Source organism: Drosophila serrata, unplaced genomic scaffold (genome assembly GCF_035046125.1).
Source record: "Drosophila serrata isolate PLE 108 unplaced genomic scaffold, ASM3504612v1 contig_241, whole genome shotgun sequence".
Lineage (NCBI taxonomy): Eukaryota > Metazoa > Arthropoda > Insecta > Diptera > Drosophilidae > Drosophila > Drosophila serrata.
The window spans coordinates 251,854-323,942 of NW_028257139.1; the positions used below are offsets into that span (position 1 = coordinate 251,854).

The 72,089-nt window shown below is 37.3% G+C and overlaps 1 protein-coding gene across 1 annotated transcript; it reads right to left on the reverse strand.

Annotated features, from left to right (window-relative positions):
- Positions 1-233: 233 nt before the first annotated feature.
- Positions 234-51,020, reverse strand: Nlg4 (Neuroligin 4). The gene is made up of 14 exons (XM_086831684.1): positions 50,744-51,020; positions 48,434-48,982; positions 43,051-43,473; positions 42,759-42,976; positions 42,096-42,245; positions 41,490-41,923; positions 40,643-41,056; positions 36,684-37,117; positions 36,234-36,352; positions 32,206-32,520; positions 23,470-23,982; positions 22,746-23,327; positions 9,891-10,389; positions 234-1,924 (listed from the first exon to the last, which is right to left on the reverse strand). Exons 3-13 carry the CDS (start codon positions 43,299-43,301, stop codon positions 9,932-9,934), a joined length of 3,888 nt encoding a protein of 1,295 aa, XP_086687810.1. The 5' UTR covers positions 43,302-43,473; positions 48,434-48,982; positions 50,744-51,020; the 3' UTR covers positions 234-1,924; positions 9,891-9,931.
- Positions 51,021-72,089: the final 21,069 nt, after the last annotated feature.

Below are 72,089 nucleotides of genomic sequence, written 5' to 3' on the forward strand. Positions count from 1 at the left end.
AAGAAAGAAAATTAAAAACAAATCTTGAAATATATTTATTACCTTTACGTATTACCTTTAATTTTATTTGTATTAATATATTTTATAGTAAAAAATAAATATATATCTTACCTTTCTGCTAACGCAGAATTAAACTTAATAAATTTCCCTTTAATTTTTATAAAAAATTTTAAAATGTACTCTTATTTTTTAATGATTCTTCTCCATTATTATAAAAAAGAACCCATTTGATATTTCTTTAATTTAGTTTTTATTGTTTTTAGTTTTTATGGTTTGTTTATATTTCGTTTAGTTTAATTTTATTTCATATTAATCACTTAATTTAGTTTATGTGTTTTCTGCAATTCGGATTTTCTGTTTTTATTCTTTTATAATGTAAACTAGACGATTATAAATTTCCTTCTTAAAAGTACAAATATTTTATATTTTATCTGTGCTTTCTTGGCGACGCTTTCTATGTGTTTTCATCGAAATGATTTTTAAATAAAATGGAAGAGTTCTAAGAGTTAAACAGAGTTGAATAAATATTAAAGAAAAGTATAATAAATGTGTTGATAAATTGGCAGTTTGTGTTAGTTTGAGGTAAGTCTTTTGTTTTATAAGAATAAGATGATAATAATATTATTGAATATTTTTTAAAATTATTATATTTGTAAAATAAAGAAAGAAACAAATAAAAATAAGATTTATTGAATTAAATTGACCCATTTCGTCAAGGCAGAGATTTCCAGGTTTGTTGCTGATTAATAAATTGAAATTGTGGTTAAAAATTATCAGAAAATTAATTACTGTTTGTTTATCTTGCTTTGTACACAAAAGGAGAAGCGTCACACATTTTTATGCTTCATCCTTAGAGCAATAATTAAACGATAAACTATTTATTTATTTTCAATTATGCCTTTCATTGTTGTCTTAGTTGATCCTTATCTATTTTGAGCGTTTTTTTGTTATTTTAGTGATTTTTATTTTACTTTTTTCATAAATTTACTTTAAGTAAATTTTACCACATTTTATGTTTATTTTGACTAGAGTATTTACACGGCCGCTAACAGAATTATCGTTTACCAACAAATTCCATCAAATGTTTGTTTGCCTTCAATTTGTTGATGAGTGGAAAAAATGGATTTGTGCTACACTTAACTAACGAATTGTATGTATCGTTAGCTTGATTATAACCATATATATTTATATATATGCGTATATATAGTTCACAACAGATCTATCGAGCAACTAAACACGGATATTTAACTAACATTCTCGAGCTATATGTACAGGTTTCCTTATCGTTTACGTTTATCTACGGAATTTAATGCAACTTGTTTTTGGTTTTCTGATGATTTCTTTGATTTCCCCATTTTTTCCTGTTGGGGGAATTAGCCTATGACTAAACAGAGATTAGGTGCAGTCTAGTAGTTGGTTTTATCCTCAATCCGAGAAGTTCTTCTCATCGGAGAAGCGTACATGGTGCTGCTGCTTGAGCCTTCCGCCCCGCTTCCCCGCCACCGTCGCTGACGGCGTTGCCGCCATTTTTACGATCCCGCTGCCGCCTTCGTTTCCGGTTGCGTAGCGCCCGTTGCTACTTCCGGTCGCTGGCAGTGTCGGCGACATGGTTGCCGATGTCGTTGTGGACGTCGGCGAGGAGGAGTTCGTCCACTGCTCGTCGCAGGAGCAGTAGCCCCGGGCCACATCGCCGCCCTCCAGGGCCAGGGCATGCATCTCCCGCTTGAATCGCAGCTTCTTCAGTTGCCGTTGCTTGTGGTCACCTCCAGCTCCAGCTCCTCCGGCTCCAGTTCCTCCCTTTCCCGCCATGACAGCGGCAGCTGCATTCACATCGGTTGGTGTCCCATTGAGTTGGACGTCATCATCCGCCCGTTTCGGTGCATAGAACTCCTCGGGCGTTTCCGCTCGCAGTGTTTCTATGGAGCTGGAATGAGGAGAGAGATTTTGTTAATTTTGATAAGCTAAATATTAAAATTAAATACAATTACATTTTATAAATGGAAGAACAATGTATTCTTAATTCGGATAAATCATATATTTAATTCAAATTAATTGAAAGAACTATATTATTTTGAATTAATGCAATTAAGGACTCAGCTCATAAATAGTCATGATTTGTGTGTTAAAATTAATGAGATTTAAGTGCTGACAATCCTAATAGCCGATTTTTAATACCATGCTCTTAAATGGTAATTTGCATATAAATCAAAGAGAAAATAAATACATTTCAATAAAAATGAATCAGTATACCATTAAGTATTAAATTATTAAACAGTTTTGGTTTTAAATTAATTAATGTTAGAAGAAATTAAGAGTAATTGCCTATTTAAAATGTTAAATATATACAGAAATTCGTGTATCCTATTGATTATATATAAGTAAAAATATAACACCATAAAATTAAAGCATAAACTATTGAAATATTCAACAGTTTTTGGTTTAAATCAATTAGTTTTAATACAAATTAAGAATAATTGCCTATTTAAAATGCTTATTTTTATAGGAAATCGTTTACTCTTCAGATTATACATATCTTAAAAGACCTTCTATCATCCCAAACACCATAGTTTTTAAAAAAATCTTGACATTTTTCCTTACAGTTACTCCCATCTAGCCCCATCAGCATTTACGACACAGTGCCTGCTAAAAGTGCAGCCCCATCAGTGCCACTCAGTTGGCCGCGGTATATCGCTAGAATTTTGCATATCTGTACTATCGGGTGAGCGGCTCCATTTGGTCGGAGGAATCGTTGATGTTGCGCCTTTCTCAGGGCCGCACACTTCATTGCGCTCTGTTGGCGCTTTCTATTTTCCCATTTTTCCATTATGCCTTTGTGTTTAGTTTAAAATTCAGCGGGAAAAATCTTCTGCAGCAGCTGCATGCCATATTTATTCAGCTTTACTTTTTTTTCAGTTCGTTTTTTTTTTCCAGCGTTCTTTTCCTCAAGTTTTTCTTCCACTATCGGTGTTTGTGTTTTTGTACCGCTTAAAAAGGATGTTTTGGGGGGTGTACCGAAATCAGTTACTTATAGATGCAGATTGAAATAAATAATGGGATTTTGAGATCTCAGTTTTCTGATTTTATACTGAATATCTGATTTTCCTCATTTGACTCATTTGTTATATCAATTGATAAACACTTGTTATTTAATAGTTTTGTATTTTATTTGTGACTGCTTAAAGTCTTTATTAAAATAAATTCAGATGGTAATATTTTCTGGCTAATCTGTGAAAATAATTAACAAGATAAGCGCATGACGAACAATAAACAATTGTAAGTATGTACATATATGGTGGAATAGTGGAATTTCGATATCATACATCAAACTATCACAAATATTGCACTCATATCAATATTATATAGAAAATATTGTAAATGTATCAAATGTAAATTTGAAAGATCGAAAAATAATGCAATTGATATTAATTTACTGCAAAATTAAAATTAAAATTAATATATAATATTCATGATTGATTTTCATGTAAATTGATTTAGTTCCGGTAATTATGAAGATGTTTTGTTCTTTTTATAAAAATCCTGAAATTAAAAAAAACACCGTTCCTTTTCGATTTTTAAGCATATCTTCAAATATCGATGAAGTATCACTATATCGCTATTTTCTGACATTTATGTTTCAGACTACTAATTTAGTTGTTACATTTTATTTATAAATATACACATATATATTCCTGTAATACATTTCTGAAAACGAACAGGAATAAGTTCCTATTATGCAGTTAATATTGCTCTCACAGTTTTTGCTGCATTTTGTTCTTACATTATTTTGGTTAATTAAAATTCTATTATACATTTATTGTAGAGGGTACCTTCTAGTCTTGTTGCTTGAAACCTTTCCACCAATTTTGTTTTCTTTCTTTCTCGCTTTATGCGTGCCCATTTTTGCAGTACAGTAAACTCGGGATGGCGAGAATTTATGCAAAGAAAGCGAAAAGTGCAAAGTAAAGTGCAGTTGCGAAAAATGCGCGGCTGCCTTTTGTTTTGCCAGCTCTCTCTGGCCATCCAAGGGGAAGTGGGGGGTTGGGGGTTGGTTTTTTGGCCTCCTTCTAGCTGGGGCTAGCAAGGGTTAATGGGGAGTGGGGGTGGGTGAGGGAACGCTATGCTGCACACAGTTGAGCGCACAATTTGGCGCAGATTGTTGACTGGAGTGGTGATGATGGACCAAGGGAAGGGGGGAGGATGCTTGGGAGTGGTAACCAAGGGAGAGGGGCAAGGGTGGAGCTTAGATTTTCTCCTCGCAAGATACCAAAACTAAAGAAGGGGAAGAAAGTCGTGAAAGCCCCGTCAAAACGAGGGAACTGAGTAATGCGCGTAATGCAAATCGCGGCTACAATGTGTGCATGTTACGGGTTGGCCAAAGGGGGGCGTAAATGGGGGGCGGGAACCATCATTAACGTATTACGCGCATGTTTGTGCAGCCACTTTGCATATCTTGTGCTGCTCCTCCAGGGGAGGGGGCCAGGGAAATAGGGTGGGCTAAGACTCTTCTTAAAGAAACAATAAACATCAGTCAAGTGTCGGAAACTTGGCCAGGTTCATAAGCTCATTTTCATAAATACTAAAAAGTGGAAGGAACCTCATTACCAGGTATAATTAACTTTAATTAAAGAAATATAGGTAGCGGAGAATAATCCCCCATAGTTATAATGAGATGATTTACTGATTAAGCTTTAAATATTTGCTTAAAAATATGCGGAAAAAATTTATGTTTAGAAATTCAATTTAATTGATGCAGATATATATCTTAATTTAAATACACTATCCATATAATGCACAGATCCTGCTACTTATTCCTTAAACTCTCTGGGACTTGATTATTATAGTAATTTTTATCTATAAACTATGAATTTCAGTGACATTGCAGACATATTATCATATGCATTTCTAAATTTAAATAAGTTATTATAAGTTATCCTTATAATACACAGATCCTGCTACTTGTTCCATATCCACCTAACTTTAAGCCCTCTGGGACTCTATGCAAGTTGAAAGTTTTGCGTTAATTACATAGTATATTTGGTCCACGAGGACTTGGAGTTCGTGTGTGCTGAAGAAACAAGATTCTCTTTTAGATTGTGCCCTAACGGTGGTGTTAAGAAATTTAAGCACACAATTTACTAAAGTTCTTGCCACATTTCTCGACAGCAAACTTGTCAGCCCCGCAGGCCCCAAAATAATTTCACCAACAAATCACAACAGATGGCAGTCAAAGAAACCTCAATTGATGATATTATAAGTGCAAAATCAATGAGAAATTCAAGCATTTTCCTTCATTTGTTGACTCAATTGATTAGTAATGTGTTGGATGAGCACATAACATAAATTTAGTTTGAAAATCCAAACAAGTAAATTCCAATTATTTATGTTTATCTACCAACTACTTAATGGAAATGCAATATAGAAAATATCAATGAGTTTTATGTGAATCGTTGAGAGATTTGTTTAAGGTTTAAATTTTAAAAAGGGAGGGTTTAATAATACACGTTAGATTTAAATGATAAGTTCCCAAATATCATTCAAAAGTTCATGAACATTTTAAAATTTAACTGGAAATATATCACCCGCTATCGCATTTGTTGGTAAAATATATGTTTTGGAGAAGACGACAAACATAATTAAGGTAATAAATAACTATACCCTTAAATAGGTTTGATTAACGTATGTCTCGATTATTTTATTCGGAGCTGCGATCGGAAAGCTTAGCTTCTAATAAAATTAATGGGCATGAGCTTATAAAAATAGTTAAGCTTAATAGATAACACGATAGCTTTAGTAAAATAAGAAAGAAGAGAGGAGAAACGAAGAGCGGTGCAGGTGTAGTCGTACACCTAGGGGCGCATGGCTAGGTGCTGGTTTGATCGGAACTATATTTATATTATTGAAAAATTAATAAACAAATTTGATTTTCTTTCTTTAATATATCAAAAAAATATTATTTTATAGCACATGTATTGCTAAAAAACCAAAACTTTATCGATATATAGAATATCTATCCTTTCATTGCCAATGCATTATTTTTTTAATTTTTATACGTTTATCAATAATAATATTAATATTTTCCCCTTGAACGTTTGTTTTCATTTCATTTTCCCTTTCTCTTCGGAAACGGAAGAATCTTTTGATCATAATTTCACCAAGTGCAAAAAAATATACTGAAGAGGGAAGAACTTAAACAAAGTATAAGGACCCGAAGTGGAGTGGCTCAAAGTAAAAGAATGTGAAATTAATGTTTATTGCGCTTTTAACACATACACACTTCGACACGCCCTCGTGTCCGGGTGTGTGCCATTCGCCTGTGTGTGCCATGGTGTATGTGTGAATGTGAGTGGGTGTAAATTTACATAAAAGTTGCCATTTGCCCTGGGCCCCCTCCCTGCTCTCACTTTGGCTGGAAGGGAAAATTGCATTTCCACAGGGCCAAGAGCACAGCAGCGCAGAAATGTTAATCAGCTAAAAGTTAAGGAAACCAGAGTGGAGGCTGCCAGGGCATCGTGGGTTAAACAAAAAAGGCAAGAAATGCAAATTTAATTGTATGCCAGGTGAAATAGTGTTCTGACCCCACACAAACATGCCCGCACACCCACATCTCAAGTCAGTGTTGCCCGTTGAACTTATTTCAGGCCTAGCTTATTTGAAAATTAAAAAGCTTATGAAATTTGAGAAACTGAGATCTCCACTGATAATAAACTTTCAGAGAGAGGGCCACCTTATCATCTGGTAATACTTTACTCTCTCTAATACTCTATCTCCCTCTCTTCTTCTTTTCCTTTGGGTAAAGCTCACCAGATGGAGTTTCGCAAGTTCGGCATGCGCTTAGTTTCTTTTATTCATTTAAAGAGTTAATAATAATGATCACGTGTTATTATAGCAAACAATCAAATATTTCCAGTCCGTGTGTGTTTTATCTTTTAGTTTTCAACCAAATGCATTCATGTACATACATACATACAATTACATTTATGTGTATTTGTAATGCCAAAGTGTTTTAATAATGTGGTTGCAGTTTTCTTGGTGCACTGCTTTTGATGATAAGCAAAAAGTGTACACACAAGTATATCAAGAAGCAAAAACATAGGTAAGTATGGCAAGAAGCAAAAACAAAAGCTTGGCGGTGATCACCTATTCCAGTTATGTCAGCGGCGTTCCCGTAGAAGATATATGTACATATATATATATATATATATATATATTCTATTCTATATATATATATATATATATATTCTAATATCAAATGGCCGTGGAAAGGTGGACAAGTGAAGTAAAGCGAGTTATGAATTGCAGTGTTTCCTTATTCTCTTTTTTTTTTTTTTGTTGAGTGCTCTTACTGGGAAGTCCCAAATAATTTGTATTTATTGAAAAAAAATATATTCCCATATGTGTGTGTTTAATATTTTTTTTGTTTTTGTTTTGGGTTATCAAAAATGTAAAGGAAAAATGTATGTATGTATGTATGTATGGATAAATGTTTGCCTTTAGTTTAGCGTATTTCTTAATTTTCGATTATCGTTTTTCTATGCTATATTGACTCAAAGTGTTGTGTTAGTGTTAAAAGCAAGAAGCAAAAACAAAATAGCCATAACATGACCACTGATAAATGCAAAGATGTAGAAGAAACAGAGGGTAAGTGCAATAAAAATATATATTTTTATACATTTCCGTATTTGGTTATGGCTTGTTTTTCAGCATTTATTTTTTATATTTATTTTATTTTAATTTATTTCTGCTCAGAATCTAGCTTTTAATGGGAGGGTATAACTTGGCAGCACTGATACAAGTGCCTGCAAGTGGGCAGGAAAAGTACATGATAAAAAACACTTAAGTGGCAGAATCTTTTTAACGCAGGCTCTTATTAAAGAGGATTACAATTTAAAAAAATATATGAAAATATTAAGAATTTTAAATGGGGAGAAATACAAAAATAATGTCGTTTTTAAGATGAATAAAAATTAGGAATCTTATTATGTGAAAGCAATAGATAGAAAAGCCTAAATTATATTTGAAATATTTGTTTAATCTATACGGGAATTCAGAAAATTTAAAATAATTTCATTCATATTGAATAAATTTTTTTTACCGGGATAAAATAATTAATAAGAATTTCTTGGAGTGAAAAAACAATATATTCTAAGAAACACCAATTATTAATGTATAATTGTATATATTTATATTGATGCCTGTTTTTTATAGATATAGCTCTTCTCAATTCTCTCGTCAAATATAATGATTTTAACTTATTATTAAATGTCGCTTGTTGCACTACAAAACTCTTACTCCCAGTGAAGTTATACAATTTTCCGCAACTGTTTTTTAGCCTTAACTTTTTGCTTCACTTCAACTTTAGAATTCTGTTTCTCAGTTTTTCCTTTGAGTTGACAGCCGCGTCAGTGTGCGTCACAGCTGGGTTTCAGTTAATGCAATTACCCAATTTTTTTGTTGTTGGCCACATTGCAGTTTTAATTTGGTTTAGCTCGAATTTCTAGAGTCCCCGACACTGGGCTCATAAATTAGTTGAGGGCTCGGTTTCAAGTTGCATGCCACAAATTGCCTTGCACCTTGCTAGTTGTTATGGCCGGGTCTAGTGGCTCCAGGTTTCATTTCGTTTACAATTTCATTCCCTTTGCCTTGGTATTAATACCTATATTTTATTCGTCGTTTTCTTGCTGCCCTTTTGTCCTGCGAAAAACTCTCCATTAAAGCTCTCCCTTTTTTCGGTATTCGGACGCCCGCTCTTTGTCATTTTTCCATCCCGGTGGCTGCGACATTTGAGTCCACCTTGAACCATGAACTCGGTTATATGCTTCGTGCATATTTATTTTTATTTGTTTTTGTTATTATTTTTTTATTTTATCAAATAAAGAGGCAGCATTTTTTGTTGCCGCATGTTTGACATGCCGTTTGTTATTTTTGATCAGAGTCTGTGTGCGCAGATATTTTATTCTACCTTTTTTTTGTGTTGGAATGTACCGTCACGACCTTTGGTTTTTCTTCTTTTGTCCTGTGAAGGGTTCAGACATGATTGTCATTTTTGTAGGTAGCAGTGCTGCTGGGAACTATATTTTAAAGGGGGTTTCTGACTATATTTGTAATTGCCCAGAAATTTGAGTTTTTAGTTTTTTATTTTTAGAAAACAAATATTTGTGCTTGTAGCCCTTAAATAAATCGGCGTGAAAGGGCTTGACCAATGACCCAAGTTCGTTGTATCCTTTTTATACCCCACGTGGCGTCACAAATATTGCACCAACGAATGGAGTAAGACGCGAAATGAATAATAAATATTATAGGTATGAATATGCGAAAAAAAATTGGGAAAAATCACAATGAGTTCACTCTGAATCCCTAGAGACCGTTGCCTTTAGAAAAAAAGGATATCAAGGATTATAAGGCGCCATAAGTTAGGGATAAAGGCAGGTTAGTAAGAAAATGATATAAAGCTGGACTGGGATACAAATGAGTTGAGTTGAATAATTTATAAATCTTTCAAGAAATTCACATTTTTCTGTTTGAAACACAATCTGCATTCCTATAAAATAAATAAAACAACATTGTTTTTTTTTTATATGAAATTTTAAGAGAATAAATTAATAAGAAGAGTTATTGAAATTATAAAGAGTTCAATCAAAAACTTAATGATTTTACTTATACATTTAATACTTAAATTGAATTATCAATATAAAATGTAATTTAATGTGCAATAATAGTATAATAATATTGGTTTAATTTGTTATTACATAACCAAAGAACTCTCAGAATCAGAATCAGAATTACTACTGATAATAAATCTGTAAAACTACTACAAAATCTTTAAAGCTTTCTCATATTTTTTCTCAGAAATATTATAATTCTTTAAATTAATTGTATAAAAAAAAACTCACCCCGTTGATGACTATAAGTCCAACTCAAAGACCGATACCTATCAGACGCGCATCTCGTCCATCGCTGCCTGCGGCACCTGCTGCTGTTGCTGCTGCTGCTGCTGCTGTGCATGTTGCTGCTGATGCTGTTGGTGCTGCTGCTGCTGGACACTGACGGGCGAGGCGGAGGTCAGGACCATGCCCTCGCCATGCGTATGCACCAGGTGGGCGGCATGCGAATGGGAGTGGGTGTGATGCCCCTTTGAGGAGCTTGGAGCACTGCTCACGCCGCTGCTGCTACTGCCACCGGAAGGCGTTTGATCGAGTAGAATATTGCCACCACCACCGCCCACGGCCACGCCCATTGCCGAGTTGGTGCTGCTACTGTTGGTGGTTGTGGAGGAGGCGGTACGAAGCGGAGGTCGTGGTCCGCGTATGTGGTGCGATTGCATTCCAGTGAGGACAGCTCCGTTGGCCTGATGTTTGCTCGACTGCTGCTGTTGATATTGCTGAAGTTCTGCTGCACGAGGAGAAAAACATTACGTTTTTGAATAAGAATTTTTAAAGAGTTGTAGTGTTAACTTTAAATTTTTAGAGGAAGAGTCACAGCCAAGGGAATTACCATATGTTTTTAATGTAAATTTTAAGTTATGGTTTTTAAATAGTTTCTCAAAAATACTATTTTAATTTGGTAAATTTGTTTAATTTATGAATATTTTAAACAAACCAGAAACATTTAATTATGTTTTTCATAACACCCAAAAATCGATATTTCGATATTTTTCCTCTCTGTTAGGTTGGAAGGTTGGAGGATGTAAGCTACTTATGTACGTTATGCACATGTTGGCATATTATCAGGCAAATGTTTATTGACGAGCAGAAGCGGCAGCAACAAAAAGTCAATTTGTAAACAACAATGTCAACCATTAAACACACATTCCCATTTCATCCGCAGGCGACATCGCCGCCGTCATCCACATTCATAGAGTGAGTGAAAGAGTATGTGTGTACGTCATCGAAGCTGGTTGCACTTTTTGTTCCATTGAATTGGCAATGTAACTGGGGAAGCATGTGTGTGTGTGTGGAGGGGGGTTCCCCATTTTCCACATTTCGATGTCGTTCAACTTGTCGCCATGATTGCCTTCGAAATGCAAAAGCGCAAAATGTGCAAAGCTATTGACGCGTCTAATATTTTGATGCCAACCCCACTCCCGAGAGGCTTCATTGTGTGTTTGGGAGGTCCTTTTCCTGTTCCTATTCCTCTCTTTCTCTGAGTGTGTGTGTGTGTGTGTCTGGGCAGAACTAATTTGTTTGCCTTTCTTCCACAGACACAATGCAGTTTTATTGGTGAGTCGGCACTAAAACGGTGCAACTCTTTGGAAAGGAATGACGGCGGGTGGCGCAATAAAAACTCAAGTTGGTGACTGCAAGTCCTAGCTGCGATTAAGCAATAAGTTTGCAGTGAATAAGGATATTCAAGCATTTCGTACTTGAGAGGTGAATTCATCCGGAAACGGATTTAATCAAATTTGCATTTGCTATTTTGTTCTGCACGGAAACTTTGAGTTTAAAATATCTTTGTAGTAGTAATAAAATCAGGAAGGGTTTAAGTTCTCTTAAATATACTAGTTGATGTTGAGAAGATAATAAAGGAGACTATAGTAAATAAATTTCTGATAAGTACATTAAGATATTTTCATGAAACTCTAATAATTGAAATAATGAAATCAACTTTGCCTTTGTCTGCTCAGAAAATTAAATTTAAAGTTTGTATTTGAATAAATCTCTGATATATATATCGAGGTTTGGGTACTCTTTATGTTTGTGAAAATATAATAAAAGTCATTAATATTTGTAGTCAAATAGACGATATGGTTGCAGTGTCAATGAAGTACTTTAAGTCATTTTCCTGGCTCGAAGGACCAAAATCAAAGGATGATCGTCCTTTTGTCTAGTATTATTTATATAAGGCAAACCAATATGTTAAATTGATTTATATACAAATAAAAACAGTGATTTTTGGAGTGAGTGCTCTTTTTTAAGTTAATCAATTTCAAAATCCAAAATTTTCTTTAAATTTATCCCTCAAATATTTTAATAATTTATTCAATAGATATCGATATAAATTTGCAATTAAATTAGCTTTTTAAATCAATTTATTTACCATGACAATATCATAATGTTGCATAAACTTTCAGTTTCCTTCCTCTTCTTAAAATTTCTTAAAAGATTGAGAGCTTTAGGACTCCACTTTAGCTTTGTTATAACACCTTTATTAATTTTCTAGATGCAAAACCATCCGCTTATTATTTTTATCCCCTTGAGTTTGGAATCCGTTGTACCTAGACTCCCAACAGAAACATTTTTAATCATGCTGGGTTCTTTGGCTTTTCTGAGCTCCTTCTTAGACCTATATCTTTTAAAAATGCAAAGAGATATATTCATTAGTCATTCAAGATGTCCCTGGGCAACCTTTAATCCCAGCTAAAAACAGCTTTCACTAATTAGAGGTTTAATTCAACAAAGTACACTCGATGGCAGAGCGTACCAGCAGCAGTAGAAGGCGAAGGACTGGGCCCTTTTGCTTTTTATGTTTATGGCTCGGACTTTCTGGGGATTTGATGGGCAGCCCCTTTTGGGGCAAAGTCAAGTGGCCAAATGGACTGGACCTAAGAGAGCATTCAGCATCAAATGTACCGGATTATGCTGCCTGGCTTTTGGCTAGTTAGAGTAGAGCCTTTCGGAGATTTGCCACGAGATTTCGCTTCTGGACGACGGAGATCAAAGTCGACCAAAGGCCTCAACTGAGGCATAATTTAACCATTTTTTTTGTTGCTAACAAAAATACCCAGGCACGGGTGGGACCCGTGGAGAAGGGACCGCAAATGCTGAAGTGCTTCGTGCAATTTCCCCAAGGAGTGTGGTCATCATTTATGAATATGAAATTAACAACGGTGCGTATGCGTAATTTGTAATGAAAGCCGCACCGAACGGAACGAAGACCGACCCCCAACCGGGCATTGGCCACGTGGTCGTATGCAATAAATTTTCAATTTCCATAGCTGGAAGTTTTTGCTTGACCGGACAACCCGCAGCGAAGCAAATGTAATTTATATGCACATCACTTATACGCACTGTTGCAATTACAATGCAAATGCTGCAACAAATGCGTATAACGGGGCGCACTGAAAATATTATACCCGAAAATATCGATGCTGCCGCCGTAATAATGCACTCAAAAATGCTTGCCCCCAAAAATTCCGCTCAACGGATGTTGATTAGTATGAAATGACAAGACCGGAAATGCCGCGCATAACTCAAAAAAAGGGAAATAAAACCGAACTGCCAGTTGCACGAAGCTCTCTTGACCACACGGACATGACCAGCCACTGCGGAGTGGCCAATGGGGAGGAGTTGGTGGAGAGAGGGCTCAAAGGGTTAAGGGTGGGGCATGAGTGCAACCACTCTACCATGTGGATATTGTGGGTTTTGCTCGCCCAACTAAGTGGACACACAAGTGCAGCCAATTGTGCTGTCCTGTTTGTATGTGGGTTGTATAGTGGCTAAGGGGTTTGTAGGGATGAAAGGGTTTGGGGTTAAGGGTCAGGGGGGCTACAGTCCCACGGTTGTCGCATTAATGAAGCATGCTCCACTCTCTGACTCACTCACGTCAATTTATAGCTGAATTTAGCCGTTTCCGGTCTTACCCCTACCCCTCCCCCCAGTTGACAGTTGTGGGATTTATGAAAAAAAAACTGGAGGGAAAAATTATATAGTATACTTAGCAGGGCATGTGACAGGAAATTGGTGGAAAAGGGGGTGGGGTTGGCGGGGGGGGGCTCTGTGGGAATTTATGGCCCAGAGATAGTGAAGTAACGCGCCCAAGCAGCTGCACTTAATGTCTGCCATCAAATCAACTTGCGACGAATGCAACGTGATTGTCATGGGCTTAAGTAACCAATGGCAATGGAATCCGAATTGAAATTGAACTTTGTTGTGCTTTCAAGCACTTTTGAGGGGTAGTTTCATTCTGATTTCAGTCAAGTTTAATTTATGAATTGAGATATAAGGTGATTTATTTGTTAAATTGTAAAGATATTCTTGTATAATTATATTTTTCGGAAGGAAAATTTAAAGTTTTGAGGGATCTCAAGTAGTCCATTTAAAATACGAAGAGATCATAATTATAATTAGTAGTAATTTTCATGTAAATCAATTTGAAAATGTACTATTTTTTCAAGTTACACAAATAAACTATCAAAAATATCTTCCCTACTTTTCAACTCATTGAGTTCTTCCGATATTTCTAAACTAATTGATAGCCAATCTTAATCATACTCCATTCCATTTGCTAATCAACTCTTTATTACCGAAATTTTGTGAAAACATTTCGAGTTCTGCATAATATTTCAGAGCAATTAACAGTTCAATTGGCCACAACAGATTCGTAGATATTTTACGCCCCACCCAAATCCAAGACAACCCAAAATCTAAAAGCCTGACAAATGATACAAATAATCATTTGAGGCAGATAGAAACCCCTTGATGGCAGCCCGAGTCCAAAATGGTTTTCAAATTAGCAAACGCTTAAGCAAACTGCCAAATGCCAGGCACAACATTTAAATGCGATTGCTGCAACAATAGCAACAGCAACGGAAGCAGCAACATCAAGAGCAAGAACAGAGGTAGCGGGCGGAACAACAAATGAGCTTTGTGTCAAAGTCCAGATTAGCATACAATTTAGAGCATTTCAATCAAACATAAATCACAACGAGCCACTCGAACTGGACTGGCAAGTCCTGCCAGGGACTCCTGCGAAAGGTACACGAAATTGTGCGTAGTAAATCAAAGAGGGATACATAGATACCAAAAAGGCGGCCAAGGTAGACAAAAGGTATTGGTCGAGAGCCGGAAAAGCAACAGTATAAAAAATCTATTTTTCAAAATGCAATCCGAAGAAATCAAACCGGATATCGCTGGTGGGATGGTGCCGGAAATTTATGTGCTTCTATTTAGCATTGAGTTAGAAGTTGCGAGGAAGCGGAATTGAGCGCACGAACGAGCAAAAATTAAGTATACGCCGCCGTGCACTCAAGCAGCTCATGCGTGTGTTTTCGCATTTGTATCTGTGCGCTTTCCCTGTGTGTGTGTTTGTGTGTGCCTGTGTGTGTGGAAGAAGCACAATTAAATTGGATTTATGGCGCGCATGATTGCAAAATGAAGTTAATGCGCATACAAATACAATCGAGCCAAAAGAAAAATGATTCTCGAACTTCTCCTTGGTAGCCGGGCGGAAATCGTACCTTGTTTGTCATGTCATCAATAATCGAGGAGCAATCGAGAAGTTGGAAGTTGGAAGTTGGGAGACGGGAGACGGCAAAACTGGCGCAAGTAAATTGAATGAGCATATTAAAAAAGGGAAAGTATTACATGGCCCTCCTCCTGTGCAAGGAAGTGCCGAGGAAATGAAACTCGGCACACACACACATATCTCCACTAGAAGCTCGAGCTTCGAGAGAGAGCCAACTCGATGAAATATGTAAGAGGAGCTGGCCATGTAGATTTATGTTGGCCCAGCATTGGTGGCTCTGAAAAATTTATTAGCCAGTCGTCGTGCCGGCCATAGATGGCCCCGGGTTAATGTTAGTTTATGCAATAGTTTGACACATTTGACAGGGGAAACGCTTCTAATTGATTGATGACAAATGGGTAGCGGCAAAAAGTTGCTCAACTTCCGGCAAAAATGAAATCATTTATCTTCGCATTGAAAGTTGATAGAGAATGGTTAAGTTTTGTTTCTAGAAACTAACTTTAATTAAATGGGTTTTGTAGTTGAAAATTAGTTCAAGTTTAAATATTAAGTGAAGTTCTATATATTTCTTTTAGCACAAGTTGTACATTATTAAATCTTGCAAGCGGGACATTTTTGAATTGATTTAAGCCTTGAAAATAATATTTTCTAAGCTAAATTTTAAGAAAATCCGTCTTTTTTAGACTTGTACCTTTAAGAATCCTTCAAGGAGTATATCTTTTACTTCGAAGCAACTCTCAAAACAATTTGTAATTCAAAGCCAACCATTGTCGTAAATTTTTGGTGGAGCTTGTGCATTAACTGAAGTGGGATTTTGTTTTTATAAGGCTATCTATTCTCTTACCAAAACTGGACACCACCGCCATTCTTCTTATTTGTGACCCTTTTGGGCTGCAAAAAACCCAACTGACCACTAAGGGTGATATGAAATCTCCCACCGAAAATCTCTCTCCCCAAACCCCTGGAGGCAATAAAATAATATTGTCTTATCTAACTATGTGCGCAATGCACAACAACAAAAGGGACAAATGGAAAAAGTGCGCCAACTATTCTCGATGAGGGAATTTTCCGATGTGGCATGGGGAGAACGTATTATTTGTATTCCCGCAGTTGGCAAGCGTCTATCATTTTAGGGGGAAATCGTCAAAAGCCTAGGCGAAATAATAAAACCGAAGAAAGTGAAAGGAAAACAGGAAGGGAAAATATCTATACAGTGGAAATAATTTCAAAATCTATGAAATATTTTTTTTTGAAAATATTAGAAACATAAATAAATGTATAATAAATATAAATAAACATGGTATTAACTCGGTTAAAAAGAATATTAAATTTTATAGAGAGGATAATCTTTGTATTGAAAACTCTTCTAGAGAAAAACTTTGCTTTTCCCATTAATTTCTTTCACTGTACAGCGAATAACCACGCACAATGTGACGGCATCGATGCCATCGAATAATGTTTGGTTGGCTTTTCTTTTCATTGAGGCGAGGTCCTGCTTCTGTTTGGGATGTCGAGGACAAACGGCAAACATATGCCGATGGCAGGGCATGGGGCATGGGGCATGGGGCATGGGGGTAAAAATATGGTCAGAGAGGTGAAGTTGGGGTTTGCAAATAGATTTTTCATCATTTTTTGTCATTTTTCCTCTGCTGCTGTTGCTGCTTCTACCGCGTACACACGGCGTATGTGTGATAAACACTACCGCGTACACACGGCGTATGTGTGATAAACACTTTTTGCACTCTCTTTTTGTACCCCCAACGACGGCTGCTTTCTGGCTTGTTTTTTCCTGCCGAAATTTCAATAATAACATTTGTATGAAGCTGTTTATGCCTTGGCGGCCGAAGGGAACTGTTTTTCTGCGGTTGCCTGCCGTTGACAATGTGGATGACAATCATGTCACGTCATGGATAAGGTGCTTTTCCTCTCCCAGTCTATATTTTACCCCGCCCATCATCTTTTTACTCTTTACAGTTCTTAGCAGGAAAATAGCACTGAAGAGGGGTGAATGTTTTTACTTGATAAGAAATTCATTTGCTGAAGTTAGGTACTACAAATAAGGCAAAAATAAAATACAAAGTGTAATAATCTTAATTATTATATAATATAAGAACAATATTGACCATAATAATAGGTTTTCATTTAAGGAATCGACAGAGAGTATATCGACCTACTTTTTAGGTGCTCTTTTATTCGTTTAGTTATTAACATTAAACTTAAATCACAAATTAATTAAGTACATTTAAAGCTAATCTGAAATATTTCACTAAATTTTAAAGATTCCAGCATTTTTGACTATTTAATGGAATACTTCAGTAATATAATTTCAAAAAATATTTGCAGAGTAAAAATAAAACATATGTTAAATAGATATAAGCGATTAATAGATATTCCATAGAACATTATTTATATTGTATAAACCTATAGAGTTCCATAAGATTTTTAAATTTAAAAGGTTTAAAAAATATGTCTAAAAAATAGTACATCTTTAAAAACAAAAACATTTGAACTGAATTTGCTACCTGAAAATTTCCATTAAATACTTTTATATACGCTTTAGAATTTTTTTATGCCGTATTTATATATAAAGCACTCTGGGTAGTTTTCTTTTTTGAGTACTAATTTGTTAACCTCAATTGTACATACTTTCGGCCCTGTTTGAGATGCTTAACAGGCAACTCGCGTTTGCCTTTTTGTTTGCTGCCTTATTTTTATTATATTTATGCCGGTTTTTTTTTGTTGCTCCTGCTGCACCCCTCCCTTTTCACATACTACATGTCAGCAAAAATCGTTTACGCTTCATTGTTTTTACTCAATTTCGTTGATTTTTTTTTGTTCCTGCCACTTGCTTGCTCTCATTTTTTTGCACTTGTCTGAGGTCGGCTCTTTTATATTTCCTTCATTTCTGGGCTCATCCGCCAAAAACTCTCTATGCAAAGTATAAATCTAAATAAATTGAAAAAATACTGTAGCGCAGAGGAAAAAAAAAGAAAGAACAAATATAAAAAAAGCCTCACTTTGAGTGCTTAACGCTGGCTTCAAAGAGCTCAAAACCATTGCACAAAATCAAAATATAAACAAAAATCATCGAAAGTTGAATCGAAAATGATTAAGGCCCCCAAAAAAAGGCTGACTAAGGATTTTTATCGATTGAACGGACCCAGTTCTCAATTCCCATTCATGTATGCATGGGGCTAGCTTAGTTTTAAGTCTCTTTCTAATCAAAATTTTGCCAAACAAAGTCGATTTTTCTTTTTTTTTTTTTTTTATTTTGTAGAGCAAACCAAATACACGGGCATTCAGATTGCCCCTAAAAGTTGGCAACACATTTTCCAATTCACTTTGCAAGTCCGTAAATTGAACGCTTAACTCTAGTGTGGGTGTGTTCTATGTGTGTGTAAAGCTTTTCCACATGATTTATGAGGGGTGAAAAAAGGTGAAAATTTAACACTTGTTTTTCCATTTACATTTATGATAAATATTCAGAAAATTAAATTATATTGGAATGCAATGGCCACTTGAAAGGGTTATGATTTAAAGCAAATTTTGTTGAATTTTATCTTACATTTATTTGATATATTTTAAAATTAAACAAGTATTTAAATCTTACAGCTAATTCCGAAATATATAAAGGGTAAAATTTTATATTAAAATCTTACAACTCACTCGCACAATATTTAAAGGGTTGAATAATACACACATATACGTCGTTGAATTAGTTGTAAGATTTAAATGTTTGTTAAAATTTAAAACAACAAAACCCAATCTACCTAAGCTTCCTTTCTATTTAATAAAGAATATAAATATTTACCAAGATTTAATCTTAATTAAATACACTTTATATCCTGAGCAACACATTGAATTTCATGCTTGAATATTGCCTGCCTGAGTCGTTAAAGTAAACAAAAGATGAACGTAACTGGCCTCGAATTAAATTATGAAATCTTTTGCCAATATTCTGGCAAAAACTTGAGCCGGAAACAAAATTTGAAGTGAAAGAAACTTAACCTAATGAGCCATTTAACTGCCGTTCAACAATGTCAGCAAACTCACATAATCCACAGGCATTTCGCAAACACAGGAGCCAAGTGAAGGCAACAGGAACGGCATCAGCAACAACAGCAATGAGTTTAATGTGCCACTTGAGTGCCTTAAGCGGACAAAAATCTCAGAACAAACATTAATTACACAAGGATTCTCGCCCAGACACAAACTACCGTTGACTTTAATATTTATAGTCCTCCTTCGGTCTCTCTCTCTGACCGGCAAAAAGAAAAATTTGCTGCTTAAATAAATAACTGACAGGGAAGAGAAAACTCAAAATATATATGTATAAGCTGCTGAAAATATGCGCCCACGCATAATTATATGAAAATTCGCAATAATTATAAATAATGCAGAGAGCGCTCAAAATGCCAACAGAGAAACACTCGCCACTTCCGACAACGTTGCCACCTGATGGCTATGCCATCGGCATCCTCATCCTTTGTCATCATCATCATCATCATCATTATTATCCTTATAATCAGCAAAAACATCGTCAAGTGCCACGCCCACCAGACCCACTTAACCACTACGAATTTCCGCTTCCGTTATGGCGCGAGCGTAAAATTAAATCAGCAACAAAATATTCTATGCAAATACAAAAAAAAAAAAAAATAAATAAATAAAAAGAAAATAAAAAGAGAACTCACTTTTGCCCAGCAAATCCAATGAAAATGTGAATTTGGCTCAAGTCGAACTTGCTTTCCGCATTTTCCACCTTTTCACCATTATCGACCAGCAATTAGTGAGCGAGCTGACAAAATAGAAGTGCATAAACCTGCTCAAGTAGCTAAAAAATTGGATTCCCTTAAAATCTCTCGTCTATGAAAATTGGTTCTTGGAAAATAGGTTTGTGATTTGAGTGGGTTGAAAAGGTGGAAATTGAGTGCAAATTTTTTGATTGAATGGATTTACAGTTTATGGGATTTCTATTTTCACATTTCCATTTATTTTTCCTAAAATAAATATATCGGGTAAAGCTTTTTACGGAAAACTGAATTTGGGGAGGAAAAAAGGTATCAGTTTAAGTTAATTTTGGGTAGGTTAAAATCTATGAACTTTCTTGCTTTTAAACTTATTAAATTGAGAAATAAACCTTTTAATAATTAAGTTGAACAATATGTCAAAGAAACATGGACAAAACCTGCAAATAAATTGTATTTATTTTGTCAATCTATACAAAATAAATGTTTTCAATCTATACAAAATAAATCGGAAAATCACCTCTCTTTAGCTCGAATTTATTTTTAAATTTGCCTAAAAATTGTGCTCCTTTTCTGGAATAAATGATCTGTCAAACCCATGCTAAATGCTTGGTATTTTCAGCCGTTTCAACCCTAATTTATTTATGGAAAAATTAAAATGAGTTCCCTCATCTGTCAGGTTCAGCCGGGATGAATTGTTCAGAAGCAAACAGTTTTTGTTATTTGAAAAAACAATTGGAGTTTGTCGACCTGTGTTGTCTGCACCGTTTGACCGGCATCGGATTGTTTGTTTTTATTTTCCATCGATTGCTGAAATTGTATTTATGAACTGAAATATGCTAGCGGATTGAGGATTTTAGGGGGATTTCCACTGCGGGTACCGCAAATATAAAATACACATAATTCCGTATGCAGAGTTGGTGGGGTTGCCGCGCTCTTAACTTATTCTACACCGCTGGTTCGGTTAATGTTTTCATTTTATTATGCTAAACTAAAACCAACAGTTTTATGCGATTTTTGTTATATTTGTTGTACTTTTTATTGGCTTAATCCGGTTCACAGAGCTCATGGTTATTGAGTTGTTTTACTGCCGGCGATATACCTTTGCGAAGGGTGAAATATAGTGAAGTTGTAAGCTCGCTAACAGATTTGCTTTATCGTTATCGTTACAATTTTGTCTGGCGATTGAAATTGAAAATCTTATCATAAAAATCATGTCGTGACTTGGATACAATCGCAACTTGAATCTTTATTTTATTTGCCATTTATATTGGAGATTTATTAGTTGGGGGGCATATTTCTTGAAGTGGCCCCATAACGACTTTATTGCGTGATGGCTGGGAAAAACTGTCAATAGCTGGGGGAGTACCACTGGGCGGCCACCCATCGCATTTAACAGCTCATCAAGCAACAGAAGCCCACGGGAAATACACTAAAAAACCCCTGGCAATCAGTGGAGCATAATTTGTACAACAATTTCCGTTTCGCAGACCAAGTCGACAAACCGGGCTTACGGGCCAGCCTCGCTCGCTGTCTGTGTGGTCAGAAGTCAAAAGTCCGTTGAACCCCAGCGAAGCGTAAATGTTTTTCCCGGTCTTCTCATCTCGTTTTTCCTCTTGGTGCTTCGTTTTTCCTTTCCAATGATTCAATAACACGTGTTAGCCGGACCAACAAAAAAACAAAGTACAGAAAACAAGGATAAAACAACCTCCTCGATGGCTGATTAGAACAATTTCAATTTTCACGCGGACATTGTCGTTTTTTTTGGATTTTTGCAACGTCAGACCTTTGGGCACGAAGGTCATTCAATTTGATTAAGCAATATTTTCGTTTGCTCGGGATGATTTAGCAGGAAATTTATGTGTATGTGGGCGGCGTAGACCCTGACAGGTCCCCAACATTCCACTGTCATGCTCGTCCTTTTTTTGTTCCCCCTGAGTTAGCCATGAACGGGGAGCCTTTAGTCATCCATTAACCCATTGTTTGGATTTAAGGACTTAAAGAGCAGCCATTGAAAGTGAGTTAAGAAATCTTGTGTACAACTTTGAGATATTTTATTCAATGGAAGATATTGTTATTAAATTTTAATCAGTAGATAAGAGCTCAATTTAAGCTTTATTAGTGCTTTTCCAAACTTAAGTTTTTGTTTGTTAATTATGGAAAATAAAGGCTCAGTTTGCAAGTATACTATATAATACAAATAACACATTTTCTCTGTAGATTTTCTGATAAATCCTTGTTAAATTCGAATGAAATCTCTAATATAACATTGGATTTAAGAGCAACTATTACCCTGCATAAATCTTTTGCTACTACTAAAACGGATTTCATATTTACTTTCCATTATACGATATTCCGTATCGGGGAAAATCGAATACATTCTCACAGCTAAACCGCATCCTGCCTGATTGTAATGCAAACTGTATTTTACCATTGGCATTGCTTGCCGAGTGTGAACTCTCACAAAAGCTTTTCAATCTCGAATTCATTTGCTTGAAATCGAATAACCAGACTCGAAGAAGCACAGAGACACAGAGAGAGGGACTCAAGTGGAGAATCAGAGAATCGGTTGTTGGGAGGTGCGAAGCCGGGAAAGGGAAACAAGCACTTCATAATGAAATGAAATCTTATCACATTTCAACTTGATTGCTGCCTGCCGCAATATTGTAGCTTCGTCCTGGCGCTGAGCTGAGCGCTTCGAGATGTGGAAAGCGGAAAACAAACTTGCAACTTTTTGGGGAAACTGCAAAACGGAATTCAATTGCATATCCTTTGGCTGTTGCCTCCTCAACTTATTTATAGTTTTGTTGCACTCACCTGTCGTGGGATTGTGTCGTCCTGCGCCCGCCAGGTTAAGATTACGTGGCAGCGTCATGCAGTCCCCACCACCACCGCCACCACCACCACCAGTGCCGCTGCCTCCAGAGGATCCGCCGCCAGCGCCAGGACCCACTGCGGTGCTCGTGAGCAGGACATTCCCGCGACTATCCACCAGAGCAGTGCCGCCGCCTGCTAAATTCAAGGCGGCCGTGTTGCGTGCATAGTTCAAAGTGGCCGCATGATGCAATCCCCCCGACTTGGGCAGCGTCATCATTCCAGGATTGTAACTCACACTGCTGCCGGAGACCACAACGGAGGCACCGCCAGAAGAGGAGCCACCGCCAACTCCACTTGCCGAACCGGAGCCAGTGCGTCCAAAGGTTTGCGTGCCTGTCATTCCCTTGATTTGCATATGCTCCCGTTGTTGCTGCTGCTGCTGTTGCTGTTGATGTTGCTGCTGCTGCTTGGAGCTGGTGCTGTAGGTGACATTGCCCATGGTGTCGGTGGTCACCTTGCCACCCTCAATACCGCCATTGTTCAAAGCACCACCGCTGCCGCCACCCACCTGCTGTTGCATGCCTATGAAAGGAAAAGAAAGGAAATTAAAGTATAATTAATAATTAGAAAAATGTCTAGCCCAAAGAAATCTCTCTTTTCTATCAAATTGAACCAAAACTATCTTAATTAACTTCTTTAACCGAAAAACCACATTCGTACTCACCTGTATTAGAGCAGATATGCGGTGGCGGTGCCTTCACATCGTTGGCTGCCGCTGCTGCCGCCGCTGCTGCTGCTTGCAACAACATGGCCGCCTGACCCGCCTGATCCTGATGGCTCTCCACGTCCACAATGACATTTGCGGAGCTCTGCGAGTGACCCATGTGGTAGTGGGCATGCTTGATGGGTTCGGGTGGATATGGTACCTGCTGGTGTAGGCTACGTTGCTGATACTGCTTCTGTAGGGTTTTCACCTCCAACCGCGTCTTATCCCGCTGGTAATAGACGCCGGCAAAAATGAGGACATTAAGTATAAGCAGACTGCAACCGATGGCAATTGTCACACTCAGAGCCGTGGAATAGGCTGCATATCCGGCCGCCTCGAAACCAGAGGCCAGAGTGTCCGAGGAGGCATTCGCCAGGGTGGTGGGTGCAAAGACACCACCACCGCCACCCGAGTAGTTTCCACCGATGGGTATACAGGTCGTATACATGTTGTTCGGCTCGACGGTGGTGACTGCAAAAAGGAAGACGAAGTGGGTTGCATATTAATCTCCGAGCTCGTGCTGTAGTTCATTTGTTCACTGGAGAGTCGCGACAGGCAGTGCACGGGTCGTATGAGTAATGTCCGTTTTGCCGTACGAAATTATTCATACGGGGCGAATGGGTAATGAATGGGAGGCAACAAAAAACAGTTGAAGCGACAAAATTGTGTTTCTTTGTGTTGCTTAAATTTCTTAAGGCACTTTGTAAATGTTAAATAAGGTAAATACAATATATAATGTTTAGGTGTTATTAAATAGATAAGCTTGCCCAAGGCAAAGTGAACTTAATTACAGTCTGTGCAACTCATGTTAGTTTAATATGAAGTATGAAATGTTTTCACTACTCATATGTATTTTAGTTATAGATAAATAAATACCAGAGACTTATTTGCTAATTCATTTAGGTATTATTTGTTTTTCCCTATTTCAAACTAAAACATATAAAACTATGACTAAAATGTAGATAAAATTAAAGTTAAATAAACTACGGTTGTGAAACTTTAAGCATACTTATTCAATATTTGACTAAACAATGGATAGATTTCAAATGTGAATTAGCCTTGGCTCAAAGCCTTTTATGCCACAATCATTCTCGCTGGCTGCTCCTTTGTCTCAAATGTCCAGAATGCAAAATTATTTCCATTTTCCCCATGCGGGTGGTGAAAAATTTCGCGCACCACCACGCCGCCATTGTATTTGCCAAGGTATTCGCAAAGCGACTGAAGGAGTTGGAAGCGCAAATGTCTGTGAAAACAAATGGGTTTCTCGTTGTCTTTGATGCTCTACGTATCTCTCTCATTCTCCATCTCCTGGCTGGGGTTTCCCCTTGAAAATGTATTTGTCATTGTGCACTGGAAGTGTCTTGGCATTGTTCTATAGTAGTTCCACCCCCCTCCGACTCAATGTCTCTCTGCTTGAAGTGCTTCCTACACTTGGCGTTGTTTTGTATCAAGTGTGAAAGAGCGAATGCTGTGTGTCTGTGTAATGCACAGAAATAAATTTTATACCTTATGAAGCTCAAAGAAAATGTTTCCTTTCTTTTAGCTTAACATAATTAAGGGTGCTTTAGAAATCACTAGGGTTTGAAAATCCTCTTAAAAAGCTGTCTAAAAGTATTTAGTTACATTTTAAAGGTACTGAATTCAGTGTAAAGTTCTATACTTAACTCTTTACAATCTAAAATCTTTATTTTAGACACATTTTTAAGACTTTTAATATCACCCATTCAAAAGCAAATATTCTTTCACACTTTACATGTTTTATTGATTTCAAAAAAGACTATAAAGACAGGAAATGGCAAACTTATGATGGAAAAAGTTTCCAAAAAAAAAAGAAATGAAATTATTTTTTCTTTATGTGTGATTGTTTGTCTGTAAAGTTTTGCCTTTCAATTTTCTGCATATCAAACAATTTTGGCAAAAGTTACTCGGCTCAAGATTAAAGACTTGTGCTCACGTATTTTGCATAAATATTGCCCAAATAAATCTGCCGTAATAATCGGGAATAAAAGACAAAGTATTCATATATATATAAGGCATATGCCTGGGGGTGTCAATAATCGTGTGAAGATTTGCAGCTGCCACTCAGCCACTTGCTGCTTTTGTCTGAGAGCTTTTCCAATTTGCATTCAAGTGTGGCATTTAATTTACTCAAGATTGTTTGGACGGGTTTTTGGTTAACAGAGCGGCCGGAAGCATCAGGTGAGTGCTACCTTCTGCCAGCTTTTGGTGGGGGCCACGATTGGGTATCCAATTTGGAATTAGCCTTCCCATCTATACATAATAATTTCACTCCAACTTTGTCCATCAATCATGAAGGCGTAGGCACTGGCTTGGCTCAAATGCTCTCGACCTGTCACTTGAGTTCACTCGGGAAAATGCTTAAGACCCTTTTCCTCTCCCTATTTTTGGTTGGGAGCAACCCTTTTGCTAAATTGCATAACCAGATAAATTGTGATCCCTCACCATCAGCAGATTCGACCCTGGCCACTAAGCTTTTTATCATTCCGCTCCATTTTGCATTTAATTTTGCAAGTACAAATACTTTTTCAAATGGTGTGCAGCATTTGGAATTTTCTCCCCCATTTTCCTGTCTCTTACTTTTAATTCCTCTTTATTTTTATTTTCATTTTCATTTTAATTCTACCGTTCGTTCCAAGGGCCGCATGCGTTCAAGGACCTCAGATAATTATGTTACGAGGACACATGGCCCCAGCTTGAGGCAGACAGATAGCTAAGAAGGGTGTGGGGCCAAAAGCAATGCTTAATGTGGCTTTAATTAGTGGAATCACAAAATAGGGAAAGCAGCAACAAAAAAAAAACAAAAGTACAAATAAAAATAAAAAGAAAAACGAGAATGAAAACGAAAAAATGAAATAAGAGCGAGGAGAAGAAGCGTTGGGAAAACCCTAAGCCTTAAAATCAAACCGAAAAGCAGAGGGCGTCGCCTTGCAGCATGCTTTTTTCTTTTTTGTGCCACGAAAGCGAAAAATATTTTTGTGGAGGCTGAAATGTCCTTGCATAAATTAGGTATTAGCCGGGCCAACGGCATCAGCCAGAGCCTGCCATCCTGCGAAGGACACTCGGGCATTTATTAAGTGAACCATTTCAATTTTCACTGATAGTTTGACATTTCCCAGCTTAATCAGGCCTGCGCTGCTTTTTTCCCGGAAAACGAAATCGCAGGAATTATGCAAATGATTCCAGAGAGCTAAGCATTGAGGATGGTGGGGATTTTCTCGGTAGGCTTTTGGCTAAGTCGCCTTCCACATGTTGCGTTATCTTCATCTCTTTTCCAAATAACTCAGGTGGAGCCGAGTCGACTTCTGCCGTGGGTTTTCTTTTCTATTTTCCATTTTTCCCGGAATCCAGGTCAGCCAAAGTAGCACAGAGTGTACTCTCTCTGTGTGTGTGAGCCGGAGGTTGTGGTTTATTTGGTATGTTTTCCTTTTCTTTTATTTTGTTCTGGAAAACTGGTAACCAAAGCTTAGGCAAAAGATGTAAGAAACTCGATGATGGGATAAATGGCATTGAAAATGCGTTAAAGGGAAGACTTTGAATCTCATATGTCATGGCTTTAATTATTAAAAGCCTTAAGAAGAAAGCAAAGATTTAAACAGATGTTTTTATCTTAAGAATATATTTATAATGAAAAGAGAAGTATGGTTTGTAGTAAAATTAAGACTTATTCATACTTTATTTGGTTCAGCAAAGATTTGTGTAAGAAATATGGACCAAAATTATTCAAATTTGTAGTATTTAAAGGTATTTCATAAATTTAAAAAACATTGGGGAGCTTCTTTTTGTAAGCAGATGCTTCAAAATTCCCTCAAAACCCTCAACAAGGACAATCACCATGGAAAACAGAAATCCAAGTACTTCAACACTTTGCCAACCAAACTTAAACTTCTTGCGGAAAAGTTGTTTTCCACACATATTTTTAGTTTAGTTTTTCATGTCTTTCGATTTGTATTTTGTTGGTAGCTGCTTTGTTTACGATTCCCCTCGTTTGCCTTTTGGATTTTTTTGCTTTTAGCTGCATATTTCTGTCGCCCCGATTTTGGCCAAGTTGTATAACCAAGGGGACAGACGATGCTGAAGTGCTGAGGAAAAACTTGGGGCAAGGCAAGACAAGGCGGCACAGTTGGCAAAGTCAACGCTTAAATGAAAAGCATGTCAAAGTATGTCGAGTCCATATGACACTGGGTCTCTTCCAGCGAGTATGGGCTTTCGGTCGGTGGCTTTCCGATCTCCTGTGATTTTCCCGCATTTCCCAGAGAAAGCTGGGTGAATTTGCTCTTTTTTTGTGGCCTAGCTGCGTCGTCGTCGACTGTCAAGCTGACAGCTGTTTGTCGCATTTCAGGCATTTTATCATCTTCTATTTCCACTTTTTGCCATCGCCCTGTGTTTCCTCTCAGTTCGCTCTTTTAAATCCGTTTTGTATTTTTTTGTTTCTAGTCCTGGCCGGGTTGTAAGTTTGTTTTGATGGCCGGATTTAGTTCTGCAGCATTTCTGGCCCGTGCACTAATTGAAATGAACAGTTGTTGTCTGTGGTTCAACACTCTCTCTCATCAGCATTCTACATTAGCCGCCGCAAGTCGCCCTCTCACCTCCAAAGGGGAGGAGGGGACAGCCTGCCGGCCAATTTCCAGCTTTGTTCCATTCTGTTTGTTTTGGGTCACAGATTAGTTGTTTGTCTGCTCAAAACCGAACCAGGGTAGATTAAATTTGAACGCACTGTGCTCCGAATCAAGATTTAAAGGTCACAACCACGATGGAATACCAACTGAAATGGGTGGAGACTTTGGGAGGGGCTCTCTTGTTGTGGGAGGTTGGAAATAAACGCAAACTGTATTTAAATTGTGTTTACCGTTCTTTTTTTTAAAATGAAATAAGAAATTTGATTAAATATTCGGTATAAAAAATATATGTATATGTTGGTTGATTTATTAAAATATTACAAATAAGATAAAGAACAAGTTTCAGCCTTGCCTCTTGCTTAACTCCAAATGATTAGATAAAAATGAATGTGTTTAATATATTGTATACACAAATTATAATCAATACAATATACATAGGAAAACCTGTTGTTAATTTTTACACATTTTTTTATCAAGTTATCAAAATGATGATGTCATCACTTGAGTCAATCTAGTCTATGGCTGCATATCGAAAAGAAAAGTTCAAAATATCGATAAAAGTATTCCCAAAATTAAATAAAAATATAGTATAATTTAGTATATTAAAGATTAAAATATCGAAAAATATACTATTTTATCAATGTTATAGAAAAAATATTCAAAATAAGTTGATTAATTTCTTTGTTTTTTTTTATCGATTAAACTAAATTGGTCTATTGAAGCAGATAAATTATAGATACATCCTGTATATTGAAAATTCATTTTTCCATAACAATTAACAAGAAAATGGGTGCATCAGGTTAAAGAAAAAATAGATTTATTCCGCATATACGACAAACAAAGTACCAATATCGATAAATTATATATATATAAAGCGATAAATATCTAGATACTTTCGATATATTTATATTGTCAGCCATCTCTAATTTAGTTTTCCTTTTTTTAAAGCGATTTGTAATTGGGCTACTTTATCCTCCAGCTCTGCCAGCTAATCTTATAAGCCTTAAGACTTGGACTGGCCTTAAAATATGTTTTCTTTTATAATGCCTGCACTACTTTTCGGGTTATATTGTATTATACAATAACCCTAAGGAATATATGTATATAAAACTTTAGGGACCTCGTTAAAAACTCTTTAATGAGTGCTTGAAACTAACCGCTCTCTTAAGCAACTTTGTTCTTATAATTTTCAGTAAATTTAATTGGAATTTCAGTGTGGTGGAAATCGTTTCGCTTTCATCGTTATGTGACTTTCTTCATCGTTCTCGACCATCTAAAGTCAACATTTCAATAATTTCTAATTTAACCGACTTTGCTCAGCGAAAGCGTTCTAGACAGCCACGCCCACTTCTGTGTTCTCCCCTGCCTCCATGAGCTAATGCATTTTGCATTGGCTAACTTGGAAAAGGGGAGCGGGGAAAACACCATAGGATGAGGGTAAAATGGTTAAAAAGAGGGGTTGAGGCCATTTAGTTGTTCGACTACGAGGGGAAAGTAGAAAGTTTTGCCTGAAATTGACTGTCTTAGTTTTGACTTTGAGATAAGCCAGCGTCGAAGGAAGTAAGTTGAAGCGCTTTCTGGTTGCTATGGCATGAAACAAGGACACGCCCATGAGGCACAGCCCCGCCCCCTCAATCCCCTCCACACCCCCATATAAGAATTTGATGTTTGACTTGGATTCACTTCTTGTTCTGGGGGTTTGAGGCCAGCTGCAGTTGCAGTCGCCACAGCTGCGCGAGGACAGTTTATTAAAAATGGTAAAAACATAAAGAAAAGCGGGGGAAAAACAAGCAGCAAAGTTTGCTGTTAATTTAGAGTAAGTGTTGAAAAAGTTTCCGCCAACGAGTTTTACATAAACTGGTTTAATGACTTCCCATTCGAGAAGACCGGAGCGGAAGGGGGTTGTGCAGTGCATTAAAATTATGCGCTATTTACATTTGTGGCATCTTAGACAGAAGACCCTCTTTCAGCTACAGACTCCAGCTTCCAGTTACTCCTCCCTCTCTCCCTGGTGAATGTAAACGAGAAATTTATGCCACAGACACAGCAGTCTGGCGAGGGGAAAGCAAGTATGACAGGGAAAAAAGGTTACACACACTTAATGCTTATAGAGATTACAGTTGAGTGCATTTCCAAAAGTCAGCACTCGACACAATATAAATTCAAAAGCCAAACCGTATCCCGGCCCGGACGCAATTTCAATAACCAGAGTCCCAGCTGGAGGTCCTAGTTCGGGGCTGGGTCAAATGGAAATGTCATGCCAGGGAACAGAAAGGCAGCAGAGCGATGGGTCTGGGATGAGGATGAGGTTGAGGTTGAGGATGAGGATCGAGGAATGAGGAATGAAGGGTTGTGGATATGGACTCCCCACAAAAATGCCAACTCTGCAATTTAACTTGCTGCGAGACCACAAAGTGAAGTAAACACTGACTAGGCCGAGGCCAACGCCAAGAGTAAACAGAAATCTTTGCTACCGAAAGTGTTGATTTTCAGCTCGCTCTCCAACAAACAAAACCATCCAAATAACCAGAAGAAAAAAAAAAGTAGAAAACCAAAAAACAGAAAAGAAGAGGAGCCGAGCCGAATAAATAGAAAGAGTTTTCTCCTTTTTTTTGGATTTGCCTTTATTTGAGAGGGAGCCCACATGGCGTATGTGGAATATATTTCATTTGCCGTCGAGTTATTAACTAAAATGCTCACATGTTCGTATAACTTTGTGACCGCATCTGAAATATTTGACTTTGGAATCATCTCAAATAGCTTGATCATCTGTTCAGAGGCATCCTTAATCCAACCGAATGACTCTGCCATAATAATTGCGGTCCGAAGGGATACAATTTTGGGAAAAAGGAAGACATTTTCCAATCAATGTTTTCTTACTTTATATTTCATAGAAATAAATAAAGTATTCCTATTACTATCAAAGTTATCTATGAATAAATTATTAAACGCAAAAGTAATCTATAACTTATTTGTAAAAGTTTAACTGGCTTTGCGATATAACTTTAAATACAGTTGAACTTTTATGGGTCATAAAAATCACAACTGAAACTGTAATAAATGTTGAAGATTAATGAAGCATTAAAGTTTTGATTGGATTGAAACTAAACTTTAGAATAAATATTGTAATTCAAGGGAATGCCTAGAAACTATTTGTTTCAAAAAAATATATTCATGTACTAAGTTTAAATAAGTGTTAAATTACATATCAAAGCTTGTTCAGCTACTTTTTGTATACCTTAAAATGCTTAACTTTTTGTTAAACAAATTCAAGCTTAATATTTGAGGTCATAGGGATAAAAATATAATATATTTTAAAGAGCTCATTTAAAAGGGCCTTTATTTGTGATAAGTATTCCAATCAGAGCACAGTAGCAACCAAGTGTTGAGGCTGAAAATCGAAAAGAAAGGTTGAGCTCACCCTTATTTTAATTTGTCAGTTTCTGCAGAATCTGCAATTAAATAAGCCAGAGAAAAAAAAACCCCAAAGGCCAGTCAAGTGTCCCTTTGGCTTGGCCTTTGTCAACCGCATTAAATGACAACTGCAGACTGTACAAAGGCCCAAAAGGGACGAAAACCAAAATACAATCTACAAAGGCGATAGGCGTTATTCCTTTGGGCTCGGTTTGCCGTTTTGTGCCGGCTTATTTGTTGTTTTTAGGTATTTAGGTGACAGTGACAAGCCGCAGACACACAGAACGAAAATAATAACGAACTTGAGGTAATAATATTGATTTTAAATGTGAGTTTGTAACATGTTTAATAATAATGCCATTAAAGGATTGCAATTCAATCGACTGTGAAAAAAGGGACACCAACACAAAAACCGCAGTAAAACAGCAATAACTTTCCTTTTGTTAATTAAACATAGCCTCTAGTTTGTGAATGAAATTTTCTTGTTAAACAAATATAAAACTTATTAACGTTTTATCCTCTAATACCAGTTTGTTTCTATAATTTTGTGAGCAGTCTTTTTATAGTGTTAAAGGGCAATTTCTTTCCGTGTAGCCATATGAATGCGATTCAATGTCTGTGTGTTTGTCTTGGGGCTACTTACCGCCCAATATGCCGTTCAAATAGGCTGAGGCATTCAGGCCGCGTCCCTTCTTCATCATCAATTGCTCATCGATAAGCAGGAGGCGCGACGAGGACGAGGACGATGATGACGAGCCGGCGGTTCCTGTGGCTGTTGATATGCCGAACGGATCCGGCTTAACGGGTCCCTCGTACAGGTCCATATCATCGTGATTGCGGAACAGATTGTGCCTGGCTATCACATCCTCCATGCCGGCGCGATGAAGCTCTGGTATCAGACGCAGCCAAATCGAGAGTTGATGGGCCCGAAAGTGATTCTTAATGCGCGGCTTCATTCCTGGAATTTAAAGAGTATCCCGTTGGTTAGTAAGGGGATCCGGTTTTGGGTGGTTTTATTCCTTCCTTTACAAACAGAACGAAAAACAAAGGGATGAGCCCAAGGTAAACATCTTCATTTTCGTTTTCATTTTCATTTCCATGTGACAGATACCAAAACACACACTCATCCGCCCACGAAACATGCATGCAAATAGCTCTAATGCTAAACTATTCCATTTTGGCCGTTGTTTTTGCTTTTGGGCCACTTTCGAGTCATTTGCATGCCAAAAAGGTGAGCGACAGACACTTGGCTCAATTGAGGCCACGCCCACCTCCTTTCTCGGGTTACAGTCCCCGCCCCTTTAGTTTTTAGCCCTTAGCCCTTAGTCCATAGTCCTGAGGCCTCAATCCACTGTCCTCAGTACTTAAACTCGATGTCTTGTTTATTTTGGCGGGGTGAAAGCGACATAACTGTTTAATTTTTGATGCCCCCAGCTATTTTTGCCAAGAACCTGTCATATACACGGTGAAAAACTGGTTCTATAAGACAAATATAATAGTTTTATGATAATAATAAGGAAGGAAACTAACTTCTGGAAGGCGATGCTTTTATAGCCATGCAGTTTGCAATGGATTTATGGGCTCAAATCGGGAATCGATAATTACTTAGCTTAAAATATTCCCAAATTTGAGAAGATATTTTTATATGAACATTTTTTCGACAAATTAAAGTTGAAAAATGTTATGGCTAAGCCATAAAAGCATTAATTTTAATAATGTTAGTTTTTAAAAGGGTAATGAAGTCTAAACTTTTGAATTACAAGAAAAATTCAATTGCTGACAATTTTAAACCCAATAAAAAAACAATTTTTGCTGTTGGAAATGTCTAGATTGGCTCGGCTGTTAATGTTATATATAATTTATAGGGTCTGAAATTATGTTCTTAACAGGTTACATGCTTCTGAGTAAAATTATAATGGCCTGCAGGGGTATAAAAAGGACACGTTAAAAATTAGCTACATTTAAAAATAAGTAGGTTTTTGCATCAATAAATTGTAAAATATGTGGAAATGTAATACATTTTATAATGTTTTCATAATATAATATGGAATTCATAAATAATAAAAGATAATTCAAGGAACAGTACATAAATTAATAGTATGCTTATTACCTCTATAGTTTACTTAAATACTTTAAAAACACAATTACACTTTTTCTTAGTGTGTACAAAAAAAGTTTTCAAAAAAGCCGAGCCTCGTAACCTACTTGTTTCCAGGGTAAAAAGGTTGAGGTATTTCCTCATATCTTCATGTATTTATAAATATCTGAAAAGAACCAGAAATGTTTCTCACTACAATCTTCCGAAGGCTTTCACACAGACACACACACACCTTTGAACTTTCGACACATGCCCATTGGGAGCATTCATGGGAAAATATGAAATTTAAAAAAGGACTTCTTTCCGCCGAAAAGCATTCCCCTTGCAATCATCAATCGCAAGTGCAAATCTGAATCCGTATTCGAATCCGAATCCGAAATAAATATTGCAGGCATTGGGGATGCTGCTGCTGCATAATTTACGCAACAGGACCTTTTCAAAACTCGGCTTATACATAAGATATGCTTATAGTTCGATGTGTACTACACACATTACGTATACGCCGCATATGTGCGACAGCTGCCTTTGTGTGCCGGAGATCCCTTTTGTGCACAGAGCTCCCAACCCTCCATATTATTTGATTTCGATTTCAGTTTTCTGGCGTATCAAATAAAAAAAGAAAACTCTTCACGGCGGAATCCTTTTAACTTGCTTATGTAAAGTGCAGCACACTGTGTGTGTGGGTTGAGCGGATCTCCTGTATAGAATGTCAGCTGTCGCTGTGTGTCGTTTCAATTAAAATCAAACAAAAAGGAGCAAGTTTGGTGAAGGATGGGGTAACGCAGACATATCTTTTGATACGTATCGTCCTTCAATGCTTACATGTGCGTAAAGTGCGTGTCAGCAGTGGGGAGTAAAGCCTCTTTTTACCACCGTTTTTTACCTCTTAGCTGACTAAAAATATATATACATATATATAAAAAAAACCATTCTCGTGTGCACAATGTAAGGCAAATCCATTGCCATAACCTGTGCGTAATTTTCATAAACCGTTAAGCGCGCGTATCTGTCGCTATCTTTTGTAAAGGTGTGTGTTGTGTGTGTTGTATCTGTATGGGTGCTTTCTCTCTTAGCTTTTTTTGTGTCAAGTGGGGTAGATTGATTTTAACGAAAAGGGCCAAAAGGTGCCGCCATATACATTTTATTTACATTGATTTTAATTTAATTTACTTTATTTTTATACGGATTGTGAAATAAAATAGAAATAACTTTCAGAAGGTTATTATATTTTGAATAACATCCTTTTATTTATATATATAAAAAATTTGACTCTTTGTTTTATTACAATGTCATGTCTATGTCTCTAAGGAAATTCTGTATTTTAAATAGATATACCATATGTATTCTTCTTTTTATAGATATACCATCTGTATTTAGTATAGTCTCTTACAAGCAAATTGTTTATAAATATAAAACAGCTTGTTAAGTGTCCATAAATCTTGCCAAAACTTTATAAAAATTAAGAAGTTAAGAATTAATTAATACATTTAAAAGTTGATGTAAGAACTCTTAATCCAACTGCCAACAATCGCTTAAATTTGTTGAATTATAAAACCTAATTCACCTTATTAAAAAGGTAAACATTTTCTTATAATAAATTCCAGGAAATTCATTCTATTTCTGTACAAAATTCAGGGTATTTGGTAATCCCCTCATATTATGCAAATAATATGTATTTTCCTCTTTCTATCGGCTTTTGTGTGTACCTTTGCCATGTACCTGTCGCGTTCGGGCACAAAAGGTGTGAAAAATTTGAAATTAATAACATTTTCGTACATTTGACATGAAGCAACGTTGGTGCCATTTTAACGCGAGCATAAAGCTTTATGCTTCTCAGCCTTAGTGCCCCCTCCGATGTCCCTGTCTCGGCTTGCACTTCACGTAATGTTTCGACAATCTCTGGGCGTTTTGATTGCCCTTCATCTACCTGGTGTTGTCCCAGTATACAGTGTGAGGAGATGCTTATATTCCAGGCTCCTCCACTCACATTTTGTTCAAGTACTTGTGTGTTAACTCCCTCGTTTTCCAGAACCTCAGAGCCACCAGCACCCCCTCAATTTGCTGTTGTTAGCAAGCTGAGCATGTTCAGGCGTTGCCTTCTTTAAAATTCAAATTAAATTTGATTCTCCCTTTTTTTCCTTGCAGCTGGCTGTGTGTGTTTAGGTTTTTTTGTCCTTTCTTTTTTTTCTTGTAAATTTGTAGCTTTTATTTGGCATGAATTCCATGAATTCTTTTTACTGCATGGCAAAGTAGCCATACAGAATTTTGCAGGCATTTTTCGGAGGTGTGTGAAAATGTATAAGAAATGTTTTGTAGCTAAAGCTACTTGCATATTAATGGGAATGATGGGAATCGCCTTAAATTCCCCCCCAAAAAAATATCTTTTTATTGAAAAAAAGAATCAAGTAAATGCTTTTAACTTTTAACATAGTTTTGTTCTTTCCATTTTCAACTACAAAACAAATCAAAACATTTCTTTTAGAAGTTCAGAGCTAGATTTTGGCTTGAAATGCCCTCTCAAAGAAGTGAAGAAAGTTTGAGGACTGTGGGGAGAAAAGTTTCTGCTGGCTTACCTATTTCCAGATACTTTTGATGCAGCGGATCATAATTTTCCCAGGTGATGCTGCGGAAGCGGTTACGCTCCTTTGAAACGGGCAACGAGGAGTCCTGGCGATGGTGTTCGTTTGGATTGCTGAAAAATGGAAAAATAAAGTTGCACTGTTAATTTCTTGCAGAGGGTATACATTTACTACTATATACTATCTAAGGGAATTTATTTATATATTAATAATAATAATTTCCTTAAGTGCTGAGGGAGTTGCAGCAGGTGTCTTAAAACTTTCTGGAAGCCTTTTCAGCCACTTGGTTTCCCTAACTTCTTGTGTCATAGTTCGCTTTCGCTCAGTGCATGTGTAAGTCGAACATTTAAGTGGAGCTTAAAGTGCAGAAAGGACAGCAGGTGTCCTAAGACTGCTCAGTGACACTTAGGACACCCAAGGATCCTCCTCCATCCCCCTACTTACCCGGTCCGTGCAAAGTTCGTCCAGAAAATCATCACCGCCTCGGACAGAGCCGTTTCCGATTTGGTGTAGTTTTGCGGGAAGTGACTAAAACCATCAACCAGCGGGGCACCAAAGATGTAGGGCAAGTCCTCGCCATGCACCGTGCCCATCCGCTGGGGATAGTCCCCATCCTTGGTCTGGTAGTCGAACACGTAGAAATAACAACGACCCGCGGGCAGTGTGGACCCCGCCGATGTGGAGGCTGCCGCATTGCCACCTCCTGAGCCTGAGGGCGCTGAGGAGCTTACTGATGGCGGAGAGTTGGCCGCCAGGATATCTCCGGCTCGCACAATGGGGGCCACGAACTGGGCATCGGATAGGGCGGCCACTGCCGTGTCCCGGGTGTTGATCGGATGCTGTGAGGTGCGATCCCAATCCGTGTATTCGTTGACGATCTGGGGAAAAAGGGAGGAATGGGATTTTTCATTTTAAAATCTTGTGGGAAACGAAAGTACACTTGGAAAAATGTTGTATAAGGGTTTTGATAATAATAGAAATTATAAAAGATAGTAAGGTTAGGTCATAGTAAACAGAAGTTTCTTAAAAGTTTTCTCAGAGCTAAATGACAATATAATTACTTATGAAAGGAAGAATATTTTCCAAAACAAATATCTCTGGATTATAAAAATCTTAACGTATTTACAATCATACAAAAATACTTATTTAAATTATATACAAAAATATTTTAGTAAATATATAACAAACTATCAGGAAAAATTGTTCCTCCATTCAAGGTAAATAACCAATGAGTTTTTTATGAAACAACTTGTATCATAACAAAATGTATAAATCACATAAACAATTTTAGATGGTTTTGTTTCAAAATCTTGTTTATCAAAAATAGTTTTTAATAATAAAACTAAAGCATATTTTCCAATTTGAATTGCTTTTTGTTGCGTGTAAAAGAGCTCGTTTTAGATTTGCATTGGCTCCATGTGTGCCAAGTCAAATCCTGGCAGGATTACAAGCGGATTGCAACTGTTTGCTGTCCTTGTTTGCGGTGGCCATTCACCACCGCAAAACGAGCAGGAGGAAGGACTTGTTTTACCACCCCAATGATTATTTCTACCAGCGTGTGTGCGAAAAATAAACGACCACAAACTGCATCTGTAAAATCGATGTCATGCATAATTTACAAAACCCTATCAACAAAAAGAAAACAAAAAACCAAAAAAAGAAATATGAGGATAAAAAAATCGCAATAGAAACTGAATCCAACAATTGTGTGTGGAATACATTAACATGAAATTTCAGTTGCTGCTCTCTGCTCTGAATCTATTTTTGGGATAACATTGATTTTTCTATGGAAAAGTTTTTCATTTCGGATTTTCATATTTTGTACTCGTTTTAACTTTTGGCAAGTACAAATAATTGATTATAAAGTCCCATTCGATTATGGCTTTTGATTAGTCATCATTAGCTGAAGGGATTTCCTTTGAAGGCGGTTCATGGATTGGCCCTCCCTCCTGTGACCTATGACCTATATAAATTAAGCCTTGTGAAGTATTAAGTGCGGGCCTGGGTTGCGGTTCTTCAAGAGTATAATGAAGTAAAATAAATATGGGCTTAAGCGGTATAATCGTGATATATGCCCTGGTAATTTACGACTTCTTGATATATATATTTAATGTATCAGTGCCTCACACTCACACTGAAGAAAAGGTTACCAGTTGGGAAAATTCTGTTTTAAAGTTTGAGGAATATTTAGAACTTTTTTTATATAGAGGAAGTATTTTAGAAGGCCTTCCTATATTTTTTAGAAGAATAATTTTTTAAGAAATATATTGTAAAAAAGACTTCATTTTTGGTTTAAGATCAAAGAGACTTTAACTTGAAAAAGGATATAAAAAAATATTTAAAGTTCTGAATAAAGATGATAATGGTCAGACAGTCAAATTAAAAATTAATACAAATATAAAGTATAATTCGGCACAAACCTTTTCTTAGCTCGTTTGAAAAAATGTTTTAAATTTTTGAATATTTAACTTGACTTTAACTTGAAAAAGGAAAAGTTATTACATATACGAAAATATTTAAAATTCTAAATGAAGATGATAATGGTCTGATAGTGGAGTTAAAAATGAATACAAATTTAAAGTATAATCCGGCATAAACATTTTCTTAGTTCGTTTGAAAATATGTTTTTCATTTTTGAATATTTTTTAAAATTCTGTTTTAATTATATTCCTTTTCCATTTAAACATTACTGTCTTCACGTGTGTCAAAAATTAAAAGGTAGTTTTGTGACTCGTTTGTAATGCAAAATATTTGTTTCACTAGAGTCTTAATAACTCTCCGAAATTTTTCTCAGTGCATACACAGACTCAGCAACTTGAAGCGCATTTACGGTGCGTGTGTGTTAAAGCGGCAAATGGTGACCGAGGCTGAGGTTCAGATTCAGATACAAATACAGCAACAGCTACAGATACAGATACAGCTACGGATATAGCTACGGATTCAGATTCAGTTCCAGTTTCAGGCTCTGACTGTTGACGGTTGTCATTGGGATGCTTCTCTGTTTTTCTCCACTGTGTTTGCTGTGATTTGGGTTAAGTGCTGCTTGTGTGCTTTTAAGTAGGTACATGTGAGTGTGTATGTGTACACACACACACATACATAGAGAGTCGCATGTGCGTCTATGTCCTTGCACACATTTGCCAAATAAAGCGTGTTAATGTTTTGGCAGCGATGGCGTGTTAACTGCCTTCCATTTCGCCCGCTTGCACAATGCGAAAATAAAAACGAAAAGCCAGTAAGAGAGCATAAAATAAATATATATACAACAGCAAAGGCTGATGTAAAAAATAAAATGCTAAAAAGTTGCAAATGCTGTGAAACATGAGAGCAAAAACGAAATGCAGACAGACATTTTATTCAGTCTGAGTGTGAGACTGTTTGAGTGGCGAATGTTACTCATTTGAAATGTGAAATTATAATTACACTTGAACACACACACTCTCTAAGAGAGGAGAGAGTGCCTACATTTTAATTGACTTTTTCCAGTTGCAGCTGCTGTTGCTTTTTGCCTGTTTTTACTTGGGATCTAGAAGTGTTTGCTTGCAGCCAATTACTCTATTGAAAACATCAACTTTTCAAAGGGTTTTAATCATTTTAATGGTGTATAATGGGTAAAGCCTTGAAAGGGGGCAATGCAAGTCCAATTGAATACAACTCTGTGTGCTTAGTTTTGTGAATTGTAGAGCAAAATTTTTATTAAAATTAAGTTGAATTCATAAATAAACTATTAATACCTTACGGAGGTTTTTGTCACTTTATTTGTACTTCAAATTAGAGAAATATAAATAAAGTCCAGTTTTGAAAACTTCCAAATATAAAAATTAGAAAAATTACAAGAAATATATACATTTAAAACAAAAATATAAAATAAAATGTACTATTTATAACTGAGTCTAAAATAGAGATTTATTTTAAGTATTTACAAAAAATTTTACTGATTTTCTTATGCCTCACAATCAGCTAAATTCAATTTAAAATGAATGTTACAAATTCAAGGATGATTTGATTTGTTTACATTCTTTTTGTAAAAAAAAGAGAACCGATTTGCATAGTCAGAAGGCGTCTCATGACTTCATTTGCATGTTAAATTTTAACTTTAGACATTTTTCATGGAAAATAAATGATTCACTATGGCGAAACATATTTCTTTCATCTGGCAGCTGTCTATAAACTTTTTAAAGGAAAAAAAACTTTGCCAGTCCAAAAAGTAAAACTCTCCGATAAGGGCAATAATTAAGCTTTAACTGATGCCAGACAAGCCAAACCCAACCATCAAGAAGTCACTTCGAGGGGGAGAAACCAAATCTGATTGGCAAGATTTATGAACCAAGTAGCAGACGAAAAAAATATACATATATATAATACAAAAAACGTATATATAACATAAAAATGAAATTACTCACCGTATAGAATATCTCATTGAGGTGATAATTGTAGGCATTGCGGACATAAGTGCGGATAATTTTATCGCGTCTCTCGCCCTCGAAACCATTTTGAATGTCGTGGGCACTGAAGCGCCAAATCGATTCGCCCGTAACGACGCCAAACAGGACGTCATAGTGACCGCCCATGCTGGCCGATCCGGCACCGCCTCCGCCAGTGTATCCCCCGCCGAATGCCGTACCGAAACCACCGCCACCACCTCCACCACCGCCGAAGGCTCCGCCGCCGAAACCATTGCCGCCTCCACCACCGCCGCCGGAACCACCGGCGTTCGCCTGGAAGCCAGACTCCGCTGACGAACGCCTCGAGTTGCGCGCCATTAAATCATCGATATCGAGATTGGAATGTCCGGGTCGTATGACAACGCCATCAACCTAAATTGAAATCGAGGATGGTAGAGCGAATCGCAAGTAAATGACAGGAGTAGTGGCAAAGGCCCCAAGGGGGAAGGCCAAGTAAGTAAGTAATAAAGTCCATTGAAACGAGGACCGGACAAAAGGAAGCTAGTGCAGCAACAGCAGCAAACAAAAAGAAGATAGCAAAATCAAAATGTCTTTAAAAGAGACTTCAGCCTTGGCCAAAGATAAAACTGATTTCTTTGGCTAAAGCAGTAATGATTTTCTTACTTCTCTTTTTTAAACAATTTTACAATAGCTTCTGTTGCTGGTCTTCTTTAAATTGTTACTCAATGTAATATTATTTTTTATAGCCTTTTGTTTTAGCTACAAATTTAAATTATAAATCTCTCAAGACCGACATTGCAAATTAAGAAAACCCTAAGAAAATTCCAAGTCTCCTTTAACTCACCGAAGGACCAAAGGATGTAAGAAAGTTTGGCGCCTGAATGTCTGCACTGTAGAGATCCTCCAGGGGCACATCCCTTAGACAGTCGACAATCTGTTCGTGATGCCTATTAATGTCCTCGGGTATCGTACAATTCACCTCCTTGGCCAGTTTGATGGCAAATAGTACAGGATCTTCAACCAAAGCCCAGGACGAATAAGCAGAGCCCGACATTAGGATGGCCCGATGGAAGAGACCACGGACCATAGTTGGCGATGTCATCAGATAATTGATGCATGCCGCCCCTGTACCATGACCTGCCAAGGTCACTGAGTTGGGATCTCCTCCAAACTTTTGGATATTCTGTTGGATCCAATGGAGGGCAGCCATCTGATCCATTAGGCCATAGTTGGCCACCCTGGCATGGGCATGGGGATTGGGATTGGCATTGAGGAAACCTTGTGAAGTAAAGATATTGATAAATTGAATTATAAATTAAGGTGTTGATATTAAAATGAGTGTACTTTGTGGCAAAATTAATCACTGAATAATTTTATTTTATATATAACATTTAAGATGATTATTTGTTACAGTAATTAATCTACGAATCTATTTGTAGTAATTACATACCTAAGATCCCCAACCGATAGTTGAGGGTCACAACCACAACTTCTCCGTAGCTGGCCAGGACACTGCCATCATAGGGATTCCCGCTGCTCCACTCGAAGGATTCGCCGTGTATGAACACAATCACTGGCAATTTCTTCTCATTCGCACCGGCTGCCAGAGTACAGCAGTAGGAAAGAAAAACGTTTAACAAAACTCTGTTAGTACATCAGTACTTGCAAATCGTAATGCAAATATTTCTGTTATTTCATTTTTTTTGTGTGTGTGTTTGTTGAAACTTTTGATATCGCGTTTTCCCCTTTCAACACACCGCCAAGAGCTAGGAGCTCCGAGAGCTCTCATGACCCATTAAACGCTTCCGTTTGCGTGCCAAGCGGATTGCGAGGGAATCGCTTCAGATTAGCGTTTCCACCGGATCCGGGTCTCTCCCAGGGATTGCAAGCTTAGTGGGGTGGCACTTGCGATAAGATTTGCGCAGCGGTTACGTGAGCTTTTGCTTTTTCTTTTTGCGTTGAAATTATTGGCATTACGTGGCGTACGATTAATCTTAATTAATTGAATTTAAATGAGATTTATGTGCAGCTTTTGGTGCTTAAAATCTGGTTGGGGTAGTTTCGCGAAACTCCCGGGCAAAGTCTTTAAGGTTTATTATTTCTGTGCACTTACCATTGACCGGGGAGAAGACATTCAAGTAGAGGCAGTCCTCGGACTGATTCTCCAGGAAGGGCAGCAGTCTCTTTAAGTACTCCAGACGACCCTTGGGCATCTTCTCCAGCGCCGCCGTTTCGTTTTGAATATTGGGCAGGCGTTGTGGACAGACGGGACTGTACTTATCCGAGATGCGAATTCCATCCCAAGGCGCTGGAGCTCGCGTGGGACTGAACCTTAGTTGGGGATGTTATGATAAAACGATTTAATTAATTTATTAGATTTTTGGATAAAAACATGAATCCCTTACCGATTTTGTTTGGTGGGTGGCGTTGCATATGGCACTCCAAGGAAGACCTCCACGGATCGCAGGAACCGGAAGCTGTCCAGCGGCAGGATGAGTCCATGCAGGCGGCCATAGCGCGTCTGAACGATGCGATGTCCCAGCCGCGCATTCTTGTAAATGTCCGAGGTGGAGGCCTCTGCACATCTCGTCCAGCCGAGCAGGACGACGGGTAGCAGGAGGAGCCGCAGCAACAGGAGCAACTGGCTTTCCCCCATCGTGGCAGAGCGGAGCTTCGGAGTTCCTCGACCTCGTGAGCTATTCTTAAAATGTCTTCACCTATTTGGATGTGTCTCTGGATCGTTGTGCTCTCCTTCTGGTCATTTAGACTATCTATGCTGCAGGACTGCGTTGATGAGACGAGCCGCCAGTTTGCGGGCGATCATTTTGCTATGAGTTTATGGAAAGTAAATAATTTTATCATTAATTTATTTGCGAATAAGAGGAGAAAATGTTTAACGGAGATATAATTAAATGAATATTTATAAGACAGGGGAATTAGGGATTACAAATATTTCAGCTACATATTTAGTTTAATTTCTATACTTTATATATTTATGTAATATATATATCTGATATATTAATTTATTTTATATAAATTTTAATATTTATTTTCATTACCTACACTGAGTAAGATCTCATTGGCGGTATGATTTTATAAAGGTATTAAGACAAATATTTTTGGGTTTATGACTTTTATATGTATTAGAAAATATAGATACGAAATTGGGTAGTGAGAGGTTTAGTACTTAATTTTTTTCCTAACCTTATAATTAATAATTCTTAATACTATTCTAATAATTTATACTAAAGAGTGAAGTAAATAAGTAAAAAGCCTATTAAGGTTTGCGTATGGATTCAGAAAATTCAAATATACTGGACATTTTTATGTAAATGTACAAAGCTCATTTTCAATTTTTTGTAGTCCCAAGTACACAGAGAAACTTAGTGAATATATTAAAAAAAAGATAAAATAATTACAAAAAGTCCTTCTATTTATACCCTTGTAGCTTTAATGGGAAATAATCTGTTCTAAGACGAGATAAAGTTGAATAGGTCGGTAACATTATTAAAGCAAGCTAGAAATTCAATGCAAAATAAGATGGAACGATTTTAATTGGCTATTTTAAACCACTTCTTTACGTATAAATATTTATAATGTATTATATATTGTATAATATATTGTATATAATAAAAGAACGAATTTGACAGACTCGATTTTATAAAATTTCATTTGAAATGTCAAAATACTGCCCTGATGAGATTAAAAAGATCTAGAACTTAGCTGAAGCCCCCCAAAACAAGGATAAATATATAATCTGATCCCAAGATCAGAAAATTTTTATGAAAGTATGTACCTTGACGTGATTAAACTATTATTGCATTTTTATTTGTGGTTAATAATTAGGGGAATATGTGTCAGCAATGTATTATCGGAGAGATTCTCAGTAACAGAACTCTATAAAAATAACAAAGAATAATCAGATAAATATAAAACTCAATAAAACTGTAGAATATATTATAAATTATGCATGAAACGCAAAAAATATATAAATCCACTTAACAAAGTCAACATACTCACTAAAAAACCCACTTTTTTTTACATAATTATCGATTCAGAATTCACCACCTGATTGATAAAAATAATTCAATTATTCAAATATTTTTCTCTGCCTGGTGTAACAACTAATTGGTCGTTCATAATTATGCATATGAAATTGAACCATAATGTCTGTTTTCCATATTAAATCAGTCTGAATATGGGGAAAAAACGATGGAAACTGTTTGAAATTTAAGAGAAAGTTTATTTTTATCAGAACACAACTCGCAGGCAAAAACAAAACCAACAAGGTCACAGGCACATTTTCCACACTCCTGAAACCAGAATGTGCATCTGGTCGGTCGCCACCCAGTGCACATGTATCTGTTTACGAAAGTATCTGTATCTGTATCTGTGTTTGTATCTGCATCTGTGGTGTGTGTGTGTGTGCATGGCCCAAGGTTACTTTACATATCCTTAACTGTGCCAGTGCAATTTGTGTGCATTTTTAAGCTTTTGGTATGCATTTGTTCTGCTTTTTTGGCATTACTCTGCTGATATCTCGTTGTTTTGCTGCGCTGACAATTCAAGTACGCACAGCGAGGAGTGCTGGATGCAAAAATAGCTCATTTGGATATGCATGCTTGTTTGTGGAAAATATTTCTTTTTATCTGCAACAGTATATTATGCTAACTGTGGGTGGTTTCCAAGGGCTAACCGTTGGGAAAACAACGTGATGAATATCAAAGGAAACCAACAGCGGGGAGATTGTTTGGGGAAAGGACTTTAATAGTTAACTATATGTAGTAAACGTACTTAATATATAATGTTTAAAAACAATATATAGTAAATTCTTAAAGTGTTTACCAATCTAAAGCGTTCAAAATAGTTTAAAGTATATGGAAAAGGTACATCTATTATTTCCTAAGTTAATAACAACGTTTTGTATCAAATTTAAATTCCAAAAAAGATTTTTAAAGGCATGAGTTAATACTTAAAGAACAACAAACTTTTTGAATCTCTTAGATTATCTGTATAAGAAAGTACAAGTTGCAAATAAGGTTCGAATTTTATTTTAGTTCTTATTTTAAGACAAAAATAAGAATGGTTTTATTTTCTTGGGATTCTTAGAAGCGACTAAGTTATTTATCGGGTCTCTATTATACCGCTTTTTCAACTATAACTAATTGAATTCATTAAAACACAGACTTAAGATTGAAGTAAGATTGATAGTCAGAAAATGGATAATGGACTGAAGTTTTCAGGCCGCCTTCCAGGCATCTCCATTAACTCCAAGATAGATCTGTGAACGACTTGCTTTGACAGAAATTTTAAGTGGGTTCTGCTCAGGTGTAGGCTCGCAGTGAAAGCCTAGAGGCAGCGAGAAAGAGAAATCGAATGAAGACCCCATTAGGCTGGGAAAGTCGCAGCCTTTCAGGTGCTTGCTGCTAGGCAGGTGTCCAAGCAGGGGGTCAGCGAAATGGCCAACGCGGTGAATACCGCAAACTTCAGCGTCCTGCACTCTATAGGAATCCATCGTTGCGGCTACTGCCTCCGCAAGAATCGTGTCCAATAAGGAGGCCATCGCTCCGTTGGGGAGCTTCCCAAAGCGAAGCCAACTTTTGCATGGATCTGACTACGGAAAAGGCCCGAACTGGGTTTCCACTTGCACCTCAAACTGCATCGTGCTCGTCCCGTTGATTGGACTGTGAATGACCAACGGCGCACCTCTGTGGTGTCCTGTGGAGGATTCGAGCGTATTTTTGGGGGAAGAAATTGGCGGAATTCGGGATGGACTGCCTGCCGGAGGAACTGAAGTCTGTTCAAATCCAATGGTTCCTCACAGCAGGTGCTTTATTTGGGGCAGGAATATAACTATAAGAAGTACATGGACAAAATGGAAGAACATGGCGGATTAACCATGTCATTTCGTTAGCTTTTAAAGATTAAGGGTATAATTCCTGATTTTATTGCGAGGATAAGTAAATCTTTAGGACTGCAGATGTTATTTTACATATGTATTAACGAATAACAAGAAAAGAAACTAACTTTGGGAAAACGAAATTTATATACCGTAGCAGTTTGCAATTGATTTATAGCATTGAATCAGAATTCGATTAAAACTAAGCTTAAAATATTCGAAATCCTTGAATCTATATTTATCAATATTTGACCAGTTTCCCGAAAAATCAAAGTTTAAAAAACCCAACGAATCAGTCTTAATTTTATTCGGAAACACTCCTATGCTAATGTTTATAAAGTTAAATATCTGCATTCCCAATTAAAAGTTAAAAAGTTTTAAATACCAATTTTTGATCATTTTAAAGTAATACAATTTTACCAAAATTGGTAATATTTTTTTGTGAATAAGTTGTCTGGATAGACTCGGCTGTTGATGCTGATCCAGAATATAAATAATTTATGGGGTGGGATTTCAGCGTAACAATAAAATTATAATACCCTCCCAGGGTATAAAATATCAAATTAAATAAAAAAAAATACGTGATTAAATCCAATAAAATAAGTGCCGGACCATACCATTAAAAAATTAATTGCGTAAATAAACATATTAAATTACTATTTACGAATGTTATCGGCTTATTTTTGTAAGATTTATTTGCTTAATTGAAATGTTGACTTGACATTTATAAAAGCTTTTTTATTCAACATATTTAAATATGAAATATCTCCTTTTTATATTGTCAATAAATAAATAAGGAAAGTAAATCCGTTTAGTAAATAATAAATTTACGCAAAAGCCTTCAAAAAGAACACTACACGTTTTAAATCAAACTTAAAGACAACTTTGATATCATTTCCTCTTTCCTTTTGTAAAATAAAAGGAAGTCTAAGTTCGCTAAAATGAATGGGCAAAGTTCGCTCAACGAATGGTTCACCTCGAATATAGCAACGAAAAGGGTAAATTTTCAAGTTGGCCCGCCGACTAATTATGGAGCGTTAAAATATTCAAAAGTTCAAAACAAGCTCGTCATTCTTCGTCTGGCGGCGTTTATTTGCGCACAGCAATAAAAACGGAGGGAAAAAATCTGCATAATTATTTGCGCTAATTTATGCAACCATCCCCGGAAAGCACTTCCACCTTTACCAAAAGTGGGAGCCAACAGCTGCGCCTACTAAAAATAGCGAATCCCAGGTACTTTTGATGCGTGTCTGACAGGCCCAAGTATTCGAATCGATAAGGGAAGCCAGAAGAAATCATTCCAATCATTGGCAGAATGATTAATTTGATTTCCCTGCTCATCGGAGAGAAGAAGTCTGGCATCGGCGTGGGTGCGTATGAGTAATAAGATGAAACTTTTTTATGACAGCCGCCGGGGTGTCGGGGTAAATTATGGCCACCTTTCAGACTCCTATGATGTGCTGTGTCGCCAGGATATATCCATCCTTCGCAACACCTGCGTCGCATTGTGGTCCTGCGGCGCACGTGACTGCGGCTTCGTCCTGTTTGCGTCTCGGATTTAGACTCACGACATTGTAATCGCTTATTACCGCTGCCAGTCGCTAGTGAAAGTGGAGACCAGGAACCAGGACGAAGCCTTGGCTTATAATATATATTTATATACGTTCTTCGTCTTGGGTTTCACTTTGAACTCATTTATCTTCATTGAATTGATTTTATTTCTGTTGACGCAGCGCCCTTGGTAAATTAGGGAAGAATGTGATTGATCTGAGCAAAAAATAGACTTTTCCTTGACGGGTAAATCATTCGATGATCTCGAAGACGATTATTTATTGTTTCGGACATATCTGAGCTTGACAACATAAGCTTTAGCCTTGTGCTCGACTTACCTTGGAAAAGTCACCGATCTATATACACGGATTCATGTATACAGCTGTTTTTATTTTTTATGACCACTGGCAGTTTTATTGTCCTGACTGCTGGCTGGAAAATAATCCGGGGACTCTGGGCTCCTGTTTCCTCTCCGGTCAGCTGGGACTGTCGAAAATCCTTTTCTTTTAAGCTCGCGTATCCTTTTCGTCCTTTGTCGCTGTTATTTCCTTTTTTTATTTGCTTTGTAAGTGCTCACACAATTGCACACGCACACTCACTTCTTTTGTATATCGTATCGGGAAACCATTTGGCCGAAATTGTTGATATTTCATATATCGCGTACCAACAAATCATTTTATTTCAAGTTTTCTTTTTTTATTTCGGACGAATTTCAATTGCTTTCACTTTTCACGGGTTCAGCATTTATTTGCTTTTGTTTGGTGCTTTTGTTAGATCCTTTGTTGAAATTGAATCGTTTGCTACATTTCTATTTGTTTAATTTCCTTTTTCATTTGGGGTTTCATTTATATTTAAAATTGCCGAGCTACGTTTGGGTTATTTTAAGGCTTTAAATGAATAAAAAATAAGTGAGTTTTATTAAATCTACATACTACCGTTCAGCGTACTCCACCAAACATGTTTATTAAAGATTCACTTTTTTTGTTTCATTATATATATTTTTTGGTATATTTACAAATGGGAATTCTCGGGTTTCATTCTATTTGCATAGCGACATATTGAAATTGTTTTTTGTCAGAACTACTGACAGAGGAAAAACTCGTTGGCCTGAATTTATTTTTTGATATAAATGCGAATCCGATGCGTATTTTCAAGTATTAACTGCCAGTTTGACCAAAAAAGTGATGAAAAAACTGTTGCAAATTATTGAGTAAGGAATAATATTACTTAATTTAAATATTTGATTATACTGTGAAGGAAAGCATGAATAAGATATATCAGAAACTCGTATAATGGTAAGCAGCAAAAAAATATTACTTAAAACAAAACCAAAAGAGTTTTTATACGCCAATTTTAATGAATACATATTTGGGTTTTTTATATATGGCCAAGACAGGAATTTAATAAAATTGTTGACAAATACAACCAATATTCTGATTTGGTTAGTTTATTAATGAATCAATAAACCAACGAAAAATTGAGTTGTGTAAAATGTATTAAAATCTTTTACAAAACAAGAAAGTATTAAAATGAAATAAGGTTTTAGATTAAAAAACGTTTACTCAGTCAATAGTTTTTTTATGCTGTATTCAAATGCAATATATTTATAAGGAAGTAAATATTGATTTAAAGCCTTTTGTTTATAATCTCTGACAAAGGCAATTTATATTCTGGATTGGTACGTATACTAATTAATATAGAAATAGTTACAGCGAAAGTTACATTTATTTTTACAATTAAAATTATTTTTATTCAAAGTTAAAGTTAATTGTTAAATGAAAATTTCCATCGATTTAAAATAGAAAGTAATTTAATAAAGGTCAAAATCAAAGAAAGATTAAAAAAATAGTAATTTCCGTCGTAAAATTTGCTGTATTAGTGGCATTATACATTGTTAATTAATATGTTTGTATATTATTAATACACTTAATAAATTTCGTAGGTAAAATGTTAAAAAATATATGTGATATTCTATAGGGTACTTATACCATTTTTGGCATAAATGTTTACAAAAATATTTGTATTCAATAAAAAGTATACATCATAATGTATTTTAAATTCACTTTATATATTTAAAAAAGCCTTTTAGTGCGTGAAGCAAAATTAATGATTTATTATATTATTCGATTGAAACAGAGTATTTCCAAAAAGAAACCCAAAACAGTTTCTTAATAACTCCTTTTGAACTCAGCTGAATTTAGTGGTTCGACAACAATTGCCTTCTTTTGGGAGTTTCGGTGTCGCTGCCGACATTTCGCCTGACTTAATTATTCCATCCACGGCGATCAAACTTACAAGGGCCTAATTGCATGCAAGGCGTGCTTCAACGGGACAAATGAAAGGCATGCAATGGGTCCTGTTCTCCCAAAAACAAAATAGTACAAAAAAGAAAGAAAAGCGCCAACGTCAATGACCGTTAAGTGGAATGTGAGCGATGTGGCTAACATTTTATTTTTTTTTTCGCCCTTTTTTGGTTTTTTCTTATTTATTTCTGCAAACACTTCTTGGGCGCCTGGCCTACGCAATACAACGTGGGAAAGGAGAATGGCATGAAAATAAATAAAGATGAAGGAATGCCGCAAGGCAGCAGACAAAGGAGACGGTGACGCGGCTTCATAACGGATTCTCAAGCCATGGCATACATTTACATTTACATTTCCACAGGATACGCATGTGTTTGTCGATTCGCTTTAATTTCGCGTAGATAAAAGGACAACTTTTGCCTGAAACACACACACATTTTCAATTGCTCACATTTACTGTCGCACACCAACACACACACACACACACTATGACACACGCCCGCGGAGAGTAAACGACGGAGAGCAAAAAGACCTCAGTACCGTTGCCACGTGCAAGTTTCCGGCAACAGAGCGATTTCAATTTTGTGTCCGCGACGCACGAGTGTATTCCAACGACTGAAGCGGACCTTCATCGGCGGCCAGGCTTCAGGCCTCGTCGGCAATATGGGTTAAGCTCCATACACACAGAGATAGAGAGAGAGAGGAGAGAGAGAGGAGAGAGAGCCTGGAAGTGGAACGTATCCTGCTCTCCGAAGCTTTCGCTCTTTGACCCAATCAGCTGTTCAGCCGATGTTGCCTTCTGCAAAAGAATCGAAAAAAAAGGAAACCCCCAAAACAACAATAAGGAATTAAGTCAATTCGGTGGCACTTCTCTCTCTTTGTTCTTCACTTCATCCCCTTTCTGTTTTTGTGCTTTGATTTTACTTTTCTACGAATTTCATGGCATCGTTATTACCACAGCAGTCACATGGCGACAGCCCCACTCAGCTTTTATTGGGGCAGGTAATGGTTCCTCGATGCCATGGCCTATCAGACAAATGGCAAAGTTTTTCATTCGATATTTTAATGGTTTATCTAGGGGGAAAGCATTAGTACTTCACATATACATATAGTAAAGGACATGTTGGAGTAAGGCATTAACAAAAAAATTTTAGCTGTCATGGTTTCATGTAAGTTCAAGGGAAGGGTGTACTTTGAATATATTATAGAAGTTACTGTATTGTTGTTAATGTTAACACCACCCTCATTAGCTTGAATTTTTATTATCTACATAAAATCTTTATTATTTTGCAAAATATTTTGAATCAACAATTAACCCCCATATTTTTTGTAAGGATATATGAATGTACTTATCTTTTTTATTTAATTAAATCACCTTTATCATATATAGCAGGCATTAAATATTATGCAGATATGTATACTTTTGCAACAGAATGCTCAAAATTATAAATGCTTTAAATATAAATGGATTAAAATTTAAAAAGGCTTTACGGATTGTGTTTCCTTTCTATATATCTCTTAATACTATTAAAATAAAGCTTAATTCAAAATTAATCAGCGAACAAAATTACCATGTATGAAAGATAATGTGGCAATTATTAAATAAACATATCCAAATGTATTTCATAAATTTGTTTAATTTAATTTGTTGTTGCAACTTATCCTTTATATTTTAACATTGTAGATTTTCAGATTAAAAAAAGATGTATAGCTTCAGTTTAACGCAGTATAACAATTAGTATTTAATATTATGTATATTCAAGTTATATAATAGCAAACTCGCACCATTTTCCCCATTCCAAAACTAAAGCTTCTGCTTAAAGTGAACTACAGTTTGATATATTTTGTCCCATAACTCTAGGCGACGGAAATCTCACACATGTCGACGGACAGAGCGCTAACAAGACAAACCAGTTTACCAGCAGTGGCTTCAGTGGCCACCGCCTCCTTTGTCATCGTCGGAAAACGCAGAGAAAACCGAAAAACAACCCGAGAGCAACAATGACAACTTCAATGAATGGCGACAAATCAGTTAGCTAAATGTTGCCGAGCCAGGCGTGCGTGCGATTTGACCGCAGTTCGTGTAATGCCATCAACGGGAATCCATACATACAGGATGAAGGACAAAGAGTCCTGAACATAATTTGAAAGCGAATGCCAGCAAGGATACTGTCACAGGAATGGTGCAGGGTGGATGAAAAACAAGTGGAAATAATTTCATGGCATAAATCATGGCACACCAACTTATTACAGTAATTTCATGATAAATGTCCGATAAATAAATATATAAATAAAGGTCTCACTGAAGCGAAGAGACTCGGAGATGCCTAATGAACTAGCGGCAAAAAAAATCATGCTGTGCTGAAACTGGTCCACGCGGCGTATGCGTGACGCTTGATGGCTCATGTCTAATTGGATTAATGAGAGGTTATTGCCCCCATTCTCCATAACCCCAACCAGATCGTTCCCACAGATCGTAAATATTCAAAAATAACAATGGCTAATCAGACCGAAATGTATATACACACATAGTCAAATGGTTTTGCACACCAACATAAATCAAATTATTTTGTATTTAATTTTGGGATTTCTTGCGTTGACAAAAACCAAAAGCCGTGAAGCTTAGTTCTCGGTTCCTGAAATGTTGAGCCATGCCACCATGGACATCTGCCATGATTACGCTCGGCGCGTGTTTTGTATCCTTGTAATATATATACACTAAAGGAAATTATATACACCCTTTACAATGAGATATAATTGAACTTGAATTGTATTTCGCTAAAGAAAATAATATGTGTTGTAATTTTAAAGAAGACTGAAATAATTTTGATAGGAAAACTAAATCTGCAATCACTTCAAGGCTATTTGTTGTCAATAAATAGCCTTACTTTCTTTTATTTAAAAAGAATTGAAAGAAAATGCTTTAAATGTATATTTTCAACCTTTAAGTATATTAGTAAATAAGTTTTTTTTAAGTGTATAGGAAAATAGAAGCGTGTGTGGGTTGCTAAAAATGTATAGGCTTCTCAGGATGAGCTTGGAATTTAATCGCGGCGTTTCAGCTTGACCTGCTTTTCAAATTCTTGCTTAAGGAAAAAGTTACTAAGCGGAAATACTTTTCCCTATCAAAAAGTCAAATATAAGTCACTAAAATATGAACCGGATATCAAGTATCATGGGGTTATCATATAGCCTTGACAGCTTTTCCTTCTTACTCTATTGAAATACAAATCTGAGACAGCATATCAAACGGTTTGAAGTACTGAAAATTCCATGGCATAACAAGTCAGACAGTGTGGCGTTAAACGGTCTTGTAACAAATTGAATTTTTAATTAATGCCATTAATGGCAACAACAACAACCGCGTCGGTGGAATGTTTTAATGGGTTAAGACTGCAAAAACACAGCGACACGCTGCACAGAAATTTTTAACGCGCAATTGAAGTTTACAGCCGTCCGAAAATGTGGGCCCTTTGTCTGTTTTTTCCCATCCGTCCGGCAGTCAGTCAGTCCTGGGCAAGATGGAAACAACCGCAAAACAAAACTTTGCAATTTGCCGCGAGTACAAATTGGAAAATCTCCCTGTAGGAGGCAAAAAGGGTGAGGAGTCGGTCCAGACAATGCCCACTTAATGCGTGGCCACGAGCCGATCCGCACTTTAATTGTTGATTATACAAATTGTTTGATGCCGCTGTCCAGGGACAACGCTCCTCTGTCCTTAGTCCTCAGTCCTGTATCCATTGCAAGGCCATAAAATATTCAAGTTGAAGAGTGTGTCGCGACGGGGAAGCACTAAAAACCACAAATGGTAGGCAGCCAGGATAAGAGTATGGAGATGAGGATGAGGACGTGGAGACGACATTGGCATCATTGCTGTTGTCATTCGCGATGGCCGCGTAAAAGTGTAATTAAGTTCGCGTGTCGCACATTTAATTGTTTTTTAATGAATGAGGGAGCAAAAATCATTTTACACACCAGCTGCATTTCATAGGCATCCGGCGTGGCACAAGGAGCAGGCAGCAGGTCCCACCAGGATCCCCATCGTGATGCATTTTTCTGATGGCTTTTCGGGTCCCGCATGGCATCCGTGCGAAAAATTGTATTTTTCCCGCCACCGTTGTGTGTGTGCCTCCCAAAAAATTTAATTATTTCCGTTTCTCTGATTTGTTTGAGGTCCGAATTGAAACAAAAAAATGGTTGGCCATTTAAATATGCCACGAACCCGAACAATTCTTATGGCAAACATTCCACTTTCAGTCGGTTGTCGCTCTGTTCACAAGTGAATTGATTTCGCTGGCAACAGGGCTGCGGCCGTGAAAGATTTATTCGCAAATAAAAAATTAAATTCTCGGGTTACATTTAAATAAAATAAAGCTGGGCCAGCGACTGTACAAGGGGAATACATAAAATAAAGGCAAATGGCCTTAGAGATACACGCATTTAATTCAAGTTTCAAAATTTATCTGCCGACCTCATATATCATATTTAAGTTTGTCTTTGGCATTGAATTTATGATACAAGAAATGCAATAATGCATAAATAGAATATATTTATCGGCAACAATTTCCAAACTATTAAAAATTCTGTCGTAAATCAATAAGAACTCAGATTCAAATGCGATTTATGCGATGCCAGCACTTGATGCTCGCATGTGTGTGTAATTCGCACAAAATATTTTATATGCAAATTGTGGAGGAGACGACGTCCGTCGATTTCTGGCGACGCTACGAAATATGCAAGAAGTAAAATACTGCAAAAAACGAAGTCAGAATACGAATAAAAAAAAGAACAACAAAAATGCCAAACCGGCAAAATGCCGATTGCCGAACGTTGGTTTGGTTTCCTCCTTGTGCTTATTGGCGCACTTTGCTCCTTTTACGGTTGCATGAATTTTTGAGCAGCTTCACTTCCGGTTATAGTAGCCGGAAATTGCAACAGAAATACTTGCCGAATACACATACACATTGGCGTCTGGGCATATGTACGACATTTGTATGCAAATACTCAGCCAATGATTTTGCATATGTTTGTCCACGAAGAGCCACAGTGCGTATGCGTGATGTTGCTCTCCTTGGTATGCCTTTTTCTTTACTTTATTTCCCCAACATTCACCTGCATCGGCAGGTTTCTTCCGCATAACTCTCTTCTTAACCCCTGGACAGATATCCTTTCCTTAGCCCATGGGGCTTTTGAAGGCTGCCCGTATTTATGAGTCACATAAAAATGGCAAATTTGTGGCAGTCATTGAGTTATTTTCAGGTGTGTCTCTCCGCCTGTCTCACTGGGGAAGCATTTTCGCAGAGAAAACTACGATGGCGGGGGGAAAACATTTTCCAAGCTAAGTGAGTTGGATTTGCATATTTTATATGGCAAGGATTTGTAGAATTTCTTCCAGAATGTTGAGAATTTCGTAACATTTACATTTTTTTGACACTTTACGATGCTCGCAAAACTAAAATAAAAAGAGCAGCAAGGCGCATAGTATACTTTAGTTTCGAGTAATTGAAATATTTATGAATGTTTCTTAAACTTACTTATAGATTTGAAATTTACAAAAAAAAAAAATAAATAAAAAATTTAAAGGGGCATAGGAAATTCTTAAATATTTAAAAAGTTAGACCTCAGGATTATAATCATTTTATTAATCATTAAATTTTGTTTAATTGAAACTATGAATTATAAAATAAACTTGATGTTAATCTAATCGTAAAATAAACAATAATATATAGTACTGATTTGATTCAGTTTTCAGTTTACTAAAATAAGTAAGTAAAGTTAATTTTATAATTAATTTCCCAGACCACTTATTAAAAAATAGTATCTTAATCAATAATTCAATTGTAAGCTTGCATCTTATAGTTATTTCTTTAATATTTACGGTGTTTCAAGTCCCTTTAATAATTATGACAAAAGTTTTCGCCGAAAGCGACAGGCTCTAATTAAACTTTGGCCTCTTTATGACGTCGGCCGCCAAGTTAACCGCGATTAACACACAATCAGCTTAAACGCTCGACCCTTTGCAGCCGGCGCTGAGATCCTCCCTCGCCTCTCTACCCGTTGTCCCCGTAGAATATCCTGGTCCACAGGACAATGCGCTGAAAATTCGCGCTTTATGCTCAAAAGAAATTGACATAATTTTAAAATATAAGAACGCAGCGAAAAAGGGCGGCAAAGATGCCAAAATAAAAAAAAAGGGCAGCACACAGCCCAGGACAGCAGCGAGCTAATAAGTGTCCTTCGCCTGCCATCAGGGACATCGCCTGGCGAAAGGAAGACAAAAAAAAAAAAACGAAAATGGCAACAAAAGTAATTGAAGTGGAGGAGGGCAGGAGTGACATCGATGTCGGCGTTGGCATCGTCAGCATAAAAGTTTTATTAAATGATTAAGTTAAAGCAACGGGCGACGGCCCCAAAAAGTAGGCAACGAAATTTGTCAAATTTCAGTGCGGCAGGACTTTTGAATTTTTGATAGTCATGCCCTTTGTGTCTGATTTCAGCTACTACCGGACGGACGGTGGTTCCATCGTCCAACACCCACAGACCCGGCACTCGACCAGTCCCGCCCCCGCCTCGTCCTTCCCCCTTGGCCGCAGCTTATTAAATATAACACTATACTTTGCTTGCGCCGACGACATTCATGAATTATTCAGTGCGTAGTCCTTCTGCTTCGCCTCCATCTCCTTCATACATTTTCGCAGCTCTCTTTTGTTTTATTTTTATTTATTTTTTCCCCCCTCTTGTTGCTGTTAATTTTCGTACCGAGCAGGACGAAACAAAAACAAAAAAAATAAAAGAGAAAAAAACTGCACTGTAATTTATTTTAATAGGCTTTCTGCTTAAAAGGAAAGCGCGAAGCTTTCCGGTTTGTTTTCCGTGTGCTTTTGTTTGCTCTCATAATCTTTGCATTACCTGCCTGTCGCCCGGAAAGCGTGCCTTTAAAATGCATTAAAAAATGTTATGAATACCCTTGCATACATGCATAAACATACGTATTCGAGGACAGCCTCCCCCTCCCGGCTTGCCACAATGTTTTTCTGTTTTTTTTTTTTTGGGCATTTTTGCTTTGTCTTTGCTGGCGTGACAAATGTTTAATTACCTTGAAAGCTTTTGAGTCTTTTATTAATGCCAAACATAACTTTTATCATTAAATGAGTTTTGTATTTATTAGGGGTCTTAAAAAGTAATGAAATTATGCGGGATATTTTAAGAGGCTAAATTCTAATTTGAATGGAAACAGGAAACAGAGAAAATGTAAGTGAAAGGAAAATAACTTAATCATCAATTGATTGTACCATTAATGATTTAAAATTGTTTCTTTTTTGTTTATATAGAAAGTAGTAATTAAATAGTTTGAAAAATATTTATGAGCAGATAAATACAAAAAAACAATGAAAAGTGATAAGGAAATGTGTATTAAATTTGAAAGATTTGTATCTTAACTTTATGATTAAACTTTAAACTTTACTAATTTATGTACAGCTTACATACATCATTTAAGATTGAAATTCCCTAGAAATAACCTATTTTTTGCTTTTTCAAAATGCCGAGGATGTCCTCAGAAATCTCTGGCGTTTGTTTCGAAAAACTTTGCCAGGCCCGAAAAACTATTTTGAATGCAAATCTGTTGTCTGGATGTGAGTTGGGCTTGTGTTTTGTGTTATTTTATGGGCTCACAGCATTGTCTATGCCCCAATGTGTGTGCGATTCCATTTGCACACACGCAATGAGGGGCCAGACTATCCATAAATTTGGCGAGCATAAAACACGCCCAGCGAATTAAGCCGGCAGCGGAGGGCGGGGAAAATGGTGAGCGCTGGTGAATGCCAGTCGTTACCAAAAGCGATGACTGAACAGAAATAATTCGGCAAACAAATTTCTAAAGCAGTCTAAACAATAAAGCTAAACAATAATTTCCGCCTGCGCGTTGAAACTTCCGCTTCCTGTCAGGCGTTGCCCGTAAAAAGCCAGTGCCGGCAAACAGCACAAACAACATGGTGAGCCGGGCTACTTAAGACAAAACAAAGACCATGTGTGTGTGCGGGGTGCCTTTTGACGGTGTGTGCGTGCGCAAGGGTGTGTCAGTTGGAGAGGGTGTAGTTTTTCTTGACACTCGAACAAAGGATAACGGGGAGGAATGCATGTGGAAATGCAGCAGATTGCATTTTCGGCTCACTTTGGCGATGTCTGTTTGATAATTTATCGCGTTTATCTGGCGGCGCTGCTCATAATTTATGCAAAGGCTTTTGTGAGCGCAACCCATCCCACTTGAAGCCTTTTGGCAGGCAATTTTACCCCGGCAAACCGTTAATTGTATTCAGAAAGCCAACCGGAAGCGGAAATAGGTTCAAGTTGGGTGTGCGTGCCTGTTTGTCGCGACCATTGCGGCCGTAATCTTGGCAAACGCAGCAGGAAGTGGAAGAGCAACACTAACAGGAGACGGAGATGGCGACATAGAGGACTCTGGAGGACAGTGGGAGGACGAGGAGATGGAGACGGAAGCTGAGAGTTGTCCCAGTTGCGTTTCCGTCTTGGTCAAAATCTTGGCAAGTGTTTGGGCCTCTTTCTGTTGTTGGCAACTTGTTAATTTAATACCCCACAGATACCAAGCCAAACCCCTATTAGGCATATGTGTATTTACAGGGTTTATGGGTTTAATTTCAATAAGTCTCCATATAAGTAGTAAAATATTAGCTTTTTTATTGCATTAAATTAGAAAAACCTTTGTAAACATTTTGTGTACATTTTAAAGAGATGAAAAAGGCTCAATTTCGTTACATTGAAATGCTGATACCGCTCAATTGGAAAGCTCATTTGTACGGGCTTTAATTCCAAATGAAATGCAATCAAAATGAAGAGTGCAGCTGAAGTTTCGTTGTCACTTCCATTTTCCATTTGGCTGTGACAGTGGCAGGAAACCGGAGACTTCGAGGCCAAGTCAAAGTGAGTAAAAGCCCAATGAACCGCACACAGTTTTCGGAATTGTCGAACGCTTTAATTTGATTGCCAGAGCTTCAGAGTGAGAGCTAGGGATGAATATCGAGAAGAACATACGATATATATCGACACAATATATTAAATTCTAGAGTTAATTGTTGTCTAAATCAAATATAAATTATAAAATAATAGAAAACATTTATTTGCTTTGCTTTGGTATAATCGAAACTGTTGTAAAATCGATTTATGCGTTACTCTAAAATCTAATTTAGGCTTACAATTTTATTAACTAAATTAGCATATCGATTATTTATATTTACAATATTAATATATCGATATTGGTGGCCATCTCTAGTGAGGAAGGAGTTAATCCAAAAGGAAACTGCAGCTGACTGAATGACTGACTGGCGGGGCAGTGTGCATAAAATTAATGAACCCCAATGGCCTCTTCTCTTGTCCTGCCTCGGTCTTCGTTTTTAGCCAGGACAATTACTTAAATTCCTTGTGCAGGAAACTCAAAGAACCCTCGGCGATGCTGTATCGGAGCCACTTTCAGTGCACTTAAAGCCATTTAAATATTTATCAAAATATTTAGGGAACGAGGGCGACAAAATAGAGGAAAAATAAATATAAGCAAGGCATTTCATTCTCTGGCATCAGTTGGTGTATTTCGTTTTCAATTTCTGTCGCGCTTTTCATTTTATTTGTTTTTTTTATTTTTTTTTTGTAGTTGTCCTAAGTGGACCTTGGACTATGTCCTGTCTTCCCTAAATGTGACAGGACGTCTGTCTTGATGTCGGTCTGTCGCTCCTATCTTACTCCATCTCCGTCTGTCTGGGCCAGCGAGGAAAATTGGCCCGTTTATTGTACAGGGTGCAGCGGAGAGATGCAGCTATCCTTTAGGTTGTCAGTTGAAGCTAAATGGTGTCCTTTTAATACTCTTAAGAGGGATGAAATTCTACTAGACGCTAGTTATGGGAAGTTTTTGAATGATAATAATATTTAATACATTTTATCTAGCTAATTTGTTCGTTAGCTTACTAAGAGGTTTTACAAGTTTTACTCAGTTCTTATTACATGAGATGGTCTTCCAATACTTATGGCTAGGTAAGGGTAGCAACGTTTCGTTTTGACCTATGTTTTTTCTACCACTTTTTATATTTCATAGCTACTTTCCGTCAGTCTCAGCACGGCCTTTCTTTAGACTCAGTCACTCAGTTTCGGACTGGCAAAACAAGTTGAATCCTAGGAAGAAAGGAAAAAAATAGAGGAAAATTCAGAAAAAGAAAAGGAAAGGTAGACAAGCAATGCAATTTTATAGCACTTGACATTTGGCCATTTTACATTTGTTGTTGTCTTGAACTTTGACCGAAATATTTTTTTGAAATATGTATCAAAAAGATGTTGGGTGTGGATACTCTTAAAGGTCACATTTCTCAGGGATGCTGTTGATGATGTTTTCAAAATAGTACTTTAATTGTTATTGCTCCTTTACTTTATTCTAAATAAAATATATATAAGAAATTATAACCTTTACAAAATCTTTATATATATTCTGTATAAATTTGTTATAGTATTTACCTGTTTAGAGTATTTGTATTAAATTTTAAGATCGTTTTTACTTTTTATTCATAAAATATTGTAATTGTCTCAGCTTAACACAAATATAAACTCGCAACATGACCATTGGCTTAAGACCATAAAAGGTTTTAACAATTCTTAATACAAGCATTTTCTAACCCTACCAAGAACTTGGTAACAAGATATATACGGCTTTAATCGAGTTTCTCCGAGATCATGACGCCAGGCACACAATTTATAACACAATATTATATATCAACAGCTTAGCCCACAAGCGATATATATAAATTAACCCAGTTACGGTGCCGCTTATTCAATAGAACGAATGGAATGGCTAGGGTTGCACAAACACCAGGATCCGAGCAGTAACAACATCGGTGGAAACAAAACACAAATAATGGCGTTGATATTTGATGCATATACATACATCCTGCCACCCCCCAAAGGGTCCATATATCCATGTCCGCCAGTGTGCGTTGGCCATTTATATGGATGCAGTCCGGCGGTGTTGTATTGTGCATTGTGGAAACGCTTTACGGGATTTACCTGTGTTTTAGTTTCGAAGGGGGAGCGTAAATTAAACACAGCAGCTGCTGACATGACACGATAGATTGGCAAGGGATTGCCGCTGGAATCGGTGGAGCCAGTGGAGCCATACAGCCATCCCGGCTGGGTTCCTGCCAGGCGGGCATTGCTTTTTTATAGAGCTGTTCAGGGGGTGTGTTAGCAACATCACATGCCATTGATAATTTATGCCAAAAACGCGTGACAACCTGCAGGTTCAGGTCCCTGCAGCACCCGCATCCGGATGTGTATGTTGGTCAAAGACAAATGCAGCTTAAGGCCAATGATGGTGCCATCAGTTGGGAATCTGGGTGATGAGCTAACCAAAGCCCTGATTTGTTGGCTACCAGCTTTCAACTGGAATATGTAAATATTTTAAAAATGTATGATTAAATGAACAAAGGTCCTTTGCATATTTAAGCTTACAAAATCTCAACTAGTTGTAGTTAAAACTTAAATTAAGTCTCTGCTTTGTTTCTATATGACGACATTTTTATTAAAATCTTTAATCTTAGTTATATTTAAATCTTAATAGATTTTAAACAGAACCATTCTACAGGCAAAACTGCACGGCTTATGCACCCAATGGGGGGACTTAACCTGCTTTTATATAAATTTCTCCCCCTCCTAATTCTATTACGACCCTTGCCAGTTGTCCTCTGACGACGATTACACTGCAGCACCTCTCCAGCCCGATGGCTGCTGCATATCAATGAGCTGGCCAAAGGCTTGTAATACATCAAAATCCACATTGATAATCCTTAGACCTCAACCTCGGGATGAGAACCGGAACGGAGAACGAGGACAGCTGCATTGCTCTGCCCTGCATTGATGAAGGGTTGCCTGGCTGCCTGGATGGCTGGGCATTCCACATGCTCGATAGACTTTATGCCAGTCGCAAAAATATTGCAACGAAATTTATTGTGCATCGATTTTGCTGAACAGATTTTGCCCCATTGAAAGTTCTGTGCAACAAAATGTTCGAGGCAGCCTCTTTCACATTGTTTCGAGATGTGAACAAAGTATGCGTGTGTGTGGGCATTGTTTCATTATGGGGGAAAACAAAACAGAACAAAACACGCTTAAACATTTATGTTTTGGTGCCGCATGCAAAAGTAGTTTGCTGCATGAGGAGCAGAGCGGCTAAAATGATTTATGCATTTTGTACTTCCAATGTGCCACATTGTTGAAAGAGTTGAGTTGAGTTGTGCATTGTCTGTGGCAGGATTGTACAGCCCGAAACCATATCGATATGCAGTCGTAGTACTCATGTTTCGTATTTTCCTATTCGAATACAAGATTTTTTTGGGGTGTTTAAATACGTGACCAACATGGTTTATATGACAGACAGGATCACAGTTACAGAGATTCAAGGGATATGTAAATATGGAAAACAATGTTCCTAAAGATTTTTCCAGATTCACGTTTAATTCCAATTTAAAATCATAACCGGAAAGCCCTAACAAAATTACCGGCTGGCAATTTGTAATTAAGCTGCTCAGGATTTCAGACAGGAAATCTTTGCTTCTGGGTGAAAGCTTTATGTATGTGTAGATGCACAAGGAGAATATATATATGTATCTAAAAAATAAAGGACACAAGACCAAAGACAAGTAAAATATATTCTTACTTAAAGTTAATTATTTCATTTCAAAGAACTAAAAGTTGAGGGTATATTTATGGCATGGTTTTAATAACTTAATATTAAATATTAAAAATCAAAAAGTTGGCCTCATTTTCTTCTCAGTGCATTTGAGTGGTTGTATCTGTGGTCTGGGTGTGTTGGGCGTGGCCTGGCTGTCAGTGTAAAATGCATTCGCAACCAAGGCAATCAAACAAACTAAGCGAGCGGGGAGGCAACAACAAAAACAGCAGCGGAAAACGCTGGAAACTGTGGCAAATTAAACGCGAACCAGCGAATCGTTTGCTTTTTCGCCCCGAACGCCCCTCCGGATTTACCCTATTTGACTCTCCAGTCCTTCCTTTTCTATCCTGCGTTTGTTGCCAGGGTGGCTTGGCTTAAGACCAAATGAAATTAAAAGCGAATGTCAGGACATAAGCACTAAATTCAATTTATTTTGCTCAAACTATATCCTTTCCTTGCATTTTCCCCAGCCAAGCCAAAGGCAAACAAAGACAGCAGAAAAGGGGAAGAGAAAAATATTTTCGCTGAATAAGTAAATACGAAAAGGAAATGCTCTAGTTTTTTTTTGAAGATGAGAAGTAGGTAGTTTGTTAGAATTAAAATAATATTTCCTCGCTACGAAAATTATTATTCCACTTTTACTGGATATATGATAATTTTTTTAATTTTTAAGGCATTATTTCAATAGGTTAAACATCATTTCAAAGTTTACTAATTACTTTAAATGTGTTTTAAGTAATTTAGTTAAATTCATTATACAATTATTTTCTTAGTTCTTAGGAGGAGATTAATAAAGATTTTAACAAATATTGACAAATGTAAACAGTTTAATTATTCCATAAATTAATACAGCAAATATAATTTGCTTATTGTTCCCATTCTTAATGCTAACAATTTCATATTAAATTTATTTACACTACTTTTGCCATTGAACCTAAATAGCACCATGCCTTGAAAGTTAGGGTATAACTAAAAGTAACATCAGCAACCACAACAACAAGGCCGCCATTTGCTCTTAGCTGAACTGAACTTCCATTTGGTGTTTATGCTTTTGGCAGGCAGCTACATCGACTCCCCCTACGGGTTGTCTCTGTCCCTGTCGCTCTCTGTTCACCGTCTCGCTCGCTCCTATTGCACGAGTTTGACCGGAGGTTGCACTGCCAGACGGTGGCCGCCATTTTGCACGAAGCGAAACGAAACGAAACGTAAAAACGTTTTCATCTACATAATGGGATCAATTCAATTATAAAACGAGTTTGCTCCGCAGAGCTTCACGTCCGAGGCTGAGCGACCCGGATCCGTTCCGATGTTACCCCAGCTAAATCTACATGATGTTGTTCTCGCCTTAGATGCAGTGAGAGAAATTATTTAAGGCTAATTTAGAGTTTTATTTTAGCCTAAAAATAGGGTATTATTATTAGGGTTAAGGAGCCATTACCGACCCTATATATTCTTGATCACCATCAACAGCAGAATATATCTAGGAATCTCCGGTTGAAAAATAAATTTTCGATTTTTTTTTTCAAAATTTCAAAACTTTATAAGGGGTTACATCGTTAAAATTATCAAAATCTGACAAAAAAAAAATGAATTATTTTAATTAAAACAATAAGTATGCAGATTTGTTAGCCCAATAAAAACTAGCTTATAAAAGTTTTTCATATGGAAATAAATGCATTTTTGGCTTAGTTTTGATATTTGAAAATCTGTAATTTACACATAAAATTAGCATCTAAAAATATCGATTTAATACCATCGAACTCATGATCCTTTGGCTAACAAACTTTTTCTTCACGAGTTAGCTTAATTTTTTATTTTGTATTATATTTTACTTTTTTTTTCTTGAGAACTAAGAACGAAGCTTACCTCGCAAAGTTAGAACAAGATTTCTCTCTCTATAAGAAATATAAATATTCTCATATTTCATAAAGCTGCTGATTTCAGGAAACTTCTTAGGCAATAATTTTTCTCACTGCAATTTTCCTGTTATTGTGACTGGCTGCGGCCTTCGTTGGGCGCGCGGTTGGCCAGCAAAAGCGCGCTGACATTTGATGAATAGCTTTGAAATGGATTTGATTCATTTAACTGTTGCTGCTGCCACGGTCCGCCTTCCGTTTTCTGGATCGCTCTCACCGTGGCCACTGTTGCCACGGTTGCACCAACAGTCGCCTTATACGATTTGTATGGAGTAAATCACATCGTGCATAGAGCAACAACCGAAATGGGCCACGGACAGAGCTGATTCCCGGGGAAAATCTATACCCACGGCCAGGGCTTAAATGAAAAGCGACACAGATGCCGAGCGGTTGTACGTTGACAGCCAACGGTAAGCTTCAAAGTGTGCAACCAAGAGTTGAAAATCTAGCAAAGTATTCTTAGATTACATTTTATATAATATAAACATTACAAACTTCTAAATATAAATAAAATAAAATACTTAAGGCTTTAAAGATTTTTATTAGAATTTAAGCCTTAGTTCTTATACTTTCTATACAATTTAACAAAATCGGGACTTTAGTAATTATCGATAATTAGAAAAATTCATTTAATCTCTGCTTTTATATGTATTACTTTAAATATTCTGTTTTCTTGATAGACTTCTGCAAATTCGTAATTGATTTCACTAAAGGTATTTCAAAATGCTGCGCCTCATTGCTGAATCAGTTTTCCCTCCCCAATTTATTGAAAATTCAATTTAACTTATTGGCATTGCTTGGCATACGGTGCGTATGATTAATTAACTTAGCTTCCGACAGTGCGTTGCGCATACGCCATGTAGAAATTTGCTTTTCACCCATGCTTGTGCACAACTGAGGTCAAATGAATAGAAATTAACAAATTGGATAAGAAAATATTTACAGTAGAGTAGGGTTGCTTCCTAAAAATGAATATATATAAATATATAAACCGAAATGTATATATAAAATAAATTATTTTGTATAGATTTGTAAAATTTTAATTTAGGAAAGTCTTCTACAAGTTTAACCACATGTGTTCCCATACAAATGTACATATATGTATATACATATACATACGTATGTATATACATACATATATGTATATACATAAAAGCGTCTGGATTTATTGATAGTCATCTTCATGTCAGGAATATGCCTCGGCATCAGGGGTTGCATTTTGAACTTTCTGCCTGAGATGCCATTCAACTTTGTCTGACTGATGGGAAAGGACGGTGGCTTCGGATGAGGGGCACTCCTGGCAACTATCAAAACTGTCTGCCACAGCAGCAGCAGAAGCAGCAGTAGCAGTAGCAGCAGCAGCAGCAGGAGAAACAACTTTAAGCTTGGCAGGTCCGAATAGGGTGTCCTTTCTCCCCCCAACGAGTTTGTTCCTTCAACTTTGCCCCCACTCCCTTTCAAAATTGTTCTCTCTCACTGTAAAGTTTCTTTTCATGCGGTTGTTGAGTCAACAACTAGTATAAGAATAACAAACCCAGATGCTGCTACACAGAAATAAATAAGCTCGATAACAATAAGAAGCACTAGTCAATATATATATGTATATTGGAAGCACAAGAAGATGAAACCAATCAGCCAAAAGGTCAAGCAAAGATTTATACCAGAATAAAATTAAAGACTAATAAACTAACTTAAAATATCTGTAAACATTATAACATACCAATAACCTCAATTGGAAATATTTTACCTTCCTAAAAGATACTAATTTTATATTTATTGGAAAATCTATTACCTTATTTTAACAGTGATGGTATAGATAAATACAAATATGGATCGATTGTGTATCGATGTGATTGTCCGACACTACTGTGTATTATTTCTTTTACTTTCTGTGTACAACACACAGGGTTTAGAAGCAGTTTTCAAGTCAAGCTGCCATTTTAATTGATATTTTTGTGCCTTTGTTGTTGCTCTGTGGGGGGAAGACGGGATGCTGAAGGTCCTGTGTGAGTTGAACACACCGGACATTCACACAAACAAACAAACACACACCCACACACACACATTGTCGCCAGTAGAGAGTGTGGGTGTGTTTGCGTGTTTTTGATTGCTGACTTGTTTATTATATTTCTTTTTATTCGCTTGCAACAAAATAAAGTTGAAAATTAATTTTGAAAGTTTTTGACCACTTTTGTGTATGGGCGTGGTCCAGAGCCGCCCCTCGCACACCCACTGCCATCGCCTTTGTTGGTAAGAGCCTACCTTCTTCAATGATTTGTTGCCTTACTTCGTTTAGCATGTTTTTACTTTCTTTTTGTATTGTTGTTGTTGTGTTGTTCGGCTGCTAACTTTTCATTTTTCTCACACAAATTGCTTTCTCTTGGCCAGTACCTTCTTTTCTTTGCATGTTTCGAATTGTGTTCCATTTTAATTAGAAAACATTTCGGGTTGTTTTGCTCTGTTCATTTCATTTCATTTTGTTTCCGTTCTTTCTTCTCGCATTCGGCTTAATTAGAAAATTTTTGCTCCTTGGGGCGTAATTTTTCGAGGCACCACCAAGAAGGCGAATTCTTATTCCGATGGCAAATAATAAATAATCGCAGGGAAAGACTTTTATATTTGTCGCCTAATTAGAATTTCATGTCCTCGCCATGCGTGCCAGTGACTTGAGCAGCTCCTATGATCCTATGGTAGACACCCATCTCTGAGTCCGGCCGATAAACAAGAAAGCCAACTATTAAATTGACTAATTAAGCAAGCATGTGCCGGGTCTTCCCCTCGTCACATATTCGCATTCGCATCAACATTATGCAAACACGCATCCCCCAAAGATGATGAGTTGATGCGCTGTCTGGGTCCTGGGACCCAAGGAACCAAGGATCCAGGGATCCAGGGATCCACTCTGGTCATGCATATTTAATGCGGCCATGTCGCTGGGGGTTCTTCCTGCACACTTCTCGTCCCCTCCCAATTTGGTATGCAAGCCAGCGGTCTTTAATGCACAAAAGGACACTCTTTAAGCGCAGGAAAAGAAAAACTTGAAAAGCTTAGAGCTTGGTTTGCTTTTTGCGGGAGGTCTGAATTTATTTTAAATTCGACTTCCGCCTTTCCATCAACCTCACAGCTGATGCCAACACTTAAGTCCCAGGCAAGCTGCTCAACAACGTAGCCATCGGCCAAACTATCAAATCAGGAAACGCAAAAAAAAGGGAGAAAAAAACAAGGTGACTTGGAAATATCCTTTCCAGATAACTATCGTTTAGCATTCTTAAGAAATATAGTATTTTCCTAAGAATAGAAAATATAGTGAAGAAGTGACTAAAAGTGACTAGAGCATATCCTTTCTAGATACGTATTGTTTGACAATATTTAAAAATAAATTATTTAGTTACTAACATATTTCGCTTAAAAAGAAATTCATATAATTATTAATTCTTCTATTGATGTACTTATAAATATACAAATTTAAATAAATTTTTCTAAGTATATATTTATTAATGATACATGAACCGATTTTAAATATTTCCAAGCAAGTCCATTCTTTACGACTTTTTGTAGCTACCCCATTGGAAACTTAGAAAGAAATATACATAGAGGATAGAGCAGGCAGTCTTTCCAAAATTGATTCCGTTGTAACAAGGAAGTTGGCCGCAGGTCACTTGTGTTCCGGGCCACGATTCCATTTAGTCGTATGTAGCGCCCAAAGGCCGACACACGATAACACAAAAATTGTTTCATACATGGCAATTAGCGTGCGTTGTCAACGGCTCAGCTGGTCCGCCCTGTACATAGGGCCTTGTGAAGGGCATCCTGCACCCCACTCGTCCCCCCCCCCCACCATTCCCCGCAAAACAATCGAAACGGCGGCTGTGACATGACGGCAAATGCGAAAAATTGCCAGAGGGTATTATCAGGCTGGCACTCCGGCAGAAGTTTTATGCGTATGCTCTATTGGACACCCACATCGTCCCCGTTTTTGTTTCCAAAAAAGGTTAAACGTCAGAAGCCGCTAAGGTAAAGTCAGGTGAGTGAGCAGGACGAACCAATATGCCTGACCTCACCTGAACCTCCCTCTATTTCTGTGTTGTTGTTCTTTTATTTTTTTTTCCCACCGTCGCTACTTTCGGTTCGTTGTGCACAATTGTTGCACAATCAATGCCCCCATTTTCCCGGCTCCCATGCCTGCCTGCAGGGAAAAGCTCCAAACGGGGGCAAATGTGGGTTCAACCCGCATATTATCCACTTCTCCCCCCGCCTAAAATAAACCAATCAAATGGGGAGAGTAGCCCAGGAAAGTGATGTAATTGCCTAGGCTAATGTGCCCCGGCTTCGGAGGGGAATCGTTGTGTGTGTGTTCCCCCCTGGAAATTCCTGGAAACTAAGCGTGGGTGGAAGGGATAGTGCACTCGGTTTGCTAAACTGTCTAAAGAAATTAGCCAGGTAATTATAATTGTTCAGTTATGACAGCCAAAAGCGTTTGTAGGAATTTAGCGGAAAAGTTAGAAGAAAATATGATAAGGTCTATGAACTAAAGATGGTGAAATTAAACCATATTTGTAGGATTTGAAGATATATAATAGAGTGAAATTCTTTCAAATATAAATGAAAATATTATTATAAATAAAATGAATCTAATAGGATAAGGATTTATATCATTAGAATAATAGAACCGATTGAATATAGATCTCAAAGAACATGAAAACATGACAATTTCTTTAACAATATAAAATTTGAAATATTTCACTTACCTCAACTCACTCCCACATGACTAACATCACCTACCCAAATTATTAATTCAAATTTCATAGTCATCAAACCTTACCTCGTATAGGAAAATCTTTAAACAGCGAATCTGTTAAAAATTTCTACCTGACCTTTTTTCAACTTTCACATAAAGCACACAGAAACTTTTCCCTAATGCACCAAATTGCATCAAAAGCTATTATTGCCCAAGTAAAATGTTCATCGGCCTTCCCACGCAACCTGAAGTCCTTGTGGGTTAGCTGATGCCAATATGGGCAGCACTCGAAAACAAAGTGACCTCCGCAAAACCTCAATTTTTCGGTTTGCCTAACGAAGCCAATCGTTGCGTTAGTTAACCCCATGCCAACAGCTCTCCGGAGACCTTTCACTCCCATCCGCAATCCACCTCAATCGGCTACACCTGCAGCTGGCTCAGTTCAAATAAGAGGGAAAACTCGAGCGTGGGATGCAAACTGTAAGTCCTGCTCCCTGATGACTCCATGCACATGCACAGTGAGAAAATTTACAGGAATCTTTAAAAAATTGATTTCCTTTTTAACAATAAAAAAATAAATTAAAATTCTTCTCTACAGCTTTTATGGTACACTTTTAAGAGACTGAAGAATATTTACCTTTAATGACTGAATTATATATAGAGGATATGTTTTATTTCTCTTTCTGCATCAAAGTGGAAAGGTGCTGGTGGAGTGGATGGAACTGCTGCTTTTGTCGACATTGTTTGATGCCGGCTCTGTGGCACACCTTTCCAGTTGATTTTGATTAATTTGTTTGCTTTCACTAAGCAATTTGCGCCAGGAACAACTCCGGGCTCTGACCTGAGACCAAGGCTGGTGAGGCGGTATATCGGAGGATATCGGAGATATCGCAGATAGCCCCGATAGAGTTATAGCCAGGTGATGGCAATGGACCAGAAACAACCGTCGCTCTGTGTGCTTAACACATTTACCCAACTGCAATGCGTATGTTTGCATTTTGCGTGTCGAGGCGAGGAAAGTGGAGTCAAGTTGGGATGAGTTTGGTCCTCCTTTCGGGTTGGGTTCCGTTCTCCAGGGCGGCGTTTTGTGGAAAGGACCAGTGTGTCGAGTCGAGTTGAGTTGAGTCGAGGGGAGTTGTGCTGGTGTTTGCCCTGAATCGGGGAGCTGGGACTGCGATTGCAGGCGGGTTTAGTGGCCGGGATACGGATGTGCGCACATTTGTTAGCTGCCAGGGGATTATACAACAAACGCCCGAGTATTTACCACTGCTCCAGTTGCTCCTCCTTCCGCTGCTGTTTGTCTTTGGAGGCAACATTGCCATGGGGGATTTGGATTGGGGTCTGGCAATGGCTATGGGAACCGTAAATTGCAATGCGCTGCATGTCCTTGCCGCCGGGATGGAAGAGGATAGGGCAGGGAGAATGGGAAAGGGTGCGGGTACTGGGACTTTTCCACTCTTGTTGAACAATTGTTAACGAATTTCACAAACGAAACCGCCGAATTGTTGTCGTCGTCTCGTCGCCGCTTTCCCTGGATTTGCCTTTTGTGCAATCTGTCAAACTGAAAGGCACAACTTTTTAACAACCAACCAGCCAGCCAGCCAACAAACTAATTAATAATTCAAACAAATGCCAACAAGGGCTGTGAAGTGGCTGGTAAAGTTTCGTCAAACCCGAATTTTTTTACAACTCATAGGTGGGCAGGGCAGCCGGCGAAAAAAAAATGTTTATCGATAAAGTTAATTACAGCGATAGCTGGAAATAGCCGAGGGAAAAAATTAAATGCAGGGAGAAAGTTCGGCAACTTTCAAAGCGAATCTGCCCGTAAAAAAGTTCTAAACAAATCTCGTTTACATGGAAAACAAAATCGGACAACAAAAAACAAGAACTGGGGTCAACAACATTTTCGGGGCGTGCCGCCCGGCTGGCTCCAAAAATGCCACTCAATTAATTTCCTGGCCATCAATTAGAGGCAAACACCTTTTCTATGTAATGCTGGCCAAAAAGGCAGGACGACCGAAAGTTTGACAAGAAACGAAAAACAATTTGCCCGACGGCATAATTTGATTACCCAACTTGGTAAAATTTATATCTTGTTACAGTTAATTAAATATATTTTTTTGTAGGGGTCCTCTAAAGTATTAAATTAGCTTTGGTTAAGTGAAAAATAATTACGCAAGCTAACCGTAAATAATTAAGGGAACCTTAAAACAAATCCCCTTCGAGTCCAATTTGGTGGGAAAACTCTAAGGCAATATGGGTCGCTTGGAACGCAACAAATCGTTCACTAAAATCAATGCAATCAATAAAAAT

Excerpts from the sequence above, each read along its gene's own strand:
- Nlg4 (XM_086831684.1), bottom strand. The coding sequence starts at position 43,301 with ATGGGGGAAAGCCAGTTGCTCCTGTTGCTGCGGCTCCTCCTGCTACCC. Across the intron at positions 42,977-43,050 it reads CCACCCACCAAACAAAATCG|GTTCAGTCCCACGCGAGCTC; the intron begins GTAAGGGATTCA and ends TCCCCAACTAAG. Across the intron at positions 10,390-22,745 it reads ACGACACAATCCCACGACAG|CAGAACTTCAGCAATATCAA; the intron begins GTGAGTGCAACA and ends CTCCTCGTGCAG.